A 72,089-nucleotide genomic window follows, 5' to 3' on the forward strand; every position below is an offset into this window, starting at 1 on the left:
AGAGGTGTAGCACTGTTCTTCTGTGAAATTTAACCCCTCCCTTTCTGTTTGTTAAACACTGAACACTGAATGAGGTTTGTTTGCTTTTTTCTATAAAGGGAATAGGTAGAAAGGGTTGGAAACTTCTGACTTAGAGTAAGTTAAAAAGCCAATATATTAGGGCTGGAGCGGTGGTGCAAGCCATAGGGCATTTGCTTTGCACTCTCTAACAAAGGACAGACTGCAGTTCTGGTGTCCCTTATGGTCCCCTAAGCCAGGACCGATTTCTGAGCGCATATCCAGAAGTAACCCCTGAATGTAACTGGGTGTGTCCCCCCAAATAAACAAGAAACAAAAAAACAAGCGAAAGCCAATATATTTTACTGACTTTCTTTTCTTCTACTGATTCAAGAGCTTTTTAAACTATATATAGTTTATTTATATCTCTATTTAAACATTTTAATTACAAATATGATTGTGATTAGGTTTCAGTCATGTAAAGAACACCCCCCCCTTCATCAGTGCAACATTCCCACCACCAATGTCCCAAATCTCCCTCCATCCAATCCCACCCCACCTGTACTCTAGACAGGCTTTCCAGTTCCCTTATTCATTTACATGGTTATGGTAGTTCTCAGTGTAGTTATTTCTATAACTGCACTCACCACTCTTTGTGGTGAGCTTCATGAAGTGAGCTGGAAGTTCCAACCCTCCTGTCTTTGTCTCTAAGGATGGTTGCAAAAATGACTTTTATTTTTCTTAAAACACATAGATAAGTGAGACTATTCTGTGTCTATCTCTCTCCCTCTGACTTATTTCACTCAGCATGATAGATTCCATGTACATCCATGCATAGGACAATTTCATGACTTCATTTCTCCTGATGGCTGAATAATATTCCATGTGTATATGTACCACAGTTTCTTTACTCATTCATCGGTTGAGGGGCATCTTGCTTGTTTCCAGAGTCTTGCTATAGTAAATAGTGCTGCAATGAATATAGATGTAAGGAAGGGATTTTTGAATTTATTTTTGTGTTCCTAGGGTATATTCCTAGGAGTGGTATAGCTGGATCGTATGGGAGCTCAATTTTCAGTTTTTGGAGGAATCTCCATATCGCTTTCCATAAAGATTGAACTAGACAGCATTTCCACCAGCAGTGAATAAGAGTTCCTTTATCCCCAACACTGCTTGTTCTCATTCTTCGTGATGTGATGGGGGAGTGTTCTTTACATGATAGAAACCCAACCACAATCATGTTTGTAATCAAGGTGTTTAATTAAAATATTCTTAAAAAAACACACACAAAAAAATAAAAAGTAGAATTCTTCAAGTATAAATTTTATATGAGTCATAAAAACAAGAGAATTTGTACAAAAATGTTACCAATAGAATGCCCAAACAACATGGTCAAATTAGGCTATAGGAGTTCATAGAAAAAAATTCTGCATATTTTCACAGAAGAGTGATCTGATTGGTTTTACTAATTTTGTAATTAAACTTTGATAATTTGGAGGCTTTTACGGGTTATCAAGTGGGTTTTATTTTATAACTAAAAACAGTATCAACAAAGAGACAAGAAAACAGAAGTTATTTTAAGTTTACTAATTGCAAAATTAATTTTACATGTAAGTCAATAGAACAGCTACAAACTAAAGGAGCAGACACATTTATTTTTTTCTTCTTTTTTTGGAGACACAGCCAGTAATGCTCAGGGATTACTACTGAATATGTGCTCAGAAATCGCTCCTGGCTTGGGAGACCATATGGGACACCAGGGGATTGAACTGAGGTCTGTCCTAGGTTAGCACATGCAAGGCAAGACACCCTACCGCTTGCGCCACAGCTCTGACCCCTAGACACATTTCTATTTTCCAGTTTTATAAGTTGTGTAATTGATGCTCTAGTTATATTAAACAATTAAACAATGTCATAGGTGTTTAATCAGATTGCATCTCACTCAGTATACGCCTTGTTACTTATTGATTGGAAACATCTTAGAATGTAGCGCTTGGATTGTGTTTAGATCACATAATCCCACCTCTGGGTAGGTCTGTTTCTTCCCAATAAATATGCTGGGTGGCATAAAAAAGGATCTCTTGCATTATGGGACTTCCCACTGAATTTCCTGATTCTTACGAACTGAGGTCTTACATGTTACAACATTTGAGTCCTTTTCACCTTTTAATGAATGCATGTGTGGATATTTCCCACATAGACGTTTGCTTCCAAATCTGCATCTCTCCAGTGTCCTGGCTTTGGAAACTGAGGCCTAATTCTAGCAAATAATTTTGAAAATTATGCTGATGTTAAAGTTTTTTTGAAAAATTAACATTTTCCTCCAATAATAATCTATATTCAAGAACTGTGATTAAAGAGAATGAATCAAAATAGCTATCCAGACAATTAGAACCAATGAGCTAATTCATCATTCAACCTCTTATTTGCACGGCATTTAACAAATTCCTCTTTGCCTCTCTTAAAAATAGTATCCCTAGTAGATAAAAGATTGTTTCTATACATAAAATTTCCCCCCTTTTTCAGTATGCCTATGCTATATTATATTGCTGGTGCATTTGGTGATGAGGGTGTCAGGTTCCATCATCTCTTTGCCTTGGTTTTGACCTGAAGTTTAATCTCAGGCACGACATTTTTTTAAATAATATTTTTTATTTAAACACCTTGGTTACAAACATGATTGTGGTTGGGTTTCAGTCATATAAGAGGACACCCCCATCACCAGTGCAATATTCCCACCACCAATGTCCCAAATATTTCTCCACCCTGCCCCCACCTGTACTCTAGACAGGCTTTCTATTTGCCTCATACATTCTCATTTTTAGGATAGTTCACAATGTAGTTATTTCTCTAACTAAGCAAAATCAAAACAGATGAAGTTAAGGAGGAGAAGAAAACAAAAACAAGACTATACATACATATATATATAGTCTTTTACATATAGTCTTTTTAATACATATATATGGAAAAAATAAAAATGAGTTTATACCAAGACCAAACAGTTGTATGATCACTAAGTAGTAATAAAAATGATCGGATTTAAACAACAAATCCAAAGTCAATGACAAAAGAATCAATACCCAATCTACAACAAGCTAGACACAGAGGGGACCACTTATGCTACCAGCCCAGGGGGGTAAGGGTGGGGGATATGGGATGCATATTGGGAGTGGGGGTGGAGGGAGGACAACTTTTTTGATGAGAATTTCCCTGATTCAATGTTAATATGCACCTAAAATATTACTGTGAAAGATATGTAATCTACTTTGGTCAAAATAAAAACTATTATTATAATAAAAAATGAGTTTAAAAAAGTAATTAAGGGAACAAAGTGATGCAAGAGACTACCTTACATTTGGGGATAAACAGGTTAAGAGGTAGTATTATAGAGGTCTTAAACTTATAAAGGAACTATAGGCTTCCCCATTGTTTTTTGAGATTTTCTTGTGGGGGATAGAATCCAGGGCACGTTTTCATCACACACCCTGGTCTTGTTTAGTTTCCGAAATGATATGCGGCAGAAAAGACTCTGGTAGGGTACTTGCACTGGGGGTCTTTATGGAGCTGAATCTGGTATCAAGCAACAGTCAACATTTGGGGGGGTGAGAAGGAGGGCCACAGAGCAGGACTGTTGGTTGTAGTTTCTTACAGGGAGACAAAATGTGGGGCTGAGTGGGTGTCCCTTCGCTTGGGAGCTTGTGATGGCTTATTGGGGAAGAAGGTTGGTCTTGATACCTAATGGGTTAAGAACTGAGAATAAAGAGCATTAATAAGACAGGATATCGGATTGGGATTGGGGGGGGGCAGTGAAGGGATAGTTGGATTTCTGAATGGGGGAAGTGGGATAGTATATAGGAGGGGCTTTATACACCATAGGCATGAATTATTTACAATTTAAGTTTGGCTCTCAGAGAGGTGTCCTCTCTCAGTGTACTCATGCCCACATAAAGACACACATTAGTGATCTATTCCTAAGGAGTTATTAGGTCTGACCTTAATAGGAGGGGTCTGAACTCTTAAGGACTGGTTGAATTAGAATAAATAATTAGCTTTGGTATAGCTTAATAAAGAGAGGAAGGGAGAGCAGAAGATAAGAGAGAAGAGAACAGGAAAAATAGGTAAATATAGTAAAATAATTTTAAAAAATTTAATGAATCAAATAAAAGAGATTGGATCAGTGTGTCAAAGTTTCTAGCCCAGTTTCTAGGCATTCTTCAGTGATGGGGTTGTACCTTACTAAATGCATTGTTTAATCTGTTACTAGAAGAATTTTCACATAAAATATAAACATATATATGGCTTACTTTATAATAAACTAGGAAAAATAAATATTTAGATGCAAGGGCAAACGACATTGTAAAATATAAATATATACTATAATCATGGTTATATAAGATCAGTTTGAGAGTTTATTATAAACGATCAAACTGAGGAGGCACTTCTATTTTGAAGCTTTGCTTTTTCATCAGTATTTTTATACACCTGTGTAATGAGATATTGCATTACATTTTTTTCTTTTATTGACATTCATATCATTGACTGATGTATTTTCTGCTAAAGGTTCACTGAATTTCTCAGCGCTGAGTGAAAAATGATCTAATGTAATCAACAGTTACTGCAGTCCTTTGTGCCTTTAGCATTGATTCTCTTCAACTTATGCTAAGCTACAGAAAAAGTGTAGATAATTAAACATTTGCAGTTATTGTTATTCAAATATCTGCTGAATTATGATACAGCTTGTGTTAATTGCTATTTTATAATGTGCTGCTACAGCTTTGCCTTGACCAAGCTTCTACTGATGTTTGTTTGATACATAATTAATTAAACTTAGATAATGTATTTCTAAGATAGGATCTTAGACATCAGTATCATGTTTTAACAATTGGTGTTTAAAGATTTCTTCTCTTAGACTCTATTGATAATAATCATCAGTATTGAGTGGCATAATAAAGGGATAGAAAATTTGAAAAAGCAAAGATTCAGAGTAATTTTTTGGTCTAAATTTGAAGCTTTGAGCGACAAGTTTACACATTTTGGTGGGAGAGGTAGAGAGTTCAGAATTGCATTAAAAATTTCACATCTTCTGGGTTTTATATAGCCAGAAGCTTCTTCTGAGCACTAGTTGAGATCAAAGAAAAGTTAAATCACTCCTAAACTTTAACCTAAAATTAATAGCTTTATCTGCCATTTACTAATCTTGATGCAAAACAATAGCAAAAATAACTTCCCACATGTTATAACTGAGCCTTGTCACATTATGACAGGAGAATATTAATAATAAATTTATTTGAAGGCCTATTTGCTTAAAAGGGTAGATTCTTTAAAATTGAATATTGATGAGCTGAATACATTTTATACCTAATATTTCATTTTGTATGTGCTTGCATGTGCACAAATTTGAGATTTTAGTAATATTCCTGCTTTTCAAATAATCTTAACCTTTTTCTGGTTGGAATACAGGGGGGTAATCTGCTTTGTTCTAAGATTATAATTTTAGATAGCTTGAGCTTTATTAAAAATATTAAAAATTAAAACTACTAATGATAAAATTCTGTCTTCATAAATGTTCTCACATTTGATATAAATGACAAGTGATAGAGTTGTTATTTGAACAGTAATGTCACTGAAATAAGGTCTCATTTTTCAAATGGAAGGACTACTGTTGCATACGAATTTACTAAATTTGTTACTACTGAGAAACTAAGAATATCTGATTTATTTGTTAAGTGTCAAGAAACACAAGAAAAATAAACTTGGCATTGCTTATTGAAGAAGAATTATATCTTCAAAAAGTCGGAAATTTTCAACTTTAACTAATTTAAGTAAATGTTTACAACCATCTAAAATATAAAGGTATATTAAAGCTTTAAAAAATTTTATTTATAATGATAGCTAAATGCTTAATTTTAGTTTATACTGCATTGCTTAAATTTAGACTAGTTGCCCTTTTTTCTTTTTCATTCTTTCTTTTATTTCTTCTTTCTTTCTTTCTTTCTTTCTTTCTTTCTTTCTTTCTTTCTTTCTTTCTTTCTTTCTCTTTCTTTCTTTCTTTCTTTCTTTTATTTCTTTATCTTTTCTTTCTTTCTGTCTTTCTTCTTTCTTTCTTCCCTTTCTCTTCCTTTTCTTTCTTCCTTTATTTTTTCTTTCTTGCTTGCTTCTTACATTTCTTTCTTCCCTTCCTCTTTCCTTTTCTTTCTTCCTTTCTGCTTCTTACATTTCTTTCTTTCCCTTTCTCTTTCCTTTTCTTTCTCTTCCTCTTTTCTTTCTCTCCTTTTCTTTCTTTTCCTCTTTTCTCTTTCTTTTTTCTTCTTTCCTTACTTCTTTCTTTCTCTTCTTTCTGTTTTTTCTTTCAGTCTTTCTTCCATTTCTCCTTTCTTTCTTTCTTCTTTCTTCCATTTCTCCTTTCTTTCTCTTCTTTCTTTTTCTCTTTCTTTCTTTCTTTTTCTTTCTTTCATTCTTTCTTTCTTTCTTTCTTTCTTTCTTTCTTTCTTTCTTTCTTTCTTTCTTTCTTTCTTTCCTTCTTTCTTTCTTTCTTTCTTTCTTTCTTATTTCTTTCTTTCTTTCGTCTTTCTTCTTTCTTTTTCCTCCCTTTATTTTAGTTTTTGGGTCACACCCAGCAGTGCTCAGGGGTTACTTCTGGCTCCATGCTCAGGAATCGCTCCGGCAGGCACGGGGGATGCCGAGATTTAAACCAATGACCTTCTGCATGAAAGGCAAACTCCCTACCTCCATGCGATCTCTCTGGGCCTTCCTTCCTTCCTTTCTTCCTTCCTTCCTTGCTTCCTTGCTTCCTTCCTTCTTCCCTCCCTCCCTTCCTTTCTTCTTTCTTTCTTCCTTTCTTCTTTCTTTCTTTCTTTTCTTCTTCTTCTTTCTTTCTTCTTCCTTTCTTCCTTTCTCTTCCTTCCTCCTTCCTTCCTTTCCTCTCCTCTCTCTCTCTTTCTTTCTTTCTTTCTTTCTTTCTTTCTTTCTTTCTCTATTTCTTTCTTCCTTCATTCTTTCTTTCTTTTCTTTCTTTTTTTCTTTCTTTTTCTTCTGTCTTTCTTTCTTTGCGTCCTTCCTTCCTCCCATTCTTTCTTCCTTCCTTCCTTTCTTTCTTTCTTTCTTTCTTTCTTTCTTTCTTTCTTTCTTTCTTTCTTTCTGTCTGTCTGTCTGTCTGTCTGTCTGTCTGTCTTTCTTTCTTTCTTTCTTTCTTTCTTTCTTTCTTTCTTTCTTTCTTTCTTTCTTTCTTTCTTTCTGTCTTTCTTCTTTCTTTTTCCTCTCTTTTTTTTAGTTTTTGGGTCACACCCAGCAGTGCTCAGGGGTTACTTCTGGCTCCATGCTCAGGAATCGCTCCGGCAGGCACGGGGGATGCCGAGATTTAAACCAATGACCTTCTGCATGAAAGGCAAACTCCTTACCTCCATGCTATCTCTCTGGCCCTTCCTTCCTTCCTTTCTTCCGTCCTTTCTTCCTTCCTTCCTTCCTTGCTTCCTTGCTTCCTTCCTTCTTCCCTCCCTCCCTTCCTTTCTTCTTTCTTTCATTCTTCTTTCTTCTTTCTTTCTTCTTTCTTTCTTTCTTTCTTTCTTTCTTTCTTTCTTTCTTTCTTTCTTTCTTTCTTTCTTTCTTTCTTTCTCTCTCTCTCTCTCTTTCTTCTTTCTTTCATTCATTTCTTTCTTCCTTTCTTTTTTATCTCATTCTCTTCCTTTCTTTTCTTTCTTTTCTCCTTTTTCTTTTGCTCTCTTTTTTTTTACTTTCTTCTTTCTTTTTTCTTTTTCTCTCTCTGTGCTATTGCTTTGTCCCATGTGATGCATGTCTCACAAGTTCTAATAATTTGTGTCTTCATTCTCATTTTTTTCCAGGAATCTTCTGATTTCCTTCTTATTTTGTTCTGATGCACTGTTCATTCAGTAGTGGAGCAAGATATTTACCTTTTAGGTGTTAAGGTTATTTTTCTGCTTCTTTTTATGATTTACTTCTATTTTCAGTTCACTGTAGTCTAAGAAATAATTAACACGATTTCTTGATTTTATGGAGGTATGTTTTAAGGCCCAGTAAATAGTATATCTTGGGTAATGTCTCATGCATGCTTATAGAAGATTGTATAGTGTATAGTCAGCTCTCTGGGGATGAAAAACCCTAGATATATCTACTAAGCCACTCTCTTCCATTTCTTCCTTCAAACTCAGTGTATATTTGGGGGAGGGTTGGGCCAGAACTGGTGATGCTCAGGGGTTATTCCTGGCTTTATGCTCAGAAATTGCTCCTAGTTTGGGGGACTACATGGGACGCTGGCATATCAAACTATGGTCAGTCCTAGGTTAGCACAAGTAAGGCAAACACCCTACCTCTTGCACCACTGCTCCAGCCCCAATCTTAACATATTCTTAAGCATCAACCTGGTTGATCTATCAAGAGGTAAGTTATGTCTTTTTTTTAATTTTCTTTTTTTAATTATATTTATTTAAACACCGTGATTACAAATATAATTGTAGTTGTATGATTACAGTCATATAAAGAACACCACCCTTCACCAGTGCAGGATTCCCACCACCAATTTCCCAGATCTACCTACTCCCCACCCTACCCACACCTGTACTCGAGACAGGCTTTCTTTTTTCCTCATTCATTCACATTGTTATGATAGTTTTCAGTGTAGTTATTTCTCTAACTGCACTTATCACTCTATGTGGTGAGCTTCATGTACCTACATGGGAAGATGGGGGGAAGTAAGGGTTGGGACTGAGGCAGTAAAATATTAGAAATGAGCTTTGTAGGGCAGTATCAAGGTCACAATACAAGATGGATATTATGAATATATAAAATATATGCATACAATACTATCAATATGAAAACAAGGAGAAAAAGTTTCCAGTGACTGTCCCAACATAAACCAGTGCTAGAACGGCCTGCCCTCCTCCCAGAGCGCATTCCCATTAGTGTAGGGAGAGATAGGGAGAAAGCCTGTTGACCCCTATAGAGTCCACCTAGACAGGCGCCCAGGGAAGGCCTGAAGTCCAGGGGAGAAAAACCCTATACCTGGCAAGAGCTGGTCTCCAGAATCAAAGAGGAGACCGGAAGCAAGATGTCTGCCCGCCCTCCTCCCCATGCACCTCCCCCCTAGAGTACAGAGGGAGTGGGGAAGCCTGAGAACCACTAAAAGTCCACCTGAACCCACTTCTGGCCATCTGAGCTGGCAGTTATGTCTTTTCTTAACACCACCAATGCACTTAGTTCCCTTGGCCTCTTTCACATCTCTTTTTCCTACTCCATTCCATTCTTTTTCTGTTCAATGCACTTTGGAGTTAGGAGTGGTCTAGACAACCCGATTTAAACCATTGTATTACTTCATGCAGTTATTCTAAATTCAACATATAAGAGACATATAATCCTGTCTCAATCCTTCCTCTGTCTTACTTCTTTCATTTATTTGATTTTTGTTTTTGTTTTTGTTTTTGGGCCACACCCAGTAATGCTCAGGGGTTACTCCTAGCTATGCACACAGAAATCGCTCCTGTCTTGGGGGCTTTTAGGAATGCCGGGGATCTAACCAGGTCCATCCTGGATCAGTTACATGCAAAGCAAATGCCCTACTACTGCACTATTTCTCTGGTCTCTGTCTTACTTCATTTAATATAATATCTTTCAGTTCCATCTATTTTGTATGATTGCATCAATCCTTATAGCTATGTAGTATGCCATTGTATATATGTAGTTCATTGTCATAGTCTATTTTGCCTGCATATATTTTACAATTTCTTGTCTTCTTAACACATATTAACCTTCTCATACTCAATCATAAAGGAGCACACTTATTTCAAAATATTATATTTCTTATTGTATTTAATCGGTTTGAATTTTCTGACTAAATATTATTCCATATTCATCATTCATATAGTATTAATCATATACAACATAACTATCAAGTAAACAGTATAAAATTGATATAATATAATTAGAAGACATATTTGTCCACTTTAAACCTCACCCATTATTATAACCTTACCCATTTATACAATAATATGTTCTTGTTTTTTTATCATGTGATTTTGTGAAAATTTGTGATTTTATTTTCTTTTGACAGAGTTCTGTTGTGTTAAAATTATTAAAATAAAACATCCCTTGGGGGCTGGAGAGACAGCATGGAGGTAAGGCATTTGCCTTACATGCATAAGGACTGCAGTTCGAATACTGGCATCCTATATGGTCCCCTGAGCCTGCCAGGAGCGATTTCTGAGCATAGATCCAGGAGTGACTCCTGAGTGCTGCCGGGTGTGACCCAAAAACCAAAAAAAAAAAAAAAAAAAAAAAAAACCCTATATGCAAATATTTTTGTTATTATATAAAGGAAATAAATCAGAACACAATTTCACACTTCCTTTTTGTATTCTTTTTAAATTATTTATAATAACTCTATTTTATTGTGTCATGCTTAAAATTTTCATATATTTTATTGGCAATAGAAACCTATATTTTCATCTGTTTAGATGGAAGATAAATTTTCTTAAGCATGTGGATACAATAACATGGAAAATGGGTTAAAGATAACATATTAGAAATAATCTCTAAGGGATCTAAATAACTTAATACATCACAAAACTTGTTATAAGTAAAGAATTTCTGATACTTCAATGTTTGCAAATACAGAAGAAACAATCTTTAAAACATGAAAGGATGTCACCAAGATACGTGGCATCCCCATTAAAAATTTAAACATAATTTGCAAATGACCTAATTTTTGAAGCACAGTGACATTTGTTTAAACTCTGTTCAAAATAATAGACCTTACCAATTAAACCATAAAGAAGCTCTACTGTGAGAAGACAAGCTAATGAAAACAATCTTCAACTACTTCACAGTAGATATTTGGGGAAGTCTTGCTAATGGCCTAATTTAATCATTATAAAGGTAATAAAAATAGATTTAAAGATAATGAAACGTTGGAGGAAGAAAAGCAACAATTAAATAAAATTAACCAATTTTAAATTTTTCTTAATTCTTTCTTCTGAACTGATAAAAATATAAATTCTTTTTGTTTTAATACTAAAGATATTTTAGCAATTTTTTTGTGGCTTGGAAGCAGTTTTCTTGATATGATTTTAAAAATTAATTGAATAAGTCCTGGCAACACTAAGAGAACAAGAAAGCCAGAAAAGATCAAGTTATATAATATAACATTTCTTTTAGAGTGGCTGATGAAAGAAAAATTAAAATATATGCTTTCCTTTCCAAAATTAAAATAAAAAACAAAATCTAGGTCAGAAAAAAGAGACCTTGGAAAATTATGTCGGGAAGATACAAAATTTTTTAAAATTCTAAATCTACAGCATCATCAGAAATACATATTTCCCATTTCTACTACCTGATGTGGTTAGTCTAATTAACAAATGACTTTTATTTGTATTTGATTTTTAATTCAATAGCCCTATGTAGAAAAGTACTTTCATAGTAGATATCACAGCAAACTAAATAGCACATTTTGAAATCTTACATTGTTCAAAACAGCTTATTCTATACTAGTTATGTAAAATAAAGAACAATGAAATGTATTATTTCTGAAAAATTAATCTAGAAATATATTTAGCTAATTTTATAGTACTTGAATATCTTAAAATGTAGGACATACTTAGAACAGGCAAGAAAGTGAAGAAGTGAAGGCAGTCATTAATTAATACATTATATCTTCACTCTCACTGCCTGTACTATATGTAATGCCCAGGTCCAATACAGAGATAACATTCCACATCTTTTCCTGAATACTTGAATATGGCTAAAAATGATTGCAAGGATAATGTACTCCCTGAGTTTAATAAATCTCTACAATAAAATTAAAAAGTGTAAAATATGTAAAATATTACATGTAAAAATGATGTTGTCCCTTGAATAATATTTTAAAAATTGCTATCTACCTATTATTAACTTTTATTTTGTTTTAAAATACATAAATTCCAGGTTGGAATGATAGCAATGTGTTTACTTTGTATGCAGCCAAGCCATGTTCAATCTCCAGCTTCCCTTATGATTCTCAGGAGTGCAAAGGCAGGTGTAATCCTTGAGCACCATATAGTGTGAGCAAAGAACCAAAATGGAAGAAAAACTAATTTTTTGGTTTTTAAGTTTTGCTACTAGAAAATGTTTGTTTTTGTTCTGACTTCTGGGACATCTGGATGTGATTCAAAGCTTAATCCAGACTCTACTCAGGGATCACTTTTAGTAGGCCTGGGAATAATAACTGTTGCTGGGGATTAACTCAAGTCAGCTGCATGCAAGGAAAGCATTTTACACTCTGTACTATCTCTTTAACACACATAGAAAATATGTGTGGCTCATATTGTTTTCTTACATATTTTTTCTATCAGCCTGCTATAGTTTAGAGGAGTCTGCATTCAGGACTAAGTATTTTTCACTCCACAGATCATTCTTTTTTTTGGGGGGGATTTTGGGCCACACCCAAGTATGATCTTAGGGAGTATTTCTGAGTTCTTACTTGGGATATCTTCTGGAAGTATCAGAAATCTGACACTAATCTCCTGTACGTAAAGTACGCATTCAACATATTTATGTATATATATGTATATATATGTATATATATGTATATATATATATTTTTTATTTTGGGACACATCCGGTGACGCTCAGGGGTTACTCCTGGCTACTCACTCAGAAATCGCTTCTGGCTTAGGGGACCATATGGGACACCGGAGATTGAACTGTGGCCCAACCTGAGTCAACCTCATGCAAGGCAAATGATCTGTAAGCAACTTCATTCTCCTTTTCAATCAGCTTTAGCAACATATAGGGCACCATATTGTGCTAAATAAATATTTGTTGCATTGAATTAGAAACATATAAATAGACATACTTCTAATATATAATTAGAAATATATATAAAATATAACTCCTCCCTAGAGCCATATTAACTGGCAAGGTGGACTTAGAAAAAGTTATTATAACACCGTGATTTAATTTTTTTCTAAATACAGTTGTTTCAGGCATTAAATGTTCAGACACCAATCCCACCACCACTGTGACCTTCCCTTCACCAGTGTTCTCAATACCCCACCCAGCACTTATCTTGCTACCTATCAAGCACAAGCAAATTTACTTCATATTTTTGTTACAACACAAAGGCAAATGAAATTATCAAAACTTAGATCAACAAGGGTGTAATTTTGAAAGAATTTTTGTATCTCCATGGGGTTTAACAAAAGTTTGTGTCTAAGAATTTATTGGTCTAACATTGGAGCTTAGTTTATCCTTCTGTGTTACTATTTTCACTAAATTTGGTAGTTTACTAAGTAATTTACCCATTAAATTTCCTGTGATACTGCTGGCTAAATGTGAAGTTTCAAATGAACTCACAGTCCAGAATTTATGAGTTTGAAATAAATGTGATGGCTCCAAAGTTTGATAATCTTAAATCTTGAAGCTGGGCAGTTTCTGTCAGGAGGTGAAGTGTTGAACCCAGTTTCTCTGGTTCGGCCCGTGAAAAGGAAAAATCTGTTCATTCTGAAAATTCCACAGAGGTATCAGCCAGGACAGAATTTATGGGAAGTATTGAAGACCATTATTTTCTTTTGACAAGACATAATTTCTTTTAAGTTTATTTCAGGTTCTGGTTATTGAAAATAGGAGTGCAGTGATCAGTAGATATTTGGTGAATATCTGATTTTTTTGCCCCAGTTTTCTCAGACAAATGAGAAAATGGAGAATAATGCCAAATGTGTAGATGTTGAATGAAATGAGGTCATGTGTTATTTATAAAGTTATTAGCATAATGGCAATAATAATAAAAGAGATTATGTGTCAGCTGCTTTATGAGGGATCCCCTCCTGAGAAAACACCTACATCATTCTATTTATAGATTTATGTAATGAATTATTCTCTCATAGGACTGTTATTGAGAAATAATTCATACATCTCGGTTGCTTTATGACACTTCCTTTATGTCCTAGTTCATTGCAATTTTATCTGTTAAAGGACACACATGCTAATATGTCCAACTCTAAGAGTTGTTTTAGCTAAAGGTTAGAATTGGAAACTATCTTCATCTTATCTTTTATAAACTTGCTGTATTGTGAAAACTCTGTAGTCTAGACAACCTGAATATTTATTCTAGGATAATAAATATCATTATCATACTGATACTGAAAGGAGTCAGAAAGAAGAAAAGATATTTTCATCAGTAATATTTTATTTAAATATGTGTGAAGTTACTTCTATATGCTACATGTAAATCTGAAGGGTTTTTTTTTTTTTGGTTTGTTTGTTTTTATTTTTTTAATGTTTTGGGGCCACACGTGGCTGCGTAAGGGATTACTTCTGCTATCTGCTCAAAAATAGCTCCTGGCAGGCACGGGGACAATATGGAACACCGGGATTTGAACCAACCACCTTAGGTCCTGAATCGGCTGCTTGCAAGGCAGACACCACTGTGCTATCTCTCTGGCCCCTAAATCCAAAGGTTTTAAAGAAATTTGCTACTTCATGATCCATGATACATATTAGCCCCCTATACTATCTTAACCCTAATAATTATTGTTTTTAGAATAAGTAATTAATGATATAAAAACTCACATGTTGTGGCAAGTAAAATTAAAATGGAATTTTAAACATGTTTACATTCAGAAATCATCTTTCTACATAAAACCTAGCAGTATATGAATTATTAATCATTAAACAAGTTTAATAATTCAGACCTGTGATTCTTACATCTATAAATGCTACATGTGAAGATTAAGTTAGTACAGAATATATGCTAAATAGCATTGTTTTTATCTCAGAAGTATAGTATATACTTTTTCTTAAAATATTACCTTTATTTTGTTTATAGGTCATACCAGTCATGTTCAAGGATTACACCTAATTTGCTGTCAGGAATTTCTTCTTGTATGTAGGGGGCCATATGGGATGCTGGGAATTGAACCTAGGTCATCTAGAGCAAGAAAGTACCCTACTCACAATAATTCGGGTCCAATAGTACTCTTTATATATCTGTCATTTTTAATTTTTTAATTTACTGCTGTGCATGCAGCAAAATATGCCTCAGAATTTTAAGTATTTGGAAACCTATTGGTCCCTAAGTAATAAACATCTTTTTTTTTTTTTTTGGTTTTTGGGCCACACCCGGCGGTGCCTAGGGGTTACTCCTGGCTGTCTGCTCAGAAATAGCTCCTGGCAGGCATGGGGGAGCATATGGGACACCGGGATTTGAACCAACCACCTTTAGTCCTGGATCGGCTGCTTGCAAGGCAAATGCTGCTGTGCTATCTCTCCGGGTCCAGCAATATCCAGCAATAAACATCTTAAAAGTTATCTATGTAAATAATGCAATCTACATCCATACACTTAAAAACTACTATTTATGCTTCCAAATTTGATTACCATTATTTGCCAAGATTCAGTTTTTCTTTAATATGAGGTCAAAAGTTTATTTTTCCATGTCCTAGAAAAATTAACATTAAAAGTATTTCTAGATGTTTATTACCAGATTGGGACTGCTTAATTGTGTTTTAGGGATTATACCAGGAATTTCTCCCTCCATTTTCTCCTTGAGGTCACACCTGTGATGACTTGAATCAGTGCTGAGAATTGAACTTAGGCCATCTACATGCAAAATATGTACTTCAACTTATTGTTTATCCTTTTAGCCCAAACACTCATCACTCTTTGTGGTGAGCTTCTTGTAGTGAGCTGGAACTTCTGGATCTCCTTTCATTTGTCTCTGAAGAATTATTGCAAGAATGTGTTTCATTTTTCTTAAAACCCATAGGTAAGTGAGAGTATTCTGTGTCTATATCTTTCTCTCTGATTTATTTCACTCAGCATAATAGATTCCATGTACATCCACGTATAGGACAATTTCATGACTTCATCTCTTCTGATGGCTGCATAATATTCCATTGTAAATATGTACCACAGTCTCTTTACCCATTCATCTGTTGAAGGGCATCTTGATTGTTTCTAGAGTCTGGCTATTGTAAATAGTGCTGCAATGAATATAGGTGTGAGGAAGGGATTTTTGTATTGTACTTTTGTATTCCTAGGGTATATCTCTAGGAGTGGTATAACTGGATCATATGGAAGCTCAATTTCCAGTTTTTGAGGGAATCTCCATATTGCTTTCCATAAAGGTTGGACTAGAATGTATACTCACCAGCAGTGGGTAAGAGTTAACTTTCTCTCCACATCCCTCCAGCACTGCTTGTTCTCATTCTTTGTGATGTGCGCCAATCTCTGTGGTGTGAGATGGTACCTCATAGTTGTTTTGATTTGCATCTCCCTGATGATTAGTGATGTGGAGCATTTATTCATGTGCCTTTTGGCCATTTTTATTTCTTCTTTATCAAAGTGTCTGTTCATTTATTCTCCCCATTTCTTGATGGGATTAGATGTTTTTTTCTTGTAAATTTCTGTCTGTGCCTTGTATACCTTGGAGATTAGCCCCATATCTGATGGGTATTGGGTGAGTAGTTTCTCCTACTCAGTGGGTGGCTCTTGTATCCTGGGCACTATTTCTTTTGAGGTGCAGAAGCTTCTCAGCTTAATATATTCTCATCTGTTAATCTCTGCTTCCACTTATTTGGAGTTTCCTCCTTGAAGCTGCCCTTGGTCTCAATGTCATGGAGTGGTTTACCTACGTGTTGTTCTATATACCTTATGGTTTCAGGTCTGATATCAAGGTCTTTAATCCATTTGAATTTTATCTTTGTACATGATGTTAGCTGAGGGTCAAGTTCACTTTTTTGCAGGTAGTTAGCCAGTTGTGCCAACACCACTTGTTGAAGAGGCTTTCTTTGTTCCATTTAAAATTTCTTGTTTCTAAAGGTGTGCTTCTTTCTCATAAATTCTTGGAGTTTTGGGAAAATGTCCTCTTACAATTCTGGACTTCTGACTGGCTTCCTGCTTGTTAGGGGCTAAATAAAGGCTTATGTGTTGGAATTCCTGAAACTGAGTTCTCATATGTGTGTGTTGTGTGTGTGTGTGTGTGTGTGTGTGTGTGTGTGTGTGTGTGTGGGTGTGGGTGTGTGTGTATTATTTTCTACATTGACATTTTATTCCAGACCCATGTCTCTCCAGTGTCCTGGCTTTAGAATCTGAGGCCTAATTCTAGACTCTTATTCATTTAAATTATACATCATTTATCATTCCTTTTTTTTTTGAGGTTCAGTTTTAAAGTTTTTGAAAATTGGTGATTTTTTTTACTTTATTTTAATTTTATTTTTTACTGTGACTGAAGTTCATTACAGAGAATTATTTACGATACATAGTGACAATGAATGAAGGGCATTTCCACCACCAATGTTGTCCTCCCTAAACTCCTGTTCCCAGCATGTCTCCCACATATCCCTCCTTAACCCCCAGAATCCTAGTGCAACTGGTCTCCACCTTACAGCTTGTTATAGGTTGGGTATTTATTCTGTTTGGTGTTCCAGTCTGGTCATTTTTTATTTATAGTACATGTTCTTATGACTGGTCCTGGTATCATTATTTTTCCCCCTCAATTTATGAGGCTGAATTATTCAAGTTATGCTATTCTGTTGGAGATAAAAAGGTTAAGGAAAAGAGGAGAAAAACTTGTTATCAACTACTAAAAAAGAAAAAAAAATCACCGAATAATATCCACAAAAGTGGAAAAGAAAGAAAAAAGTGCAAGAAAAAAGATAAGGAAAATAATATCAAAAAACAAACAAACAAACAAAAAAAACAAAACCAGAAAAAGTGCTGCAGTGGCAGGGTTTGGTGTTACCCCACCTTTTTTTTTTTTTTTTGTATAGGCACAGTAAGTATTGGGGAAGGAAGGAAATTTCCATGGCCTAAGAGATTCAGGATTTTTCCACTCTTGAAGCATGTTGTCATGGGAACAACAACTGGCTCCATACCTTCTCATTGCTATATCCCAGGTTGTATTTTTTTTTTTTTTTTTGTGGTGTCAGGAACCTTTCCTCTCGGCTGTCGATGAGAAAATAAGGCCACTGTAGCAAGCAATCTTGGTATTTGTGCAGGTCCTAGGACAAGACCTAGGACAGAGTCTTTAGAGGTACTATTCCATCATTGTTGGTGTGTTCTGCAGCTTGTGAATGGACAGGAGCGGAGTTTTCCTCCACTCCATCCCATTCCCCAAGGCCCAAGTTACCAGATCTGGCCATGAAGACCATTCTGGCATGGGGGAATCTGGCCCCCCGGACTGCCATTCAGTCCAGGGGTCCCTTGGCTAGCTGTTCAGCCCAGTGCCAACCACATACCAGTGCAAGGGACCAACTCCTGGCATGTGGGGTCTCCAGGCCCCGCTCTCGCCTCTGCAGCTTGTGAATGAATCTCCTTTATCATTCCTAAGTGATTTATGTAATATATATTTATTAACTATGACAAAAGGGACTATATATTATACTAAATTTGTTACCGGATGATCACTTTTGTGTGTAAAATAAAAAAGAAAGCCAAGAAAAAAAGACCCAAAAACAAACCAAAAATTTTAAATTCTTATCACAAGAGTAAAATTACATGAAATTAAGAGATAAAGAGTTACCAATGGATTATTGTAGAGGAATACTGATACTGTAGGATGGGTATTTTGTGTTGATATAATTTTTAAGAGAAGTGCATTTTACTCTAAAATCCAACATTTAGAAAGTGCTTTTAATATTAGTATCTGGTGTTTTTGTTATAGATAAAAATGCTTTTATAAGCCAAGGATATATTTAGGAATAAAATTCCAGGTTTGAATGTCATAAGTTAAAATATGAAAGAAAAACTGAGCGGGAGTCATCAAAATCTGTCAGGAGCATGGTAAATATCTACAGTATTTGTATCTGGAGTCCAAGATTTAATCAGGTACTACTGTATTGTGTTTTGTAGATGTTAGAAAGAACATCTAGTCCTACTGCAGAGTTTAAAGTGTAGGAATATATTATAGGTATATATTATAATAAATCATCTGCTTTGATAATAATAGATAAAAACAACACAGAAGCAGCAGGACTCAATATAAGCTCTTCACAGTATTTCAGTAGATAATTGATGGTAATTTTGCTAGCATGTTTGCAGTGGAGCAGATGAGAAATAATCATTTTCTATTTGTATTATGTAGTGGGACAAGTATGATTTATTGATGAATGACTGAAGGTTAGAACATAAAATTTAAAGATACCCTGTATCTATTCAATGATGATTTGGGGCATGTGGATAAATTGAGTTGCCAAAAAAAAAAGACAGAATAAAATATCTGTTCGATTTTAATGTGATTTATTGTGGTAAAGGAATTTTTATGTAGGAGAAATTATAACTGGAGTGATTTATATTTATTTCCTAACAAGGTTGCCACTTAAACAATAATCAATTGTAATTTCTTCTTGACATGGTTCTTCTTTAGCAGTTGTCCATTAGAGTATTTCTGACAATAAATGGCATAATTATATTACATAGTAGATCATTTTAGTAACCACTCATTCACTGAGTTCATTTTATAAATAATGTGTATTAAGCACTCATTTCAACCAAAGAACAAAAAAACTGGAATTTTTTGAGGTATTTTGTTATTTTGTGTTCTTGTCACTATTGAAAAATTTGTTTTATATCATAGAGGATCCAGACACTGGAGAGAGTTCAGTACATAGGGCTTTTTGCCTTGCACATAGCCAATCAGGTTTAATCCCTAGTACTTCAAATGATACTGAGTTCTACCAGAAGTGATCCCCGTGTAGCCTCCCCCCCCCCCAAAAAAAAAGAAGAATCAGTACAGACGTTCTGTTTGTGATACCACCCCAAATCAACATGAAAAGGTCGATATTTCCCATTAAATTCTGGCTTCCTCTTCTACCCTTCTAAATCTTTATTCTTCACTATGGAGACACCTTTGTACTCTGTCAAAGTACTTTACTGATTACAACTGTAAGAAGTCAAGGAGAGCTAAGTTAATGGCAGATACAGCAGTGTACGGGGGTGATAAAAGGTAATTAAAAACTACATTGTTTAAAGGAACATGAGTATTGGTATTCAGCAGAGAGATTAGTATTGTTGTGCAGTATTCCTGAAATGCAGGAAAGATTCAGGGACAGTGGTAGAGAGAAGGCCTCATTTAGGAGAAGGAAGAGATGCTGAACAGTGGTAAATGTGGTGTATGAAATCCTGTCAGCAACTTTTCCTCTTTTGTAGCTAGTAAAGCCTTGAAAAGTGAATACAGCTCAAATTGTGCAACGCTATATAGTAAGAAAAAAATTAATTCTAGTTAATTACTCAAAATTTCCAGATTGTAGTCAATTATGAAAGAATTATAGAATATTAGAAGGTCCCCACATCCCTGTAAAAGATTGCAGGGTAGAGTTCAAAGTTGCAAGAAATGGAAAGGGTTTCAAAGCAAATCTATAGATAATGTGAGCAAAAAATGAATAAATTATTATAAGATAATTCATTGAATTAAGTTGGTTTACTTTATCTCAGAAAAAACCATCATGAATTACTTAGGGAGAATAAGGCTATGAAATTATTAGAGGAGTCTGTGATATGAGAAATATGGCCAGGCCGAAGCAATAGCACAGCAATAGGGCGTTTGCCTTAAACGCGACCAACCCAAAATGGACCCTGGTTTAATTCTCAGCATCCCATATGGTCCCCTGAGCCTATCAGGAGAGATTTCTGAGCTCTGAGCAGGAGTAACCCCTAAGTGTTGCCGGATGTGACCCAAACCTTCCCCCTACCCACCCACCTCCATTAAAGAGAGAGAAATATGTCTGACGTTTGAGACAAGATACACTTGACAGATCATGAATGAAAGGGTTCTGATGATTGCAGAACTAGGAGATTCATCAATGCAAAGATCTAGAAATAAAAATGTATGCTTTTTTTAAAAAATGAAGATAATTATAGTATGTATTGTGTGTTGAGTTGAATAATATACCAATCTGTTGGAAAGATTAAAAATGGTAGAAATACTAGATAGATAAGTGCCTTTTAGCTTCCCATGGAAGGTTATAAATATTCAATGAATCTTTCATTAGGATCTTAACTAGAGGAAAGCATAAAAAATAATCTAGGTCACCTTGCTAGAAAGAATTGCTTCGAAATACAATCACAAATAAATACACTCACACGCCTCAATTTCTTTGAAAAATTATGGGTGAAGAGGTCATCTAGCATCACAGGTTAATCTGTTGAAAGCACTAGGTATAAAATGCATTATCTTGAAGTAATTATGTATTTCTCACCTGAAGAGCTCTGAGGAAATAGACTGTTGGTTCTTGGCTTGACGAAATTGATATTTAGCAAAATAATTTTAGAATAAATTAAAAAATTGCAGAAGACTGGTAAAAACTCCCTGGGTTGTAGATTCAAAGGACCTTTGCCCTTTGCAAAAAATATGTGTGACCTAAGACTGGAGGTAATTTCCAATTCTTCCCCCAGTACCCCCACCACTTATTTAAACAGAGTTTTCTTTAATAACCAGAGCAAAGATGAATTGATTGTCACATCAATGGAAACTCCCCAAAAGTAAATAATTTAAAAATAAAACTCTAAAGTGTAGTTTATATTGTCAACCCAACCTATTATTTTATGTTTTTAATTTTACTTAGGCATCATTATATACAATGCTTTGAATGCAGTTCAGACAATTAAAAATCTGCACACCAATGTATGCATACCTCTTTATATACAATACATTATATGTTTAACATAATAAAATATTACATTTTAATCATTTAGTTACTAAAAGTGGATATTAATAATATTAAAATTTGAACAAAGTTTTACCATGGAATATAAACTTCCCAGTAAATATAACACCAGTCTCTAAATGGAGTAAAAATCTAGAAAATAGTTGCAGAATCAATTTTTATTAAGAATATATATATGTATTAATAAAATAGGAGACCACACAACATATTTAGGCTTTTTCAATTGATTAAATGACTTCAATTTATTTAAAACAACTCAAAATGACCACTTTTTTCCAATATTTAAAAAAATAATCCTCACAAAATGTATTAAAATTTTTTGTTTTGTTTTGGGGATGTATCCAATTTTTCTTAGAATTTAATTTGAGGTATGTCTTTGAGGGTCACTATTGGTGCCCTTCAGGAAATTATATGGTGTGACAGAGTTCAAACCCAAATAAATGTGAAATAAAAGTGATTGCCCTGTATACGGTCTCTCCAACCCCAACCTAACTTTTGAAATATAACAGTAGTTTGGTCTCAATATTCTCAAAAATATATACTACAACTACATTGAAGAACCACTATAACTCACAAATGACCAGTTAAGGAATTTAATTTTTGTCTTTATAGCTCCCTTGTACATAAAGTATATTCATTACATTATTCCATCCTATCATAGCAGGATATTCATGTTAGAAAGTCAATTTCTTTAAAATGAATTCACAAACTAACCATAGTGCTAATTTGATAATTAGGAATATAATTATCAAAACAGATATTATAAGTGTTATAAGGGCCCAGGGATCAGGGATGTAGGTAGAACACTAGCTTTGCATGTGTGAGAACCTGTATTTGGTACTCAGAACTACACTCTCTCTCTCTCTCTCTCTCTCTCTCTCTCTCTCTCTCTCTCTCTCTCTCTCTCTCTCTCTCTCTCTTTCCCTCTGCATCTTAGATATTCTGTTATAAATTTTATCCTGTAAATACAAGTGCAAACCCATTTACTCATATGTATTTATAATTATAGTATAAATGTAAAATATGGTTAGATTTAATATTTTTAAATCAGTAGTCTTTTCAGCTAACTCTGCAGTTCAGAAAAAATAGCCAAGATTCTAAGCTGAGGAGGCTTTGTGTAAATTTTCTCTTAGTAAATTAACTTTAGTCACTTTGTGACTAGTTTTAGATATGGCAATTCACATCAATCTAATATTATTTACAAGCCATCTTATAAACATTTATAGATGCATTTAGATATTATCAAAATGATATGAAATCTTTCAGGTCATATATAATTAATATGGTGTGATCTATCTGATATATCAATGCAAATATTTTAATGTGCTTTAAAATAGTAGTCAAATAGAAAATGATCCTGCAAAATTGTATTCTTTGAATTAATTTAAGAAACTATTTTTTTTATTCTCTAGTACCAGGTTGTCAAAATCGACAGTCTTTGTGGTTGTCTACAAAAATGGCTACAGATAATTTCTTCTACTCTTGTCCTTTCTTTCATCTTCTTTACCTTCTTATCTCTCTCTCTCTTTTCTCTTCCTTCTTTTTCTCTCTCCATCCCTTCCGTTAGATGCACAGTACCAAAATGGGCTCTGAGCACTTCTGGGAGCAACTCTTGAGCATAGAATTATAAGTAATCCCTGAGCACAACCAGGTATGACCCCCAAACAAAAATACTCAAAGTAAAACACAGATGACAAAACATTGTATCTGAACAAAGTGATTTTATACCATGTGAAGATAGCTTACTTAAGTTGTCTACAATAATAAAAAAACAAGAATAAAAGGACAAGAATAAAGAAAAAGAACAAGTATAGAATTAAGTTACTTGTCTTGTATATATAGGCTATAAGGGTTTAATCCCTGACACTAGGTAAGGTCCCTGATTGCTTTCAGGAATGATTCCTGAGCAGAAAGTCAAGAATAAGATATGAGGGGCCAGAGAGATAGCATGGAGGTAAAGCATTTGCCTTGCATGCAGAAGAACAGTGGTTTGAATCCCGGCATCCCATATGGTTTCCTGAGCCTGCCAGAAGTGATTTCTGAGAGTAGAGCTAGGAGTAACTCCTGAGCGCTGTTGGGTGTGACCCCTTCCCCCAAAAGAATAAGATATGTACTCAAAACCAAACAAACATAAAGAGGCGAATATTTGAGGACACTTGTAAATTGTACCTTGTAAATGAAGTCACCTGTAATACAAAGGCTGTTCTTGTATTTCCCCTCTTCTCCCCCTGCTTTGTCGGAGTATAGAAACCAGTCGTCTGCTTCAATAAATTTGACCCTTGATCAGACTCTTTGTCTTGGGTCCCATTTCTCTTCTTATTTTTTAGGCTGGAACCCCCTCACGTACCCAGGAATTACTGAGTTCTGCAGGTCAGGAAACCCTTTGTTTATAGCTTGTTGTAGATTGAGTATCTTGATACTGTTGTTGTTGACTCTGAATTTTTATTTAGGTCTGATCATTTATTATTTCCACTTAATATTCATGCTACTGTTTGTTCCTGGTACCATCCACATTTTCCCCCTCAATTTACGAGGCAGAACAAAATGATTCAAGTTCTGTGGTTCTATTGGGAAAAAAAAGAAAAGCTGGTAAGAGCCTGTCTAGAAGTCATAAATATAAATTAAAAAAAAAGAAAAACAAACCAAAACAAGCAATGACAAAAACACAACAACAACAACAAAAGACAACAAAACAATTACAACGAGAAAGAAAAAAGGAATGGAAGAGGAGCTGCTGTGGCAAAGTTTTATGGGTTTTTGCTGTTATTGCTGTTGTTGTTATTGTTGTTTTGCATAGGCATAGTAATTGTTGGTGAAATTAGAAAGATCTTGGTATTTTCACAAGTCATAGGACAAAGTCTAGGATAGAGACTTCTTTTATGGCTCCAGAAGTTCTGCTTTATCATGGTTGTTGTAGTCAGTCTTCTGTAATTAGTGATCTTGGTTTTTACACAGATCCTAAATTGAAGCCTAGGCTAGAGTCTTTCCTTATGGCCCCAGAAGTTCTGCTCAGTCACGGCTGTCAAAGTCAGAACTCTGGGATTAGAGTGCCTTCTGATTTCATTTTACTTTTAGGTGATGAGATAGGGCAACCTGCTCTTAGATCAAATTGTTGCTGTTTTCTCATCATCGGGATGTCATATCAACCTAAAGCAGAGCTGTATTAGGAACTTCTGGGGGTGAGTTTGATTCCTGGTGCTAGAGCAACAACATCTTAAAAGATTTAAAGTTGGGGTGATTTAAACTAGGAAGAATTTAAAATAGGAAGAATGAGATTTGAAATATGTGTATTATTTTGGTTAGATCCCAAACCTGTACATGTTTTCTAATTCAAATCTGACTGTATGTATTTCAGTTCAATCCTGATACTAACTATGTAACACTGCACTAAAGCACTACAGAAAAGACTCCTCTGTTTGTAAGGACCCCTATACATCATACATAAGGGATCCCTTAGCTTGTCCTCATTTCTGATAATCAAGCTATCGCTCAAAAGACAGTGATTCCTAAGACTGTCTCAGGTTTGATAATTCTCTTGATGACCCACTATAATTATAGGATTGCTACATTTACAATGATTACTTAAAATCATTTAATTGTAATTAATTTTAAAGAATATTAATCAGGATAATTAGTCAAATGAAGAGATGCATAAAATTAGTTCTCTGAGGGGCTTTCTCTTTAGAATCAGTGATTTCTAGTTCACTAGACAAAAAGCTTTACTTAGTCATGAAGAACTGAAATGCTAAAGTTCCATTATGTAAAAATGTAAATTTTAATATTAACCATATTGAGCAGCTCAATATACAATGTCCCTCTAATAATAGAGTTCAGAAGGGATCAAAAATCCCAACTATATCTGGGTAAGGTTGATATTTGAAAAAAAAAGTTTCCATCAGGAAATAGTCTATGATCCTATCATAGTGAATTTATGTCCCACCATAGCACCCACCCAACAACATTGAGAATGGAACCCACAACAAATAAATAATTGTTTTTACTAAAGAAAATCTAAGAATTTTAAAAGTTCTCTGACAGGAAGCCTAGAAAAACTTAAGGACATAAATCTTCTGTTTCTATTTTGCTTCTAAAACTTGGAAAATAGTCCTGATAACTGTTTTGATTACTAAAATTAGATTATAATAGGAGCCAGAGCAATAGTAGAGGTGGTAGGGTATTTTAATTGTACATGCTTTTAACTTTGTTAACTTTATTTATAGGACTTCTTTTATGTACAATTGCAAATATTATTTTTTATCTTTTAATACAATGCTTGTATACAATGAATGCAATGCAATGAATGTTTTGTAAGACGACAACAAGAATGACCAGCTTACAGGACAGGGCTCTCTGCATTGCCCTTTAATTGTGAGGTGAAACAAGAGGATGCTCTGCACCATCCTGACTACAATGTAGGATATGCAGATTCCAGGATCTTTAATACAGAAACATGATACCAACAATAGAGACTGTGTGAAAAATAAAAGTGTAATGGCACTACAGACAATGACTTGGATTGGACAACCTAGTTTGCCTGGAGCCTAGAGTTGATCTTATTCCAGGGAACTTCAGGGGTAGGGTCTCCTTGTATTTCGGCCAAGGCTTTTCTTTTCCATGTCCCTCATATTTTGGTGGACCTATGCAAATAATAATTGCCACTCTAACACCGTTTTTACTGTGCTCCTTTGACTCAATCTTTAAGAAAAACAACCCACTTAAACTTTTGAGGTTAATTTAAACTAATATGCATATGCATGGAAATGTAAAAAAGTACTTTGCCTTCCATGTTTAAGGAGTTACATAAGTTTTATGGCTTTAGATTTCTTTGTGTGCTGCTAAGAAATATGTATTACAATCTGGAGACTTGTGGGACAAAGTAATTGTACATGGGTTCTGTTTTATTTTTCTTAATGTTCTTTGGCTGAAAGTTCAAAGTTCAGATAACAGCAAGGGGATTTCTGAGAATTCTGTTTATGGGTGATTGTCCTTCCATTGTAACTTTACCTTGTCCTTTTTCTTTGCATCTTTGTTCTCATAATTAAAAATAAAAAATTAAAAAAAGACTATTTTTTGGCTTTTGGGTCACACTTGGTGGCACTAGGGTTACGCCTAACTCTGTGCTCAGAAATCATTCCTGGCAGGCTCTGGGGATCATATGGGATGCTGGGATTTGAACCACCATCTGTCCTGGATTGGCTGCAAGCAAGGCAAATGCCCTACTGCTGTGCTATCTCTTTGGCCCCAGTAAGACCTTTTATATTAATTTTACAGCCTGCTACTTCATTATGTGGGTTACTAATTATAATAATGTTAGGTAGCATGTTAAGGATATACTTCAAACAACACCTTCATATCCATTTTTTACGCCATTTTTGGAAACTGCTTTTTTTTTGTTTTATTTTTGTTTCGCTTTGGAGCTACATTTGGCAGTGCCCATGGTTTACTCTTTAGGGGTAACTTCTTGTAGTGATAGGTAACCATATAAGTTGCCAAGTATCAAACTAGTAGTTGATGCTTGCAAGGAAGTATATTATTTTATAAAGTTGAAAATCAGTTGTTTAAATGTTATACATATTTTAGACTCAAAAGATTAAATAACTGACAATTATGGTCAATCAGTCAATATGATCAATGACTAGACAGACTAGACAAGACAGAATGAAAAGGACTTTTATCCTTTTGCTTGTATTACTTTTATTTATTTTATAATTTTTATTGTGAACATAGTGAATTATGAGTCTTTCACAGTAATATTTAAGGTATTAGTGACAATGAATCAGGGCCAGGGTTGTCCTCCCTCTACCCCTGTTCCCAGCATGCACCCAATATCTCCCTCCTTTGTTAGTCTAAATGGTACCTTCTGTGTATAGCTTGTTGAAGATTGGGTATTTATTCTTTCATTGACTTTGGGTTTGGTGTTTAAGTCTGATAATTTTTTATTTCTACTCAATGTTTATATGACTGTTTAATTCTGGTATCATCCATACCCTCCTCAATTTATGAGGCAGAACAAGATGATTCAAGTTATGTAGTTCTATTTGAAAATAAAGAAAAGAAAAATACCTGGGAGAAGTTTGTCTAGAGGTTATAAAAATCAATTAAAAATGAAAGGGAAAAAAACAAAACAATAAAACAAAACAAAACTAAACTAAAACAAAAAGCAAAACCAGCAACTACATAAATGCACCAAAAAAAGAGGAAGGAGGGCTGGTGTGGCAAGGTTTTGTGCTTCTTCTTTTTTTGCATAGGCACAGTAAATATTGGGGAAATTAGAAAGGGAATTTCCTTGGCCTAAGAGACACAGGGTTTCTCCACCTTGAAGCACACTGTCATGGGACCCACTACAGTTTCAGTACATGCTCATTTTCACACCCAAGGTCTTTTTATGGTGTCAGGAAACTTTCCACTCAGTTGTGGATTATAAAATCAGGCCTCTATAATTAGAGATCTTGATATTTGCACAGCTCATAGGGCAAAGCCTAGGATGAATTTGTTCTTTACAGTTCTAGAAGTTCTATTCCATTATTATTGTAGTAATCAGTCTTCTGTAATTAGTGGTCTTGGTTTTTGTATGGATTTTATAGCAACATGAAAGGATCTAGAAAATATTATGTTAAATGAAGTAAGCCAGAATAAGAAGAATAAATATAGAGTGATAGCACTTATCTGAGGTATTTAAAATATATGCCATATATACATATAATACTTCATAAACTAATACAATAGTCTAAAGGGTAGAAATTCCAAGCATCATAGATGTCAGCATATAGCAAGTAGATGTGTTCAAATAAAGTGGAAGAGGGGAAACACAAAGCTGCAACTATCTTTTATACGATAAAGAAACCAGCAACAGAAACAGTGGTTTAGAGTGAATAGGTATGCAGTTAACTTCTACCTATAAAGGACTATAATAATGTATTTACCCAGAGAGCTAAGTGCAAAATATGATTGGGAGCTAGGGACTCCCACTACAGTGATTACTAACAATATGTTTTAATGCCTTAATTTTTACCAGGTATAAAATAACCCTTTAGCTTCTTTGTCCACAGTGGTTCTTGGAAACAAAGGGTGGACATCCTTATTTTATGCCTCGGTGCTCAATCATACTAGATACCATATACAGGTGCTCACTATGACAATATCTCAATAATATAATCCTATTTACCCACTTCTTTTGTTTATGTATTCTATTAGGAACTAAAGCATATCATCGTTCAGACCACTGAAACAGTCAACATTGTACCACAGACTTAAGTTACAGGTTCCACTCATTGAATATGTTTTTGCAAATTACCATTTACATTTTTTAATTCTCTCTCTTTTTTCTCTTCCCTACTTCCTCTTTCCTTCTCTCCTTTCTTCCTCTTCTTCATCAATTCAATCTATGTTAAATAAAGCCCACATTGTCAGTTTCTCTTTAGAAAATTAACCCCGATACACAAGATGCGTGGGACAATACTACATAGGGTTGCCACCTCTTATAGTCCTCACTAAGACATTGCTTAGGACTCTAGACGCTTGTACTATTTAAAATAATATGTCTATACACTGAGAAGCAAGCTATCTTTGGTCTACTATTTTCAAATCTCCTTTAAAAAAAACACACCAAAATGCCAGTCAATTTGTCAGATTCGAATTAAGAGCAACTTGGCAATGAAAGATATGCAGTCACATTCAACCATGGTCAGGATTTACTCAATTCTATTCTCAGGGATCACACCTAGCATTGCTTTTGCGACCATGTGAGTGCCAGGGATTAAAATAGAGTCGTCAATGAATAAAGCAAATTTCTTAATCCTTGTATTAGCTCTCTGACTTAAATAGATAAGAAAATTTTAAACTTATTTTCTTAGAAGATCAGGTTAAGTTAGAAGTACATTGATTCATTTATTTCAATCAATGGTAGTCACAAAAGCATTGCTAAAATAAGATGCAGTTGTATTTCAGCCCGCACTTACCCTCATTTAGTGCTATCTTGTCATCCTTTCTCTATTTTAATATCCTATTTTATATATTCCGAAAATAAGTTCTGCATCACAGGTCTTTTATTAAGGAATTTATTTCCATGCTATCATATAGCAATTCTCTCTTTTGAAATATGAAGTAATCTAATTTTAAAGCTAGAATTAAATATTATCTCCAAGATAGATCATTTAATAAGAGACACCTCGGTTTATAACATTCAAAAGTCCAGAAACCATTTTATTTTACCAAATTTATGTTTAATGGATAATTTTGTGATAAATAGATTATAGGTATTTTTGCAAGAGTGAGAACATACATTTTATTCTGAATATATATATATAAATAAATTCTGTAATAAATTATGATTCTAGAGTTACTGGCAAATATGAATTAAAACAGCTCTCTAGGGCTGTTATTACATAAATTTTCTCCACTATTTCAGCAGTGAAACACTTTAATTAAAGAAAGTGACCTCATGACTTGCACTTGATTTCTGTTTTCTTCTTAAGATTACTGGAGGATATGGACCATGTGGTATCTGTTGTATGTCAGTCAGTATCAGCATCTATCACACATCAGGAACACTATGAATATTATAAATAAAAACTTTATTTAAAGTTAAAATGAAGACCTTAGTCCTGTATGCATACATATACATGTGTACACACATATATATACAAAGCCATATATTAACATTAAACACATTCATATATACATAGTGAACATATAATCTATACAGAACTCTATCACACACATTCGCACAACTCTTTTTCATTCTGTTTCCAGGGATTTAAGAGACTGTGACATGAGTGTATTCTCTACTTCCTTAGAACAAACAGTGGCCTGACTTTCCCTCTGTCACTTTTTTATCATGATAGATAAATGCTTCCCTTTGATTTGTAAATAGGAAGAACAATTAGAAGCATTATTAATCACAATTTTTCCAGCAGGGATCAATTAGCTATTATTTTATTTAAATAAATATGCACATATTCTTTTTTAAACTTAAACATTGAGGTTTTTTTTTTAACTTGTTCATAATACAGTTGTTTAAGGCATTCAGAGATTCAACACCATTCCCATCACCAGTGTGACTTCTCTTCAATGATAGTCCCACTTTTCCTCCCACCTCCAAAAATCTGGTCCCTTAAAAGGCACAAAGTAATTTATTTTATATTGCTTGTACAAGAAAATGGTCAAATGCATTTATTTAAAAATGCTTCAGTGAAAAAAAAAGTTGTGAAAATTGTTATATCTCATAATGTGGCCAATAAAGTCATTGTTTGAGGGTTATTAAAGCGTGTTGTTGCTAGTTGAGGCTTCTATGTTATTTGTGTTTATTTAGTAGGCTTAGTTTATTTCTTTTTGTTTGCTTGGAGAATAAATTTTACTTGCAAATAGGGATAGTAAAAATAATCATATTTTTTGATGTTGCTTTCCTTTCTTATCTGGTGCACTCTATAGGGCTGTCAGTATTGTGGAATTTAGAGGTGTCATGTGGCTGCATATGTGTGGTTGAACGCTCCAGCAAATGCAATAGTATGTAGAACAGGGCACATAAATTTCAGCTGCTTAGCTTGACTCACATCTCTTCCTAGATTAATGAACGACACTGTCATGTACATGGCAGCAGTTGTGGGATGCGGGGGTCATTCTAGGGGGTTATGGCAGTATGGAAGGGTAGAGGTAGATTGCTGCCTATACACACACAGTGTTTTGAGTCCCTGAACTAGTTTGCCTGAAATTTTTATAGACTTGGAGTCTCTATAGAAATTAGAGGTGGGCTCTTGGTATGGCAGTGGCTGTGGAGTTTGAATGAAGCTGCCAGAGGTGAGGTTTGGTAGAACAGAGTCTTGGCCCACAATGCTCCAGCAGGCATCCCAGAATTTTCAATCTGAAGAACAGTGTACGCTATGAGTCTTAGAGGTTTGGATAGCTTATCTTCCAAGGTTAGTTGTAAATGAGGATCATTATTTACATATGGATGTGGCTTTTTGAGGATTCCAGGAATACTGCCCTAAAATCAGTTTGTATATTCTTAGGACTAGCAATGTTTTCTTCTGCAGCACAGTCTTATCAAAGGAATTAATTTGTGATGATAGCAGAGAATTTTTCTAAAAGGAAAAGTCTTTCTATGAGTGATTGCTGCTAATAAATTCCACTTCTATTTCCTGCTATCAAAAAGCTGATTAATTTAAATCAGAAAACTGATACTCCCCTGGTATGAAGAACTGTTCAACCTGTGCTTTAACAGATTATATATTAATTATTTACATATATAATTTAACTATAATATATAACATTTCTTGCTGCTTTTAATTAACTTATTTCTTATTATATTAATATAAATTTATCTAATTTAAATGATATTGACCAAAAGTTAGGTACATTACTGCTTGAGTTATATACTGTAGTTTGCTTGTTTGTTTTTATGCGTGGGTGGATGAAGAAAGCTCCTATTCCAAACTTCCTTCTTCAAAAATCCATTTAATAAAATGTCCTCAGATAGAAAACATATAAGACACTAAACTGATAGGACAGTTACTATACTTGACCTTAGCCCAAAGGCTAAGGAGAGATAATTACAATTTTTAAAGTCATTTTGTTAAAATGTGCTACACACACCATGTTTATTGTAATGCATGTTTTTTGTTTTATGCTATATTCACAGAATTATAGTGTATCAAGGGATTTAAATTGAGAAAATTTTCATTATTTTATAAAGAAATTCTGCAACTATCAACCAATGTTATTTTTCATGAGCTTCTCTAGCCTTAGTCATCCACTAATCTAATTTATTCTATATATTTTGTTGTGTTGAGCATTTTATAGATATGGAATGACTAGTCATCTTTTGTGCCTGACTTTAATTAGCCTAGTATTTTTAAAGTTTGTTTATATTGACAGTATATCACTTATTTTAATTGTAGAATAAATGTCATTGTGTATATATACAATATTTTATTTGTATATAAATTTGGGTGGTTTTCACCTTTGAACTGATCATTTATGATAGAGTTATTTATATAAAGCTCAATTATTTTCTAAAGTGAAAATAAAATAAGTCAACTTGGATTTTGTAAATCTGATTATCTTATAATCAAATACTTCTTTATATGAGTGTTTATATTTTCCTTAAATCTTAATTTGAGTGATCATATTAAAATTCTTTTTAAATTTTACTAATAAAAAACTAGTTTTGGGGGGGTGCATTGTAGTATTTGAAGTTCAGAGGGTTTTTTATATTTTTTATTTGTACTATTATTAAGCTGTATTTATTAAAATTTAGGTAATATGGTTACAAATGTGTGAAAGTTTATGGTCTTGATAAAAGTCACTGTGCTTCAGCATCAACAAAGTTCATAAGGCCTGTAGTACTCTAAGCTAGCTCTGGTAAGATATTCATTCTTCTCCCCCATTTACCTCCTTTGTTAACCAGCTTTGCAAGCCAATTCCAAGGGTTTATTAGTGTTTAGTACTATCTATTCTTTTGTCTATTTCTTTATATTTCATATATGATTGATATTTTCTTATAACTGTTCCCTCTCTGACTTATTTCATTTAACATGATTCCCTCTAGGTTCATCTAGGCTGAAACAAACTACATGCTTTCACTTTTTCTTATAGTGCATAATATTCTATTGCCTATGTACCTTAATTTTTCATACCTTTGTCTTTTGTTGCACAATTGGGTTGCTTTCAGTTCCTGGGTATTATATCTAGCACTGCAACTGAGTAAGTAGTTAAGATTTCATTTTTTTACATATGTACTTGTTAAGACCTCTCATTCCTTTCACAGCCCTTACCCTGCTCTTGTCCTGCATTGTCAAGTTAATGGTAAACCATATCCAGTTTCAGAGGTAGAGGTAAGAGCAAACATTAAACCCTCCAAAAAGATTCCCCAAACTGTCATACAACTTCTGATGGTACACTAAACCACTGAGACCAGTGGAAAATTTGAGACTGAACTCCTAACTTACTTTTAAAACCAGTCAAGTGTAAACTTCTATCCTCTACATGTCTGTTAGAATGTTTGGGGGAGCAAGAAGTTCACTATCTTCTCAAATTTCTTAGTAACTTGGAGTGGTAACAAATTCTAATTAAAAATTCCCCCAAATTCTAAAGTTTACAGCATATTCAATTCATATATTCACATTTTAAAGGGCACTCTGATGGCACTCAAGGCTTATACCTGGCTCTGGGCTTAGAAATAAATTCTGGCAATAATCAGAAAACCATTAGAGGTGCCAGGGTTCCAAACAAAATAAGGCAAGTATCTTACCTACTGCTCTATTGATCCAGCCCCATTTAAATTTAAATGGAAAACACAATTTTTATAAAATATTAAAATTAGGACATATCCCAGCATACCTGAAGTCATAAGAACATGCTATGTTTATGATATCTGAAGGTTAAATCAACAGGGTTCCAGTAGATGACCTCATCACAAATTGTTAAGTGCAAGAGAGAAGAAATATGTGTGCTTTGGCCTTTGTGTGTGTGTGTGTGTTTTCATGTGTGTGTGTGTGTGTGTGTGTGTGTGTGTGTGTGTGTGTGTGTGTGAGTGTGGAGAGAGAGAGGAGAGAGAGAGAGAAAGAGAGAGAGAGAGAGAGAGAGAGAGAGAGAGAGAGAGGGAGAGGAGAGAATCTGTAAATTTCTATTAACCTTGGCTGTTCCAACTCTTTATTTCAGGCTCTTGTTTACTTAGATATAGTCTATCTGATTGATCTGTCCATTAGTGAGAGTGAGATGTTAAAATTTCTCCACTACAGTGTGTTTCAGTGCTATAGATATATCACTCTGTTCCTTTTATTTGCTTTATAAATTGGGATGCTTCATCATTTGATATATATTTGCAAATAGCGAGACCTCTTGATATATTGATCTAGTAATCATTATATAATTCCAGATTCTATCTCATATTTTATAGTGGTTGGCTTTCTCTTTTTTTTGTTTTCTTTTTGACTACTCTGCCTATATAACTTGTTTCCAGTCTTTTTTTTTATCTGGTTGTTTATCACTGGAATGTTGGTGGTTCCTTTTGGATGATATAATTGTGGGTAGAGTAAGGGGTAGATGCACACCCATCTGTGCTCACTGCTTGCTCCTGGCTATGTATGCAGAAAATGTTGATTGGAGTAAAATATAGTATTCCAGCAATAGAACTAGGACTTGCTGTGTGCAAGCCAAACATCCTTATATGCTGTACTAGATCTCCAGCCTCAGAGATCAGAACTTGTTCATGATCCTAACAGTGTCTTCTGTTTGGAAAGATCAGGGTCATTGACATTTAATGAACATTTTAAAACAATTACTCATTGCTATTTTTTCTAAATTTAATTGCATTTGTTATATTCATTTGAATTCTTATGCTTCAATATGATTTTTGTGTAATAATTGGTTTTAATTTGCCTTCTCCTTTTTATGTCTTCTTAAATCTTCATTGCTAAAAAAAATATGAGATTTATGTATGCCTTATGAACTTTCTCACTTTTTCCTTTTTTAAATATACTCTACAAAGTTTTGAAAAAATGTATAAATTTTGTTTTCTACATTGTTTCTATTGAGGAACAATGATCTAGAGCAGTGGTTCTGACTTGGTACATAAGCTCCCTTTTCATTAGAAAACAAACTAATTCTCATGACCCACCTTTGAAAATATAACTTATTTTAGTGAATAGTTATAAAATATATTTTAATTGTAACCAAGACAACTTCTGTCCCTGGATTGTTCCAGAATCACCTAGGAGTTAGCAATGGCCACTTCCGAAAAATTATCTGAACAATTCTTAAAATAAACTGCTATTATTAAACTATAATTTCAGTGATATATATACGATTATTACATTTCATTTTGATTCTATTGGTTTGGGTAAATAAAGATAACATTTTTATGACTACTTAAATTAACAACTTAATGCATAGCACCATTTGTTTCATTTATAATTTGCAACTTATTTTTTGTTTCTTCATCCATATGCTAGAACCTGTATTTGGACAATAGTTGCTGAGTTTGTTTTTTTTTCTAAATTTAAAAATGTCTTTATTTGTAACACCTAAATATTTCCTTTAGGAAGTCTCATGCTCTTACATTTCAATAATACATCAAATATTTTATTTATTTAGGACTTAATCTCAGGACCTCACACTTTCAGAGTAAACCTTCTCTGAGCTGCATAAAGAGACATCTGTAAAAGAAAGATATGTAAATTATATTAAATAAATATTATATTAATTTTCAATATAAATGTAAATATAACACCTTAATTTTAATTCATATTTTAAAAGCTAATTTCCTCTATCAGTAAAAATTAATAAGAATGTTTTACAATATAATTCTGTATTTATTTACTTATAGCATACCTTATCATTACAATTCACCTTTACTCTTGCCCTTAAACTTATTAAGCATATTTTTGTTTGTGTTTAATTCTAGTGATATTCATCATTATAATATATACAAAATTTATGTGAATATTAACAGATTCTCCAAATTCCTTGTTAATTATTTAATCAAAAATTATATAGAATATTGACATAATAAAAATATATCAAATATACTAGTTTTGAATTTAACAAGTTTGGTCTCAATAATCAAATAAGTACATCATTAATTCATATAAGCTAGATTAAATTCATTCATTTGAGTATTGTTGAAATTCAGTTTGGAGGAAAAGTTTAAACTAACAAACATCATTATAAAGTAATTTATCTATTATTATAAAATATTATATTTGGGAAAGTCACACCTTATTTTGATCAGGGCTTACTTCTGGCTCTGCTCTCAGGATTTATTCCTGGCAGGGCTCAAGGGATATTAGAGAATATTATGGAATACCAGATATCAAATCCTGAGTTTGCTATATACAAGGCAAGCATCACACACACTAATTACATTCTTATAAAACTTATAAGAATGAACCTTACTTAAATTCTTGTGGGATTTGTAACTAATTGTCAGGTACTACTCTAGATATGTAAATTTATTTTATACCATGTCAAAGTTTTTAAATTATTCCTACTTCTATTTAACAGATTAGGTTATATTACATTGATAATTTCACTTGAAACTAAAAGAATATTTTAATTTGATACTTTGATAAAGAATCCTAGGTTGATAACAATTTTTGCTTAAACTGAGATAAATTTATGGCAGAAGTAGTTATATAAATGTGTACTCAAAGATGTTCTAACTATACATATATACAGTTATATCACAGATATCCAGATCGATGGCATATGAAACAAGTTTTGTCAAAGTTTGCAAGATGACACTTAGCTCTTAACCCAAAACAAAGTTGCTCTCTATCTTCCTCTTTCCCATAAATTTTTCTTCTGATATGTAAAAGCCTATTTGCATCACTCTGCCCTGTCCTGCCCTGGTGAATTTTGTTCTGAGATCATAAAAAAAAAATCAGTTTTGGCTTGGTGCTAAGAGAGAGTATGAGGTACACACTGGCTCCTGGCTGGTTTGATTTATTAATCTTTTGACACTATTCTTCTTCAGACCCATCTGTCTAGGCTTAGAAAAAATGGTGTGTGTGGTGATCTCAAAATTTGTGAGTTTGGGGGCCAGCGTGGTGTCTAGAGGTAAGGTGTCTGCCTTGCCAGTGTAGCTTAAGATGGACCGCGGTTCTATCCCCCGGGGTCCCATATGGTCTCCTAAGTCAGAAGCGACTTCTGAGCCCATAACCAGGAGTAACCCCTGAGTGTTACCGGGTGTGGTCCAAAAAAACAAAACAAACAAAAAAAATTGTGGGTTTTATATTACAACTGGTCCCCAAACAGGGACTCAGGAATCTGGGACCCCAGAAAATCCCAATGATGTTGAGTTCCTTGACCCTCTGGTGAATTGGCACCATGACTGCATCATGGAGGTGGACTGAGTATGAACGCCCTTCACCAAAACACCAGTGTACATAGATAGTCCCTGTTTGAAGATGGGAGAGACCCCTTCAGGTGAGATGGAAACAGGCAGCGAAGAGAGATAACTGAAGACTCTGAGCAGCATCCCAGAGGCTGATACCTACTACCTTTCTTCTATCAAAGGTGCTTTGTACAAGGACTTTGTCCCCACCTCCCAACCTGCAGCAGCTTATCAAGGTCAATAATGGGGTAGAATGGAAAAAGAAAACTCCATTTGCAGGGGACCAACAGCAGGGAGATGAGTGGGTCCCCTCACCCAGATTCCAGCCCACGAACCAAAGACCTTTCCATCCCAGAAGGCCTTTGGCAGAATGTGGAGATGGAGGAGAAAATGGAGGATCCAAACTCAGCCAAATACCAACTGAGAAAAAGCTGTGTTCAGAATCTCCTCCAACTTTTCTTCTCTCAACCCTATTTGCATCAGACATTATATTGCTGGTTCAACTGTGTGTTCTGGTTAAACTATATAGATATTAATGCTACTCTTTTGTTCTATGTCCCATTGTCAATACATAATTTTATATCCAAATTTAGTGATTAGTTTGCACAGTTTTGAGAAAATGTATAATGCTGTTTGATTTTTAATAGTTTTTAACTACCCTAGTGAATATTTCCCAGTTGCTGAGAAGTTTTATTGTATATAATTTTAGCAACTAATTCTCAAAATTATGTCTGCAAAAATGTTTTAATGTCTTTGTCCATAGAATTTGATGAAAACATAAACTTGGGTATTATAGACTCTTATTACAGTATTCATTATAAGAATGTTTTAGGGATTTTGTGTGAGGAAGTTCATGGAAAAGGAACTCGAATGTTCTAGACTCATTACAGTGCTTGGTTTAAGAATGTTTAAAAAGGGGCCGAGTGGTGGTGGAGGCCGTAAAGTGTCTGCCATATGTATGCTAGCCTAGGATGTTCTGTCATCCCATATGGTCCCCCAAGCCAGGAGCGATTTTTGAGTGGATAGCCAGGAGTAACCCCTGAGCATCAACGGGTGTTAAAAAAAAAAGAATTTTAAAAAAAATTGGAGTTGGAGAGATAGCACAGCGGTAGGATATTGGCCTTACACGCAGCCATTCCAGGATGGATGGTGGTTTGAATCCTGGCATCCCATATGGTCCCCCGAGTCTGCCAGGAATGATTTCTGAGCACAGAGCCAGGAGTAACCCCTGAGCACTGCCGTGTGTGATCCCCCCCAAAAAATAAATAAAAAGAATGTTTAGAATTTTAAATTAAGTATATAACTGCAGAAATGTTTTTACAAAGAAGTCTATGAAGAAATTTTGTAATATATATAAGATAAAGATTTGGACAAAGCTGATTGTTTTGAGAATATGTATGCACAATCTGACCTTTGACAGCCAATTTTTACTCTTAGTTTTACTGTGCTTATTGCAAAATAACAACAGCTTTTTTCGTTTTTTTGTTTTTTCTGTTTTTTGCTTTCTTTTGGGCCACACCTGGTGATGCTCAAGGGTTATTGAACCACAGTTTGTCTTAGACTAGCATTGGCCTTACTGCTCTGTGCCACCACTCTGGCCCCAACAACAGGTTTTATAAGTTCTGATATGGGATTCCGACTGCTAGTGAAGAACAGTAAAACAAAACTTTCATAGCTTTACTCATTCTTTTTGTTGTTGTTTTAAACAGAAAGGGTGGAATTTTAATATGACATCCAGCTATTAATACAAAATAAAGACATTCCCCCATCTTCCTCTTTTCCATAAATCTCTCTTTTGATATGTAAAAGCCTACCTGGATGACTCTTGACCTTCCCCCTCCTGGTGTATAGGTATTGGTTTAATAATTAAAAAAAAAAAAAGGAGTTCTGTCTTTAGGCTCAGACAGAGAGACCATATGGTACAGACTGGCTCCTGAATGGCTTGGCTTATTAATCTTTCACTGCTACTCAGTTTCATCAGAAACTAACTGGGGTGATCTTACAACTCATAGATTTTATTTTACAAAAGTTTAGGTTTTCTGTGTTCAGAGTTGTTTGGTTAATGATGCCAAATCAATTTGCTATGAATGTTTCTGTTTCTCATTGTGATAGTTAATTTTATGTGTCAAATTAATAGGGCTAGCAGATGGCCAGATGGCTGGTTAAACATTATTTCTGGGAATTTGTGAAGGTATCTATGTAAGATATCAACATTTGATTCAGTATAATGAGTAAAGAAGATCTACTCTCATCAATGAGTAAAGTCATTAAATAATCCTGTGAAGACTGGCTTGAAAAGAAAAGGAAAACATAGAAAGATGATCTCTTCTTCAGTGAGAAAGTCTTTCATTTCCCCTTAGACTTCAAAGCTCCTGTTTCTGAGACTCACACTTATACTAGATGTTCTCAGTTCTGAAGTGTTAGGCCTCGTTACTGAAAAATATGCTATAAGATCACATTATATAGTTATGTGCTATAAAAGCTATGCTATGAATTATATCTGCTTTCATTCAGACCCAGACTGGACTGTATATATCTTTGCTAGTTCTTTAACTTGTACACAGTAACTATTTTTGATTTCTCAAACCTAATAAGTATAAAACAATTTTTGTTCAATATCTTTTACACAAGTGTGAGTAGTGTGTAATTCCTGATAATTTTGAGGAATATCTGCTTCTTAATAAAGAAAAAGTACAAGAATGTGTACTTAATTGTGTTTTATATAACATTTTGTTTTATTTTGAAACCTAATTCCTTTATTTTTACTTGGTCCCCTTTGTTAAGGCATTTATGTTATCTGTTACTACCTAAGCCTGTTGACGCATGTATTTTTAATGCAAGTCTAAACATAAGCTCAAAAATTAAAATCATTTTTAGTAGTCCCTGTAATCATTGTTTTTTGATAATCATTAATTTCACAAAATTGGAGACTTGGAGACTTCTACAAAACTATTCTATAAAACATAGTTCCTACTCTTTTTTATTATTTTTTATTTTTAATTATGAGAACAAAGATGCAAAGAAAGAGAACAAGGTAAAGTTACAATGCAAGGACAATCACCCATAAACAGAATTCTCAGTAGTCCCATTGCTGATATCTTAACTTTGAACTTTCAGCCAAAGAACACTAAGAAAAATAAAACAGAACCCATGTACAATTACTTTGTCCCTCAAGTCCCCAGATTGTAGTACATAATATTTCTTAGCAGCACACAATAGTTCCTACTCTTGATGAACTTGAGATTCAGCTTAAAATTCAAAGGAGGGGCCGGAGAGATAGCATGGAGGTAAGGCATTTGCCTTGCATGCAAAAGGATAGTGGTTCAAATCCTGGCATCCCATATAGTTCCCTGTGTCTGCCAGTAGTGATTTCTGAGTGTAGAGCCAGGAGTAACCCCTGAGCACTGACGGATGTGATCCAAAAACCAAAAAAAAAAAAAAAAAAAAAAAAGATTCAAAGGAAAAGCTGGGAGACATTGGTGTTGGGAAGGGTGCACTGGTGATGATGTACATTGTATGACTGAAATCTAAAGAAATATTTTGTAACTATGGTGTTTAAACAAAACAATTAAAAATGATTTTTAAAAAAAGGGCTTGAGTAGTTGCACAAGCACAGGTGTTTGCCTTGCACTCACTAAATTAGTATGGACTGCCTTTAGATACCCCTGGTGTCCAATATGGTCCTTCAAGCCAGGGGCGATTTTGGAGCACAGAGACAAGAGTAACCACTGAGTGTCACCGGATGTATCCCCCCCAAAAAAAGATAAAACAAAGGAAAAAGCTGGAGAGATACCTTTCACAGGAGGTATCCCCTATATTAACATAAATGTGACTGAACAAATTACAGTAGAACAAAATAAAATAAACCCATATCTTCAAACATTTTTGTTTCTACTTTTATTGATATTATTTACACTAAATCATATTAGTTAAACTTAAAATAACAAATAATAATCACTGCATTTTAAACAAATGAGAACTGGATGCAAAATTCCAATGTTCAAGTAACAGTACAGGCATTTCATGATAACTTTTATGTGGAGAAAATTCTACATTGCAGAAGAATTGTTAGTTGAAAAAATATAGGTTCCACTAGTCTTATAAATTCTCACTGAACATCTTAAAATCAAGAGTACAGTGATATTTTTAGAAGAAAATGGACATAGCAAAAATGACTGTTGTTGTTTGTTTTGGGGTTAGTCCCAGTGATGCTCATAGGTTACTCCTGGTTTGCTCTCAGAAATCTGACATTTTAATAAATAGAAAATAACCTCATAAATTTATGTCTGATAATGTCATAAACATCTCTGAGGAATATAATGTATCATTTATAGAGAAAAAGTTATTTTCTTGATAACAGTGAAATCTCCCTATAGTGAGTCACTTGGCTAGCGAGTTTATTCCTTCATTGAGGTTGAGTGGGATTGATGTCTTTTAAGAACCTCTTCCTATGCAAAAAAAAAAAAAAAAAAAAAGCCAAAAAAAAAAACCTAAGCCTTGTCACACTAGACCTTTTTTTTCCTTCCCTTTTGTTTCTTGTGGTTGTGATTTTGGTGATTTTTGTTGCTGCTGCTGTTTTTTGTCACTGCTTGTTTTTTGTTTTGTTTTGATTTTTTGTTTTTGTTTTTTTTCCCCTTTCTTTTTCTGAAATGATTATTTATAGCATCTAGATGGATCCTCCCAGCATTTTTTATTTTTTCTTTTATTCTATTCTATTCTTTCTTTCTTTCTTTCTTTCTTTCTTTCTTTCCTTTATTTCTTTCTTTTCTTTCTTCTTTCTTTCTTTCTTTCTTTCTTTCTTTCTCTCTCTCTTTCTTTCTTTCTTTCTCTCTCTCTTTCTCTCTTTCTTTCTTTCTTTCTTTCTTTCCTTTATTTCTTTCTTTTCTTTCTTCTTTCTTTCTTTCTTTCTTTCTTTCTTTCTTTCTTTCTTTCTTTATTTCTTTCTTTCTCTCTCTCTTTCTTTCTTTCTTTCTTTCTTATTTCTTTCTTTATTTCTTTTTATGTTTCTTTTTTGCATCAGACTGGTAATGTGCCAGTGTCTTAGATATCATACTAAGATTTTGTTTTGTTTTGTTTTGTTTTGGGGTCACATCTGGAGGCACTCAGGGGATTACTCCTAGCTCTGCACTCAGAAATCACTCCTGGCAGGCTCAGGGACCATATGGGATGCCGGAATTCAAACCACGATCCATCCTGGTTGGCTGAATGTAAGAGTCAAAGTGCATTTAACAGATTGAATATGTCTGTTCCTCAATTTTTCTCTATGTCAAGAAAATATTTATATTCCTTTAAATACATCCTATGCACAATAAAACAGAAATTATATTTAGAAATGTTTAAACATAAAATAGCATACTATTATGGCCTATTCTTTAATCTATTTCGTAGAAAGCTGAAAAATAAATAAAGGGTCATGCCATTTACCGTGGAGTAAATATAAATAATTTTTTAAAATTTATTTTATTGTTGGGGCCAGAAAGTGGCACGGGCTGTAGGGCATTTGCCTTTCACGTGCTAACCTAGGACAGGCCACGTTTTGATCCCTCGGAATCGCTTATGGTCCCCCAAGCCAGGAGCTATTTCTGAGCACATAGCCAGGAGAAACCTCTCAGCATCACCGAGTGTGTCCCCAAAACCAAAAAAAAATTATTTGATTGTAAACATTGTGAGTTACAAAGTCCTTCATAATTGGATTTCAAACATACAATGAATCAGAGGACAATACTACCACCATTGTTAACCTCCTCCACCAATACCTCCAGAGTGCATCCTGTAAAATCATCCTTTGCCTTTTGGCATGCCAGTATAAGAGGACTATTATACTTTAAGATAACTATAGTTTGGATCTCTTGATATATATCTTTATTGCCTTAGACTTGGATATATAGTTCTGTCCTTTTTCATTTTCCCCAATGCACTTTGCCCCTAGCCCTAATCCTTTCATTTTATTCCTCCTTCTTAATTTCATAGAAAAATGCAGAAATATGAGGTAAAAAAATGCAATTTGTATCCCAAGGTACTATGAAAAAGACAGGAACTTCTATCTAAAAAGTAAAAAAGTGTGGCAGTTTGTTGCATAGGTGCAGCAAAAGTTGAAGAAAATAGAAAGTAAAAAAGTTTGGCTTAAACACAAACATAGGGTGTCCCTGCCTAAGACCATAAGACCAAGTAAAGATTCTGGGCATTCTAAGTTTTCTAACTCCAAAGTCTTTCTTTAATTAGAGATCTTGGTTTTGCACAGATTCTATGTTGAAGTCAGGGCATCACAAAGTGTCTCCCTATTACATCTCACTGTTAAGTGGTAAGGCAGGAAAACCTGCCCTGAAAGCAAGTCATTGCTGTTTCAAAGTCGTCAGAATGTCATCTTACCTGTCATCCCATCCTGGAGCAAGTCAGTCAATAGGAGCATTAAGGCCTTCCCCAGTAGAATTTCAATTCCTATTGCTGGTGCAGAAAACCTTGTTGGTGCAGAAAACCTTGCCAGTTCAAAAGATGGAATCCAGGTGTAGAGGTGAACAGCCAATATCCAATCAAATGAAACCCCCATGCAATATAAAATTTAGTAGTTCCTCTCCCTATTAGATAAGAACTTCTTTCTATATATAAGATTCTATACATAAGATTTTCTATACACAATATTTCCCCTTTTAATTGTGCCTATGCAAAAAGAAATAATGCCACAAGATACTACTGGTACATGTGGTGGAAAGATGTATTATATATTATATATTATAATTAATTATATATTCATATAATAATATAATGTATACTTATATAATAATTATATATTATATAATATATTTTATAGGAATATATTATATTTTACATATATAATATCTACTCAGAGGAGAAAGAGATAAAAGAATTTATACCATTTAAAATAGGGTTCAAAACTATCAATTACCTGGAATCATCTTACACTTGACCTTAGCCAAAAATCCAAGAAGCATACCTAAGAATCATGTTAACATGAGAAGTGAGGGACTTATACCACAAAAACTTCAAAACACTTCAGAAATAAATTGAAGAATTGAAGAAACAAAATGGTTCACCATTTCATGCTCATGGGTTGAAAGAATAAATATCATTAAAATGATCGTACAACCTTAACTACTATATAGATTAGGGGTCCTCAAACTTTTTAAACAGGGGGACAGTTCACTGTCCTTCAAACTGTTGGAGGGCCAGATTATAGTAAAAACAAAAGTTATGAACAAATTTCTATGCACACTGCATATATCTTATTTAGAAGTGAAGAAACAAAATGGGAATAAATACAATATGTGGCCCGCGGGCCATAGTTTGAAGACCCCTGATATAGATTCAATGCAATTTCTATTCAAATTCAGACAATGTTCTTCAGGGTCTTAGAACAATCAATTATAAAGTTTGTGTGGATCCATAAAATATCTAAGAGAGCCAAATCAATATTGAAAAACAGAAAACAGGAGGCAACTTATTTCCTAATTTGAAGCTCTACTTCAAAGCCATAGTGATCAGATCAGAGCAATGGTATTGAAACAAAGACATTTTTAGACCAATGTATCAGAACAGTATATCCAGTGACAAACTCCCAATTATATGGTCAATTAATATTTAACAAAGGAGGCAAGAATTTGAAATGGAGCAAAGACAGTCTCTTCAACAAATGGTGTTAGACCAATTTGATAATCACATGTAAGAAATTAAAGATTGAGCATATCTCACACCTTACACAAAAGTCAATTCAAAGTGGATTAAAGACTTTGAGATCAGAACCAAATCCACAAAGTTTATTAAGCAAAATATAGGTAGCAAACTCTAAGACTCAGATCTCAAAGAAAGTTAGTTATAGTATGAAACCTGAATGAATGGGACTACATCAAACTAAAATTTTCTTTATTGCAAAAGAAACATGAGCTAAAATTAGAAGACAGCTAACTGTATAGGAGAAAATCCTTTGCACTAAGCACTGCCAGGTGTGGCCCCAATACAAAACAAAACAAAATTGTGTTTGAAATTTTAAAATAAATGCAAGGCATTACTTAAATTTCTTTATCACTATTTAAAGAATAACAAAAGAGAGGCATTCATATGAGTTCTGCAACTTGAAAAGATGTTTCTGAAAGAGAGAGGTATACAGAGGGAATTATTGATACATTGTCAAAGAGTTTTCAATCACTAAATGGTCTCTGTGCTTGATGCCTTCTTTTGAGTGAGAAAGCAAATGCTTCTAAAGTAGGGTGAAAATTAGTAGAAGGTAGAAATACAGAAGCTAAGAAAGACACTATTTTAAGCTTCTATTTTTAACATTGTTAATTTAGAGTATTCTTATTAAGTAGCTCAATTATAATAAATAATTTTCAAAGTGCTCCCCAGACTCCTAGACATGAAGACAGTTGAGCATTAACAGACAGCTAAGGAAAAGTTCTGTAGATTTGCTTTCTTATTGTCATATCCATATTTTATTCTGACTAATTTTTGGAGCAGGGACAGTAACATTCTTAGCACTACTGATTTGTCCTTACTTATTTCAGAACTTCCCACATATCTCAACCACCCTCCCAAAGAACAATTTGCAATCACTTCTAATTTAGCTAATCACCTGATATTCAGAAGACACTCAACATCACATACCACACTTGCATGTTTACTTAGCAAGTTCTGGATACTTACTGTTGTCATTTAAAGGAAGATCAAATACAATTTGTAACAAATCATTTTAGGTTTCTCAACATAGTACAATAAGCACTCATGTACAATTACATTAAATCAATTAGACTAACTAGGTAGTTAGATTTACAATCTAGGTAATACAAGAAGTATTAAGAAAAACTTCTTTAAAATTTAGATTATTAATATAAACCAGTGATGAAACAATAGGAGGTAATTTCACCTACTTTTGATCCTTTCTAAAATTTCCCAATTTGACACAACACATTAAGGTTAGCTCTAATCCATCTTATTGAAAAAAATCTTTTTTATATCCATTTATAAAGTTGTACATGATATTTTAAAAAAGGTTCCATAAATTGTCTTTTATTATAAAACCCACAAATACTATAAAATACAGTGATGATCAGTATCCACACTGGATACACCCCAAATTTTAGGAATTAAATTATGTTTTAATTTTGAAGGTAGGCTGATGTTTGTAAAAGTTAAGTTAAAAAATAAAAGAAGCATACAAATCATAAGTATATGAAATTAAAATAAGTGGGTATAAGGTAAAAGTAAATTACTTAATTCTGAACAAATATTTAATGTTTAGCCTTTTAACTAGAAAGACCAAGAATTTTAAGTAGATTAGCTATAGTGCTAATGTATAAATCCAGTAGTATTTTATCTATGTTTCAAATAGTCCTGGTATATACTCAATGACATATGATTCAGCAAGAAGTAAAGACAAGTCATACCTTTTGCTGCTATGGGATGGATTTGAAGAACAACATGTTGAGTTATGTACATCAGTAGGAGGACAGATATAAAATTTTCCCTTTAATAGAGGTATGTAAAGAGACACATTAAGGGAATAAAAACCACAAAAGCAGTAGTATATGGAATTGAATTAACCATGGTGGGAGGAGATGTTGAATAAAGATAAACTGATGTATAAAGAAGGTAAGACTCTGGTAAAAAAAAAAGAGGTTAAAATAGGGGTCTCAAACTCGTGGCCCGAGGGCCATTTGCGGCCCTTCATTCAACATTTTGTGGCCCGCAGCTGGCCTTCAAATATCACAGTATTTGCAATTATTCACTTACCAAATAATCGCAATAAAAATTGCACTAGTAAGAAAAAATCGCATTAAACATTCGCATACCCCGAGCAGTTTCGTTCGGGGTATGCAAATGTTTAATGTGATATTTGCGATTTTTTATTGCGTATGTTCAGTAAGCGAGTAATCGCGAATACTTTGCGCCTAGTGCAGACGTCATTTCCGCTGCTCCTGCCCGCTGTCCCTTGCATTATCGGAGGCCTAAGGGAGAGAAGGGAGAGAAGTTTATTACAGAATTAGATTTTGTCATACCTTCATCATGACTTCATCAAAGCCTGCAGTGAAGGGAAAGATTGATGACGAGCACAGACAATTTCAGGAAAAGTGGGAGCAGTATTTCTTTATTGAACACAGGGGCATCCCCACATGTCTTATTTGCTCAGAGAAAGTTGCAGTGCACAAGGAATACAACTTGAAACGCCATTATTCAACTAAACATGCTGAGGAATGTGCAAAATATCAAGGAAATGAGAAAGCCAAGCAGGTTGCCAGTCTTAAAGCATGTCTAATGAGGCAACAAGATTTCTTCAGGAAAGCAACCAAACAGAATGTTGCATCAGTCGAAGCTAGTTACTTGGTTAGTGAGATAATTGCTAAGGCAGGGAAACCATTCACAGAAGGAGGGTTCGTTAAAAAATGCATGTTACAGGCTGCAAGTATTATCTGTCCGGAAAAGAAAGGTCAGTTTAGCAAAATCAGCCTTTCTGCCAACACTGTGGCAGAGTGCATTTCTGACGTGTCAAGTGACATTTATCATCAACTGTGTGAGAAAGCCAAATGTTTTGATGCATACTCAGTTGCTCTTGAGGAGGGCACAGATATAACAGACACTGCACAGCTCACAATTTATGCCCTGGTGTTGATTACAATTTTGAATTTACAGAAGAGCTGCTCACAATAATTCCAATGCATGGCCAGACCACCGCTAATGAGATATTTCGGCATCTGTGTGATGCCATTGAGAATGCAGGTTTGCCATGGAAGAGGTTTGTTGGAATAATAACTGATGGAGCGCCATCTATGACAAGAAGGAAAAATGGACTGGTGGCACTTGTTCAAAAAACTTTGAAGAGGAGGGTATAGAGAAAGCCATTGTGTGGGGAGCCAAGCCTGCTCCCCCCAACAGATGAACATGACCGACATCTTTCTCTGCAGCTGCTCTATAGAAGAAAAAGACCTAGCATCTGCTTGAGCCTTTGCCAAACAGGAAATCTTACAAGACAAATTTAGCTTACTGCAAGGCCTGGCTCACCCAGGACCTAACCACCCGTTCCGGCCCTCGCTCTCATCAATTTTAGTTCATGGCCATGACGTAGTTTTAGGTTAAACATTATTTTATATATATTTGCTGTAGGATAGGATAACAGTTGTTTAAGAATTTTAGAGGTCTAAAAGCACGCAGTTCTCATGGGAAAACATCCTATATCTAACATTCCATCTTGGTGTGTACATGCAAAATATAGCAGCCCGCAGTTAATCGCAAAACTGCTGTCTGATTGGTCTGTTTGAAAGCACCCTGGCATGATATGAATGGTTGTTGCCAAGGCTCCTGTTCTGCCTTGCGCACCCTGGATTGGTTGTTACCAGGGCCTTTGTTCTGCCTTACACGCCCCCAACAGATTGCTTAAATACCCATGTCTGTGAAAAATAAACGCTTCTGACCATCTTTGGTCACTAGTCATTTATTAACTCTTCTTGCTTCCACAGGACCCTTCCTTTCTTCAGAAGAGTGCTCTCCACCCACACCGTTGTGCGACTACCTGTTGAGCAGAGCCTTAGCCGCTGGCCGGCTGTAGGCTCGGCCCTAGGGCCGGCTCCGGGAAGCCGCATCTGGCGCCCCAACGTGTGTGTCCCCCCACTCTTCTCATCAGTCGACGGACGTTCCCGGGATCCCACGCCCCATTCTTCTTCGGGTAAGCCCCCCCCTCGGCGTGAAGCCCCCCTCGGCGTGTGGATTTTCCTCCGTGCATGCACCCCTTCGTGGCTGTCACATTCCTGTGACTCCCACCCCTTAGTCGACCCACCGTCCGATATTCCTTGATATTCGGACCACCTCCCTATCATGGGTTCCTCCCTCTGTACCGAAGGGCGGACCCTAAAATGTTTTTCTAGATAAATACCACAGTTGGTAAAGTTAAAATGATTCAGAAACTGTTCATGTGAAATATATATAGTAAAAATGGTCAAAATTTTGTTGTGTTTCATAAGAGGCCTCAAATAATTGTGAAGTTTGTGAATTAAATTATGCGGCATAATTGTGCCTTTTCTAAAAGCATTTGTGTAATTAAGTTTTGTGCATTGGGTGTTGTAATTATTAAAACATTGGAAATTAGAAAACCTTCTAAATTCAGGTCTGTAAGGGTTAAAAAAAATTCTCTAGGGAGAAAAAGCAACAAGGAGATAACAGCAATACACTCCCTTTTTTCATGCCTCTCAGAAATTTTAGAGCAAGGTCATAATTCTGTCACTTGTAATAACAAATTATCAGTAAAAGAAAAACCTTTTGGTGTTTTGAAATTTAAACGAACACACAAGTATTATTAATTTTATTCTTTTATATTTCTATTAGAAAATTTATTTTAATTTTTAAGGTATTTAAAAAAATTATGTGGAAAATAATGTGATTAGCCTTTTTAAATAATATACTTAATATTATTGCACAATTAACACCCAGGTGTGCTTCATAATACCCTTAGTTTTAATTTTGTGCTACAGCAATGGTTCTTTACCTTTGCATTAAAACAACTATCCTTTTAAGTGTATTCAGAAAGTCAGTTCTTCATACCTTTAATAATCATAGTTCATGCTATTGTGTTTAATCATAAAAAATTTAACACTTTATTGCAGCTGTCTTACTATTCTACTGTTAAAACAATTTAAAGAAAACCTTTTTATTTACAGCAAATGATATCATACTTCAAAGTGCAAACTCTTTTTACAGTGCTCATTAACCATTTTATTTAATGTTTTATACTTCAAATTAGTATTATTTTAAAAATGTTTTATGCTAAATATAAACCTTAAAATTTATTTTCAGCAAAGCTCCACTCCAGCTACATTAAGTACTTCTAACAACTAAAAGTTTTTCTACAAAAAAAAAAAAAAAGTTTTGGATCGATCCTTTTGTCTGTTTATGTGTGTGTTGTGATGAATGAAAGTGGCCACAATGTTGTGTTTACTGTTGTTTTGTTTTGTCTATTTATTTGTTATTTCTACATTTCATGATAAATACAATTTTTAAAGCCTTATCCATTTTTGAACTTTCAATTAATTTTTTTTTCAACTTGGTTCAGTCTGGTCATCTGAAAAACTGTAACATCCTGCTAAAAATCATGTGTTAAGCTAGCTTTGTCCTTCTGACAACATAGCGGAAAGTGTAGGGGATGGTAAACCCCATATTTCTCAATGGCCATCGGGGATAACTTTTCCCTGGAGAATTTCTGGACTTTGCAGTCACCCAGCTTTCCTGCTATGTGTAAGTTAAGGCCATAAGAATATGGATATATGGCTAGAAAAAGAAGCACCTCCTCGCCAAAGCTGCCTCCCACCTGGTCTCGGCCCTTCAGGCCCACGGATTCACCTCCTCGCCAAAGCTGCCTCCCACCTGGTCTCGGCCCTTCAGGCCCACGGATTCTCTATTTCCCCTAACAAGGTGCAATTGCACCCCCCACACCTCTTCCTTGGCTTCGAGCTGCTCCCTTCCTCAGTGCGCTCGCAAAAACTTCAACTGCGCACCTCTCATCTTAAAACATACCATGATTTTCAACAGCTCCTTGGTGACATCACCTGGCTCCGTCCGTACCTTAAACTCTCTACCGGTGAACTCAAACCCCTTTTTGATATCCTCCAAGGTGATTTTTCTCCCACATCTCCACGCTCTCTTAACACAGCTGCTCAACAAACTCTTTCCCTTGTTGAACAAGCCATTCATAACCAATCTCTCTCTTACTTTAATCCCACCTCACCCCTCACTCTCATTGTTCTGGCCACCTCCTTCGCCCCTACTGCCGTCTTCTACCAAATGGCCCCCCTCTATTGGGTCCATCTCCCCGCCACTCCCCCCAAAGTTCTCGCCACTTACCCCCAACTGGTTATCTCCCTTCTCTATCAACCCCTCACCCTGTCAACCAAGATTTTTGGCCTTCACCCCCATTCCATTATTCTCCCTTACTCCCCTGGCAACCTGTCCTACCTTCAACAGGAGTCAGTGGACTGGGCTCTCTTCCTCACCACTTACACTGGATCCATCGGTTCCCACTACCCTTCCGACAAACTCATTCAGTTCCTCAATAAGAACCCTGTCATTTTTCCCTCCCTCACTAAATCCGCCCCCATTCCTCAGGGTTCATTGATATTCACTGACGGCAGCTCCTCTGGCACCGCTGCCCTCTCCATTGATGGTGCCGCCTCCTCCTTCTCCACTGACTACACTTCTGCTCAACATGTTGAGCTCTATGCAGTCCTCCAAGCCTTTTCGCTGGTTTCCGCCCCCCTTTAATCTCTATACCGATAGTGCCTATATTGCCCATTCCATTCCTTTATTGGAAACCGTGCCCTTCATCAAACCCACCACCACTGCCTTTGCCCTATTCTCCAATATTCAGCAGAGCATCCTCGCTCGCTCCAATCCTTTTTTTGTAGCGCACATCCGTGCCCACACTGGCCTCCCCGGACCCCTGGCCCAGGGTAACGCCCACGTCGACGCCGCTACGGGGCCCCCTGATTTCCTCGCCATCTTGGCCCTCACTTCCTCACCTCCTTCTGCCTTTGAAACGGCACAACGGGCCCATGCCCTCCACCATCTTAATGCCAACACTCTTCGTCAAAAATTTTCCATCTCCCGAGACCAGGCTCAGGACATTGTCAAATCCTGTCAATCCTGTGTCTCCCTCTTGCCAGAACCCTCCACTGGCACCAATCCTAGAGGCCTTGTTCCTGGGGCCCTCTGGCAAACTGATGTTACTCATTTCGCCTCCTTTGGCTCCCTTAAATATGTTCATGTATCTATAGATACATTCAGTGGTTTCCTTTGTGCCTCCCTCCATACCGGTGAGGCTACTCGCGATGTTATCGCCCATTTTTTGCACTGCTTTTCTGTTTTGGGCACTCCCAAAACCATCAAATCGGACAATGGCCCTGCCTACCCTCTGCAAAATTACAAGATTTTTTGGCGAAATTCGAAATTCTCCACAAATTCGGCATTCCACACAACCCCCAGGGTCAGGGCATTGTCAAACGCGCTCACTCCACCCTCAAAAACATGTTGCACAAATTGTCCTCCAAGGACCTGCTCTTTCATGGCCATAAAGTCACCCCCCGAAATCTGCTCGACCATGCACTTTTTGTGCTCAATTTTCTCTCCCTTGACGCCAACGGAAAGTCTGCGGCTGATCGCCTCTGGCACCCCGCCACATCTTCCTCCTTCTCCACCGTGTTGTGGAAAGATGTGCGCACTGGAGCGTGGCTCGGCCCGCATCCTGTTCTTGTTTGGGGCAAAGGCCATGCCTGCGTCCACAACCCAAACACTGATAAAACCAGATGGCTCCCTGAGCGTCTGGTCAAGCCGTTCATCCCACCCAGGGACCCGGCCCCTGAGGTTCTCTCCTCTGCTTCTCTTTCAGGTGATCCAAGCTCTCTTCACCATAATGGCCCGGGCCCAGCATCTTCTGCTCCTGCATCTTCTCACCTGGACCCCACTGCTCCTGCCTTCATTCCTTCCACTGACGCTCTGCGCCCGCAGCCCCCGTAGAGCCTCACCCTATGCCCTCTATAACTACACCTGGCTTATCATCAACGAGGCGGGTGATGTTGCCAATGCCACCAGCTCCATTTCAACCGAACCCCCCTGGTCACTGCTCCAGTGCCCCCTCTGATGCATCGCGCCTCCTGGACCTTATGAATGCCTCTGCCATGGCCATCACCGTTCCTGCCTATAAAGCGTGCTGGATCTGCTTTCCTCCTGCCCCTCCGTTTTATGAAGGAGTCGCGGTCCTGGACACCCCCCTACCCACTTCTGACCCCAACTCCCTCCTCTGGGGCATAAACAACTACCACGCCATCACGGTCAGTCAAGTTGTGGGCTTTGGCCTCTGCCTCCGCCCCATTCATACTCGTTTGCCCCCACAACTTGACTCCACTTGCAACTCCACACTGGTTCTTCTGGAATGATTCCGTAACCCATTCCTCCTTGCCCCCAACGGCACTTATTTCGCCTGTGCCTCAGGTCTCTCTCCTCATATTATTATTAATGCCTTTGTCGCCACTCATGATTATTGTGTTCTTATCCTCCTTCTTCCCCGCCTCTCCGTCCACCACACCAAGAACCTGTTAATGTCTCGCCTGTCCGGCCCTGGCTACCGCCGCTCTAAACGCGAGCCCATCACCGCCATCACTGTAGGTGTCCTCCTGGCCCTGGGCGCCTCGGGCGCCGGCACGGGCATCGCTTCCCTCGTTGAAACCCACGACCAATACCGCCACCTAGCGGTTCTTCAACGCAAGGTCGACTCTGATATTGCTAAACTCAAACAAGGACTTAAACACCTTACTAATACTGTTAATTCTCTTGCAGAAATGGTCCTCCAAAACCGCCGCGGCCTTAATCTTGCCTTTTTGAAGGAGGGGGGTGTTTGTGCCACTTTGAAAGAAGAATGCTGTGTGTTTAAGGACGAAACAGGACTTGTTAGGGACAGCATCAAACGCGTTGGAATAGTCTAGAGGAAAGACGTAGAGAGATTGATCAGAGCGAGAGCTGGTATGGAAATTGGTTCTCGACAACATCATGGTTGTCTACCCTACTCCCAGCTTTTCTGGGACCCTTTATTGGCTTTCTCTTGCTGATCTCCTTTGGCCCTTGGGCATTAAGAAGACTTACGTCCTTCGTCAAAAGCCAAATCGACGACGCCACCAAAAATAATCCTCACGTTCTCTACCAAAGACTCAGCACCTCTGAAGACACCCCCGCTCCAAAGGCACCAACTACGGCAGCCCAACCTCCACTGCAGTTCGAAATCCTCGAACAGCTGGCAAACAGACCTCCATCTGTTTGTTCGCAGCTCACAAGACTATGGAGGCGCTGCAAACCTTGCTAAGATCTTCCACATTGTGCCTTCAGCTTGCGCATACAGTAAAAACGGGGGAGATGTGGGGAGCCAAGCCTGCTCCCCCCAACAGATGAACATGACCGACATCTTTCTCTGCAGCTGCTCTATAGAAGAAAAAGACCTAGCATCTGCTTGAGCCTTTGCCAAACAGGAAATCTTACAAGACAAATTTAGCTTACTGCAAGGCCTGGCTCACCCAGGACCTAACCACCCGTTCCGGCCCTCGCTCTCATCAATTTTAGTTCATGGCCATGACGTAGTTTTAGGTTAAACATTATTTTATATATATTTGCTGTAGGATAGGATAACAGTTGTTTAAGAATTTTAGAGGTCTAAAAGCACGCAGTTCTCATGGGAAAACATCCTATATCTAACATTCCATCTTGGTGTGTACGTGCAAAATATAGCAGCCCGCAGTTAATCGCAAAACTGCTGTCTGATTGGTCTGTTTGAAAGCACCCTGGCATGATATGAATGGTTGTTGCCAAGGCTCCTGTTCTGCCTTGCGCACCCTGGATTGGTTGTTACCAGGGCCTTTGTTCTGCCTTACACGCCCCCAACAGATTGCTTAAATACCCATGTCTGTGAAAAATAAACGCTTCTGACCATCTTTGGTCACTAGTCATTTATTAACTCTTCTTGCTTCCACAGGACCCTTCCTTTCTTCAGAAGAGTGCTCTCCACCCACACCGTTGTGCGACTACCTGTTGAGCAGAGCCTTAGCCGCTGGCCGGCTGTAGGCTCGGCCCTAGGGCCGGCTCCGGGAAGCCGCACCATTGCTCTTCACTGCATTATCCATCAGCAGCCCTTTGCAGTAAATGTCTGCCGTGTGACAATGTGATGTCTGTTGTTGTGAAACGCATCAACCAAATCAGATCCAGGGGCTTAAAGCACAGGAGGTTCCGTGCTTTTTTTAGAGGAAATGGAGTCAGAATATGGAGATGTTCTCTATTTCACCAAGGTACATTGGCTCATCAGGGGAAATGTCCTGAAAAGATTTTTTGAGTTGAGAGAAGAAGTGAAAGCCTTCATGGAGAAAGATGAGAATGCTGTTTCTGAGTTGAGTGATCACAAATGGCTCATGGACTTAGCTTTTCTTGTTGACATCACACATGAGCTAAATGTACTAAATAAGATGTTACAAGGCCTGGGGCAGATTATCAGTGCTGCCTATGACAACATGAGAGCGTTTTCCACAAAACTTGTGTTATGGAAATTTCAGCTCTCTCAGACAAATCTTTGCCACTTCCCAGCATGCAAGGAACTTGTAGATGCAGGCATACCATTCTGTGGTGAGAAATATGTTGATGCTATTTTTAAGCTAGAGAAGGATTTTGATGGCAGATTTGCAGACTTCAAAAAGCACAGAGCCACTTTACAAATTTTTGTGGACCCCTTTTCCTTTGATGTGCAAGATGCTCATTCTGTGCTTCAAATGGAGCTCATTGACCTGCAATGCAACTCTGATCTCAAAGCCAAATTCAGGGAGATTAGTGAAAAAGCAGACATGCATGGGCAATTTTTGAGAGAATTGCCCCCCAGCTTTCCTGAGCTTTCCCGAATATTCAAGCACACTATGTGCCTTTTTGGGAGCACATATTTGTGTGAAAAGTTATCCTCCACATTGAACTTCAATAAGTCAAAGAACAGGTCTAGACTTAATGATGATCATTTTCAAGCCATAGAGGGTCTCAACTGCTTCCTCTCTAAAGCCTAATGTGGTTCAGATTTGTGAAAAGAAGCGCTGTCAAGTCTCTGACAGCAAGGAATAGGCAAAAGATGCCATGTTCAGAAGAACTGTTCATGATCTTCACTCAATGTTCTATTCATGTTCAGAAGAAGTAATTAAAACTGTTAATGATGTTTGAAGACTTTCTTTTTGTGAAATCCTTTATGCAGCTCTGCCTCACCCCAAATTTGCCTCCTGCGGCCCCCATAAATTGAGCTTGAGACCCCTGATTTCTACTTAACTGGGTGTATTACTACTTACTTGCTGCTTATATTTCTTCAGAAAATTACTTTTTAAAAATATACAGACTTTTTTGGTAGAGATAAGAAATAGAAAATCTAGAGATTGTGTCAGCAGGCATATCTTCACAGTGAGCATACAAAATAGGAGATGAGAATTTAAGGCCAACATATGTGCAGTGCTAAACAAACTCTCAACAATATCTCTGAAGTTTCTGGAAAGTGGAGATTGGTAAAGCAAGAGAAAGACTAAGAACAAAGGTCCTAGGAAGTGATGACTATATAATTTAGGAACAGAGAACTGAGGTGGGATGATATTTAAAAATATATTTATGTATTATATATTATAAATTAATATTAATATATCGATTATATTGATCTAATTAATCAATTGATAATTAAATATATTATTAATATATAATATATTAATAAATAATATCTATTATGTATAATAGTGTAATGTAAAGTTAGAATTAGAAAATAAATCATAAGCGTGTTATTAAAAGAGCCATACTGGCTTGTGACTTAGCAGTATATCACTTGCCTTGCATAAGTACTCAAGCACCTCCTTCCCCCACAAACTCACACACTTGGGTCCAAACCATCAAAACAGAATAAACATCAAGGGCAAAGTCTGTCTCAAAAGGGTCAGAAACTATAAACAATTTGAATAAATTGTTCTTTTTAGTGGTTATTGTTGGTAGTTACAAGTTGATAAAAAAAAAAAAAAAACTAAGTGACTTTTCATTGTAGGAAACCAAATCATTTAGCTTGAAAAGATCAGGGCCATGCAGAAAAATGTAGTAGTTTTTCTTTGAGCTTTGATCACATAATGGAAAGAAATATAATAAATGCCTATAAAGAAAGGCAAAATGCCAACTTTGTAGACTTCTGACAGAGATTTCCAGGTGAAAACTTCAAAGGTCTACTAGACTGTGTCTAAAGCAAGGTGAAATATTAATGCAGATTATCTGGAATTAGGAATAATGGAATATTAAATATTAACAAGCTACCACTTTAAGAAACTAAATAATAACATTTTGAAATAGTTCAGAAGGAATGTATAACTCTAATAAAAATAATTAAATTTCCATTTTACCCTACTTATGCGGCAATGATTTATTATTTTTTCATTAGAAGATAAAAAAGTTTATAAGCAAACTCTTTTATTAAAATCTATAAATAAAAATAGAAAATTTATAAACCTTTGAATTAGGACAGAAGAAAAGCAAAAATGGCACATACCCTTCATCTTTTCCATTAATTTGCCTCTGATTAACTTTAAGACTCTCATGAGCAAATTTTAACATTTCTGTAGGGACAGAAGATATACAGATGTCATTGGCTAAGTATCACATAATTCTTTCCAGAGGAGGACATATTAGTTGCTCATTACCTACATACTGAACACAGAATTTTCTATGTCTTCTATCGATGATGGGAGTTGATAAACTATCTGTGAAATCAAATGTTGTAGTTTGTTGGTCCATGAAAAATTTATACTGCCACAAACTCATTTAAGTTTTACATTCAATACTTTTATTTTTACAAGCTTTTCAAAGCTCCTCTGCTCTATAAAACAACACCACAATAACTTATTTTACAGGCTGTGTATGCATCATTAATATTTCCTCTGGGAAGATGTCAGTGTTCCCAAATTTGTACAAATAACATAAACATAAAAACTTGAATAACTCAAGGGAAGTTTTATCAAGACTCAAAAATGTCTTTTCATTTTAAATGTACCTTTGTGATTCATGAAAAAATATTTGGGGGAAATAGTAAGTACTATTTATTTCATTTATTTAAATCTTTGTCCTTCATTTTTATAACAATGTTACTCCTGTTTCTACAAAGAAACTTATAATTTATAAATATTTTATGGTTTATTCTCAGTCTCTGAGACTGAGATACTCTCCTCAAGACCCCGTTTATATTCACATAATTCATCTTTGTATTCTATTTAACTAAAATGTTTTACATGACAGTAAAACATTCAAATATATGGTTCGCAAAATGTTGAACAAATTATTGCCAAAAACTTGTTCAAAGTTTTGAAAGTTGTCTTCAGATTTTACTTTTTATTAAGGTAATACATTATTTTGTTGTTGATGTTTGTTTGGGGTTCCCATCCAGTAGAATACGGGGCAAATTCCTGCCTTTACACTCAGTGGATCACTCTTAGCATTTCTCAGATGAACATATGGGAGAAGGGCACAGGTAACCTCATGTAAGACAAGCACTTTACATGCTATACTGTCATTTTCACACACACACACACACACACACACACACAATACTAAATTTATAAAAGTAAATCTCAGGATTCTTCGCTGTACCATTAATGCAAGTATCACTTCTGGTACACCATGTGTGTGCGTGATTTAAGATAAAGATTTCAGAGGTAGAACAAGATAATGTGTACTTAGTAATGACCACTGACAAAACACTATCTTAAGAATCATTTATCAGATGTGTATCAATATTTTTATTTGAATATGAAAGTGCTTGAAAATATTAGCTCTTATAACCATACAATTAAGAGAACATTACTTTGCATTTTGTGCTTCCAAGGCTTACAGAGATTTAGAGTTTGAATTTTTTTTGTTTGTTTTGTTTTTGGGTCACACCCAGCAGTGCTCAGGGGTTACTCCTGGCTCTACACTCAGAAATCACTCCTGGCAGGCTCAGGGGACCTTATGGGATGGCAGGATTTGAAGCACAGTCCTGCATGCAAAGCAAATGCCTTACCTCCATGCTATCTCTTCAGCCCCATAAAGTTTGAATTTAAATTCTTGTTGAAAACTTTAGTGTATGAATGCCATTTCATGACATAAAAGTAAGCTATTCCTCTTTTCTGCTGAGCCAGCCTACAGACACCAAGGACTATAATCTCTCCAGGACCCACACCCAGCAAGATGTCCTCTTCCAACGAAGGTGGGGCCAATTCCTGCCGTGTGATTGGGAACCCAGAGACTTATAAAGAACAGTGACCATGCTCTCTGCCTCTTTTCTGCTGAGCCAGCCTACAGACACCAAGGACTGTAATTTCTCCAGGACCCACACCCGAAAAGCACAGCCGTGGAGCTACACTTATCTTGTAACCTCTGAATTCCATTTCTGCACATTGTAAGAAGCAATCTACAGCCTTACCAATGGAGTAATTTTGCAGTACACCCCCATATTTACAGAAATCAAGATGGCTTCTCTAATGATCTAAAAATTAGGAAACCACTAGCTCTTGCCAGGTATAGGATTTGGGGAGGCCCCATACCAGAGCTTTTCTCCCTAGCCTGGGGAGTGCTGGGAGGCTTGGCAGGCCCCCAGCCATCCTTGTCTTTTTCCCCTGACTCCAGGCCTTCCCTGGGTGCCAGCTCAGATAGCCAGAAGTGGGTTCAGGTGGACTCTTAGTGGTCCTCTGTCTTCCCCCCTCCCTCTGTACTCCAGGGGGGAGGTGCATGGGGAGGAGGGTGGGCAGACATCTGGCTTCCAGTTTCCTCTTTGATTCTGGAGACCAGCTCTTGCCAGGTATAGGGTTTTTCTCCCCTGGACCTCAGGCCTTCCCTGGGCGCCAGTCTAGGTGGACTCTATAGGGGTCAACAGGCTTCCATCCTACCTCTCCCTACACTAATGGGAATGTGCTCTGGGAGGAGGGTAGGCCGTTCTAGCACTGGTTTATATTGGGACAGTCACTAGAAATTTTTCTCCTTGTTTTCATATTGATAGTATTGTATGCATATATTTTACATATCCATAATATCCATCTTGTATTGTGACCTTGATACTGCCCTACAAAGCTCATTTCTAATATTTTACTGCCTCAGTTCCAACCCTTACTTCCCCCCATCTTCCCATGTAGGTGCAGCTAATGACATGAAGCTCACCACATAGAATGATAAGTGCAGTTAGAGAAATAACTACACTGAAAACTATCATAACAATGTGAATGAATGAGGGAAAAAGAAAGCCTGTCTTGAGTACAGGTGTGGGTGGGGTAGGGAATAGGTAGATCTGGGAAATTGGTGATGGGAATCCTGCAGTGGTGAAGAGGGGTGTTCTTTATATGACTGTAATCATACAACTACAATTATATTTGTAATCACGGTGTTCAAATAAAGATAATTAAAAAAAAGAAAAAAATGTAAGCATTCACTTTTTCCTTCTATATTACTAGAACACATATTGATTAAAATGTAACTTTATTTGACTGTAAATAGAACCCATTTATACATTGTAGCTTTAAAATGCTATAAATATAATTACTACATATTATTTTATGCCAGAAATTTTTATCTATCAAAAATTGCATTAAAATATTAGAATGAACTTTTCCAACACTTAAGTATTAAGAATGAAGAGCTGCAGCTGAATAAAAGGTAATTTGAAATATAGCTGTTATAACTTTTCACAGAGATAAGGAATAATATATATATACATGTTTATCTATTGGTACATGCATACATATGTTGTGTATTCCATACTGAAGTTCATGACAGACTGAGAAAAACAGCAGAAATACTGCCAAGTGTATTTTCTTAATGGGGAGATGAGATTTGGATACACCAGCTGGGCTTAGGAATTATTCTTTTATTTTTTTTGTTTAACACCCTGAAGCACTCAGGGTTTACTCCTGGCTCTACACTCAGAAATCAAACCTGGCAGGCTCAGGGGACCATATGGGATGCCACTGTCCTTCTGCATATGAACCACTGTCCATCTGCATGCAAGGCAAATGCCCTACCTCCATGATATCTCTCCACTCCAGTAATTAATTATTCTTGACTCTGTGCTCAGGGGTCATCTTTGCGGCTTGTGGGGCCATGCAGGATGCCAGAGACAGACCATAGCTAATCGGCATGTAAGGCAAGTGCTTTACTTGTACTATCAATCTGACTCCATATTTATTGTTTTCTATTAAACATTAATGTATGCAAACATACATTTGCACATAATAGATGCACTAATCCTAAATTTATATTTTCAAGAGTTTGACTTTGATAGAATATTTTCTTGGTAAGTTTTTTTGATTTGGGCCACCTAGTGCTTTGTCAGCACTGTAGGTGCCTGAGGGGCCATGTAGCACTGGGGATAGAAGTGGGTCAAATATGTGTGAGATTAGGGGGAGTGCTGGGTAAATTGATGGATAAAAATGAGCATTGATGAAGGGATGAGTATCAAAACATTATATCTCTGAAATTCCATCACAAAAATAAGTATTAAATTAAAAAAAAAGAATTTGGCGCAGGAACTATAGGATAGAAGGTAAGGCATTTGCCTGGCATGCAGCTAAATTGGGATTGGCTTCCAACCATCCCATATGGTTCCCTGAGCCCACCATGAGTTGATTCCTGAGTGCAGAAGCAGGAGTTAGGCTTGAGCACTGCAGGATGTAAACCCAAACAAATACAAACACAAAAACAAAACAAAACAACAACAACATTCTATCTATTAAGCTATTTCACTTACTGTAAATCATTTTCTTGACAATAAAATTTCTTTTGAGAGGTGGGTACTGGGTTAGTTTACAAACAACACCTTGACTGACTCATGCAGTGTGACCCTCCTATAAAAAAAAAAAAAAGGAAGCGTGCATGAGGTGTCTGGAGACTACTTTCAGTCTGTGATTGTTTGGAGACTACTAGCTATTGGATAATAAAATTACTTGGCTTCACACAAGACAAACATAACTGCTCTACTACTTCTCCAGCCTCTCAAAGGTAAGCTAGTGTCACTTCAGTTGCTCAAAAAGAAAAAGTTTATGCTTTTTGTCTATATAGGCATGTGTTATATTGCTGTAATTTATTGTGTTCTGAAAATTGTTTTGTTAATCATTTTTAAATTAGAGGATATGACATACTGAATCAAACAAGTATATTGACACCATATTTCCCCCATTCACTATGTTTTCTCTATTATGTTTTTGGTAATTCTTAATATATATGTGATTTTTGTACATTATTATATTTATAGTGAAGCGAGATCAATGATTTCTGATGCTACTACACTCATGTGTTGCTATTAACACCAATGACAAATTCTCATGTTGATATGAAAATTTGTGGATATATGAATAAAAATGCACCAATCTAGAATATATAGATTAATATAAACACTTATGTATATGCAGTTCAATGGTTATTGTACATGACTGCATATGGGCAGAGTAGCACTGTGGAGAAAACAGTAGGAGAAAGACTTATACTCACTAGTATAAGACCATGAATATAGTCAGAAAATTCTTCTCTTGTTCAGACTGCTTCTCTGACTGGTTATTCTCCATATCCTCCCTATCCTTAGGCTTCACAGATATCAAAGACAAAACAGTATTGAGATTATGCCAATTAACTTTACAATGATAAAGTGAAAGTAAGAGTTATACTTTTCTCCCTTTCAAATCTAAAGCAAGAAGTGATTAAATATAATGAGGAAAGCATGCTGGCTAAAAATTATGGAAGTTATAAATGCAAAGGGTAAGTCTTTTCAATATCATGTATAATAATTGTTTAATAAAATAATTCTGTCAGGCATGATAATTTCTCTATTGTATCTATGACATTAAATCGATAATCTTTTGAAAATGTTTAACTCTCACTAAAATCATCTCCACTTTATAGCAGGAAATAAAAATGTCAAAATGAATAGTATCTATGAGGATTCCATTACTCCTTCTATAGGTGACTTTAAGGTTTTAAAGTATTCAGCAGTGGAAGTAGCTGCACATATGATAGAAATAGTAAAATAGTAAGAGTACTATTCTTGGAATTAAAGCCAAAAGGCAAGGCTGAATTGCTGCAATCTTATTACAAAACTTTCAAAAATGATAAAATGTTACTTATGGGTGAAAAAATAAAGTAATGTATTGTGATGGAATTCTTTTCTATTGAAAATTTTGTGCATATTGTTGAAATGGTAGAAGTTGAGTACTAAGTACTCTTCATTGCTAAAGTAATGTAATTCATTTATTTTTAAGTCTGCTTTTTATAAGACACTACTAAATAGCATTGCATACTATGAAGACATAATTTGTGAGTCTATTGTTATAAATGCATTTTTAAAAGAAATTGCTAATCATACCTGCTGTCAGCAATCACCTTCCTATTAGTAGTTATGAATTCTGAGTGAACACTTTCATAAGCAAAAATATTACAGTTCACTGAGGCCTAGAAAGTAGTTTGCTTTTTTAGCAATAAAGAAAATACTAGAATCATAATTTTAAAATAAAGAAAAGTGATAAGCAAGCTATTAAGGAGATAGAGAATGTATGGATGTTTACATTCTTAGAAACTAATTTTGAATAAATTATTTCTTTTTTAAATTAATTATTTCTTGTATATTGAAGCTCATAAATTATTTTAAATCAGGTATATTGAAAAAGCAGTTAATTGGGGCCTGAGTGGTGGTGCGAAGTGGTAAGACATCTGCCTTGCACGTGATAGCCTAGGGCAAATAGCAGTTTGATCCCCTGGCGGACGTCCCATATGGTTTTCCAAGCCAGGAGCAATTTCTGAGCACATAGCCAGGAGTAACCTCTTAGTGTCACCAGGTGTGCCCCCCCAAAAAAATAAAAGCAGTAAATTGAGGTTGGCCCTGATTTCAGTGTTGTATGTCTGACTATAGTTAAAACATCTTTATAACTATTGAGTACTTATGTATTTGAACAAAACTTAGAAAATGTGCAAATATATACTGTGAAGAGAAAAATAATGGACAGAAGGTTATATTTGTCCTGCATGACTTCCATACTAAAGTCAACTATATACAGTAAGTTTGTGGAGATAAAAATATCTCATGAGCAGAAGATCAATATATTGAGGGTCAAAGATAGGAAGCTCTTAGTTTACCATATGCATCATCATTAGTGGTAAGTTATATATCTTTCTTCTATATTTATTAGATATATTTCAGATTAATTATGATTCCTGAGATTTGATAAATAATAGATTTGGCTGTAGAAAAAATTTAGTTGAGTATGAAGGTGATATATTCAAAGTGAAATGTACCTGTGATTAAAAAATGGCTATTACAATTATTAATTATAATGCAAGAGTAATTCTGCATGTTTTTCATAATCAAGCAAAGATCATTTATAAGATGCATGGTTGTTATTCATTTATTTTTCTGTCAATCTAAAAACTCCCATTTTTATTTATTTTTTAATATAATTTTTATTTTGATCATAGTGGCTTACATATTGCTGACAATAATATTTTAGGTACATATTAACATAAAATCAGAGAAATTCCCATCACCGAATTGTCCTCCCTCCACCTCCGTTCCTGTCCTGCCTTCCATATCCTCATCCCTCACCCCTGGGGCTGCTAGAATAAGTGGTCCCCTCTGTGCCTAGCTTACTACTTAGTGGAACTGTTTGGACTTGGTACCTCCCTTATTTTCCCCTCTAACTGGGAGGCGGGACTAGATAGTTCAAGTTATGTGGTCTTGTTTGAAGAAGAGAAAAGTAATAAACTGGGGTAAAAATCAAATATGCCGAAAATGGGCAGAGTCCTTCTAGAGGCTCTCATCCTCGGTTTGAGAGACAAAGGGGAAAAAGAAGGTGAAACACCCCAACAGTACAAAAAGAAGTGTCAAATAAAATATCCAGTAAGCACTCCAACAATAAAGATAAGCACCACATAAAAGCCATGGTCTTGAGATAAAAAACATGGCAGAGCACATAAAGAATGAAAAGAAGAAAAATAAATATAAATGGAGACAACAACTTCAATAACCACACCGAAACAAAGAAATCGACAAAAACTAGATAAATAAATTAAAAAATTGTTTTGAGATATTTGCCTTTTTTTCTCCCTGCTGCACAGACACACTAAATTTTGGGGTCATTCGAAAAGGAATTCCCTTGGCCTAAGAGATACAGGGTTTCTCCACCCTTGGAGTATATTGTCATGGGATTAACTATAGACTCCTTTCAGGTTCATTTGCTCTCCCCTAGGTGTTTTCGTGGTGTTTGGAAGACTTCTGCTCAGTCCTTGGTGATAACATCAGACCTCTGTATCTAGAAATCTCGGTATCTGCACAAGTCAAGGAAACTCCCATTTTTATTTTGTGAATTAAACTGTGTTGAAAGACAAAAGTTCTTCCTAAAATCATAGGAAATGACAGAGTAGTCTTTGTGTTTGCTTCTGAAGCCACACCTAGCAATGCTTTCTTTGTGGTTAAGAATCAGTCCTAGAGGTGTTAAGGATTATCTGGGATACTAGAAATTGAACCCAAGTAGACTCCTACATAGGAAATAACTTTACTGTATTGTCTTTCAAGAAGAACAGAAGTGTCACAAATTCCAAACAGCATTGCATATTTAGATTGCACAAAAACAATAATAAATAATTTTCACTATTAAGTTATTTGGGATTTTACATGATAATAAATTATAACATATTTAATAACATAAAAAAGTACTTACAATTAACAATTTGCAGATGTTTCATATTAAAAATTCATATAATCCCAATGGTTGTTTTCGGATAAAATTATTATTATTATTACATGTAACAATATGTTTTTATGCTCAGGTAGATTAATTATCTTACTGAATAGCATTAAATTAGATTGTAATAATTTAAAAATATGTTTCTTAACTCCAATTTCATGGTTATTTTTCTATGTACAGTTATAACAAACTTTTATTAAATTCTGTGAAGATCTTGAAGGAAATAATGAGCTAGAAATTCTTCATGCATTTTAAGTAGGACTAACCTCCCACAACCTTATGTCATAGAGATATTTGCAGTTTAAAGAAAATTATTTTGTTTCCTATAAATTGATTGCCCAATGATCTATAAACTTCCAAAGAAGACATGAAATTAAAACCGCAAAATGTCTGCCTGGAATTTACATCATTTTCCTCACAGAATTAGAATGAAAGCACTGGGCAATTTTTCTTGGTCTAAGAGCTTTATGAAAATCGACTTTTAGTATTGAGGACATAATTTTTAAATGACAAACATTGAAAGAAAGATCATCTACTCTGTTTATAATATTGAAAAAGTAATTTTCATCTTCATATTTAGAAATCTCTGGAAGTGTTAGATTTATAAAATGATTGTGACTTTGCAAAATGACATGAACCTTTGGCGACTTTGAATGTTAACATCTTAGATTATTATTCCTTTGCTTAACATGTCACAATGGAAGAGAATTTCCACTGTACAGTGGATTGAATTAGGGAAATCTCATTAAAATTATGAATTCCTCTGAAATATGATAAAAATTCTAGAGTAGTTCTCATTTCCAGCTAAATGTACCATATGTCCTCTAAAATCCTGGCTGAACCAAGTACATTAAAAGGGCAATTAAAATGCTGTCCTGTGGTGCTGAAATATTAGTTCACATATGGCATTCCTTACCTGTAACACTATTTTAAAATTTTACTTGGTTTCTTTCATAAAAAAAAAAAATTTTAAATTGTTTCAGAGGTTTATAAAGGTAAAAATTGAATCATTTTTACTAACTAAACATTGAATATTTTACAAAAGTTATGTTGATTATGTTCAACTTTAAAGTTTATCTACTATTAAAACAATTTCTCAAGGAAACTATTCTTACTTATTGGTACAACTAAAATAACTGACAGAAGAATATGAATTATAATTATATGGCTAATGAAATGACTAATATATAATATCGAACATATGAAATATAAAAATAATTCATGTGCTGATAATTAAATGATACTCGTGAAATTACCACATATCAACTTCCATTCTTTCCTATACTATGAATTCACTAAATTTTGAAGATGCTATTAAAATTTGATATGTAATTTATCATGTGCCTAATACTTTGAGATTAAAATACTGTCTTCACGGGGCCGGTGAGGTGGCGCTAGAGGTAGGGTGTCTGCCTTGCAAGCGCTAGCCAAGGAAGGACTGCAGTTCGATCCCCTGGCATCCCATATGGTCCCCCCAAGCCAGGGGCGATTTCTGAGCACTTAGCCAGGAGTAACCCCTGAGCATCAAACGGGAGTGGCCCAAAATATCAAAAACAAACAAACAAAAAATAGTCTTCACAAACTAACTTCTCATAGCATAGATAGAAACACAAGCAAAACATTCAAATGTTTAGATTTAACATAGTTTTTTTATTATTGCAATTTTATATGTATTTAAGTATTGCAAATCATGTAAAAAGTGTTTGGCATATAGTAAATATTCAAAAGCTTTAGCTTATTTTATCATTACAATACTAATATACTCATAATAATCATCAAATCATTGCTGATAATTTTCCAAAGAAACTAATATACTTATAAGATTTCTTAGTTCTGGGGGCCGGAACAGTGGTGCAAGCAGTTAGGTGTCTGCCTTACCTGTGCTAGCCTAGGATAGACTGTGGTTCAATCCCCCAGCATCTCATATGATCCCCCAAGCCAGGAGCGATTTCTGAATGCACAGCCAAGAGTAACCCCTGAGCGTCACCAGGTGTGACATCCCCCCCAAAAAAAGATTTCTTAGTTGAGTGATAATTATAAGAAATATATTCAGTATATTTACATGAAATAAATTTACTAAAATGGAATAACATTGTTATGTTTCTTAATAATACAATGGACGGGGCCAGAGAGATAGCACAGCGTTAGGGCTTTTGCCTTGCATGCAGCAACCCAGGACAGATGGTGGTTCAAATTCAGGCATCCCATATGGTCCCCTGATCCTGCCAGGAGCGATTTCTGAACACAGAACCAGGAGTAACTCCTGAATGGTGCTGGGTGTGACCCAAAAGCCAAAAAAAAGGGGGGGTCATCTAAATCTTCTTTATTAATTATTATTGTTGTTGTTATTATTATTATTAATTATTATATTTTTATCACTAGGCATTTGTTGCCTTCATTCTCAGGGATAACTTCTGGCAGGCTTTGGAAACCATTCGGAGTGCCAAGGATTGAATCCAGGTCAGGTGCATGCACTTCAAGCTCCTTAGCTGCTATACAATCTCTCTGACTCCTCTACTTTTCTTTAGAAATTTATATTACTTTATATTTTTTTTATATTCAACAGTTTGAGTGAAATCCTCAAGTGTTGACCAAGTGAAACTCTTTTGTAAATAGTCACACTTCACTTATTAACCAGAGTAAACATTATGTATCACAAATTTTACCTTAGCTTCCTCTTTCTTCACACATTCCCTTAGGAAATGTAAATCCCCCTAAGGCTTAATTAGCATAAGATAGGAATTTGTCTGTTATTTGCCCTTGTTCCTATTTTAATTGTTCCATTTATGAACAATAAATGCCCTACTTGGAGTACAATCAGGGCACTCAGTACATGAGAGTCCCCGTCCTTATCCTTTTCTCTATTATGTCTTTCCTGTTGACTTAATCCTTGGGACATCACTGCTTTAGGCCCATTCACCCTGGACTGGACACTAAAACCTAGTACTACATATCATCCTCCAGGACAGTCAAGAGTGGTCCCTGAGCACAGAAACAGAAATATGCCATGAGCTCAATAAGGAGTGATCCAAAAACAAACAAAAAAAGTATATATCAGGTGGACCTAAGATCAGGTTAATTCACTTAACAAATCATAGATAAAGTTAATTACTTAATAAATTGTATATACTCAATAAATCACAAATCAATAAATCACAGATAGAGGAATAAAGTAATATTTAAAACACCTCTGACAGAGCAGAAAATAATTTCGACATCTATGAATTTTTTTAAGTCACTGAAATAGAGATTGTTCAAGGAAAATCTTTTTGTTGTCTGGGAGAAGAGAAAGAGAAGGTGATAGAAAAAAGCATTAATATTTACTCATTTGACAGTGAAAAAAGCCTTTTCTAAGACATATCAACTTTAAAATATTCATTAAGAAAATAAATTGATGAATCAAACTAGAAGTAGATTAACTGTTGATAACGTTTGCATCTCTAGTGGACTTTGGATCTGGGATGTCAAGGAGCTCAGACAAAACAGAAACAAAAACAAAAAGAGGACTGTCATGTCCAGCATGCAGCATTTTAATTAAGAGGTCTTGCTTATATATTACAGAACAAAGAAAGACCTTCAGGTCTGAAGGTCTCGGTGAATACAGGTTTTATTTACTTCCTGAGAGTAGACCCCCAAGCTGCAGTCTCCTAAAGTTCGTACCTTTTCAAGGGGTCATGTGACTGGGCATTCAGCGAAGGGCATTTCCAAAAACATAAAGTTCAGAACGTTTACCCTCAGATTAGATTGTTTTCACAATTCTTTCTGATTTCCAGGTCAGGTCCGCAGATGTTCAGATGCCATTTTCAGCATGCCCTTCAATAATAATCATCAACACTTATAGAACATTATTGAATAGTATAGTTTTATTTTCTCAGGATATTTATATAAAATGTTTAATTTGTGCTAAGAAAAATGCATACTGATAATTAAAATTTTTATATTTAAAACATATTTGTGTCAATCAACCTAAATTACACTAAATTCTAAGTTAAGTGTAACATCATTTATATTATGAGAATTTACAATATGTAAATAATTTTAAACTTAATTCAGGTACAATTTGCACTTGAGTTTTACAGAGCTTAAGAGTATAATTCGGTGTTTGAATTCATTATCCCAATGAAAGTGCTGTAGAAATAAAAATAATAGAAACAGTTATCTCGCAAATTTTCATATTTCTTGGTAATTGCGTATTTCTTTTAGATTTTGGGTCACACACAATGGCATTCAGTGCTTACTTCTGGACCTGTGCTCAGGGGACCAGAAGCACTGATAGGGATCAAACTGGGATCAGCCACATACCAAAAAATGCATCTTATCTTATTCACTATCCAATTATACCCACCTTATCGGTTTCTTACTATCCTTTCTTCCTAATTTGTTTCCAAATATCTACTAAGGCAAAATAATTGAAATTATAAAGTATACATTCTTTAGATTCCACCTAGGTTCAACCATTAATTTCAGTTTAATATTGGGGTGGAGAGTGTCATTCTCTGATTGAAACTGGGTCACCTGTGTGCAATAAATGTACTCAGCCTATTGGACTGTTTTATTTGTCCCTTGTATTTCTTTATTGAAGCATATTGTCTCAATAGATGATTATGATATTTTGTATACTCATTCATTCACTGATATCTGAGTTTTAATATCTGATATTTGAGTCAGGTAAAATCAAATGGGTAAGTAACTATTCACTATAAAATATTGTTACATTAGGAGTTCGGCTGCATTTAATGTTTGCTCTGATTTTAGTTGCCAGGTGCTTCAGACTCAACTAATGTACATTTTTTTTCTTGTATATATTTTTCCTGAACATTGTTTCTAAAATAAATTCCATGCTTGAGCTGTATCTAATGAAGTAATTCATATTAGTTGCATTTCTAGAGCTCTTTTGGTACAAGAATACAAATGGAAATTTTCTATAAGCTTATTATTAAGATATAAATCTTTTAAATGGACTATGGTCTAGATAGGGAAACTTTACAAATATTCAGATTTCTTTGTTGAGAAAAGGTCAAAACAGGTTGGAGTTAGATGACTTTCCTTTCCTCTGATCCAATAGCTCTGACTTTAATAGTTATTTTATGCCTTTTTATAGAACATATTTTCACTATATTCCAAAAGAGTTATATTTTCTTTCCCTTCCTCTATGCCAAAAAAAAAAGAAAGTTATTTTACTAGACTCTCTTTAATATGAATTTCTGGATATTTTTCAGATGAGATTCGTAAAATACGTTTTTTCCTCAGGATTGTGGCCCAAATATTTCTTATTTCATTTCTTATATGGGTAAAGATTTAAAATAGACATTATTAGGAACAGAGAAATATTACATTTTCAGCATATTTGAAAATATAATTCAAATTATTTCTTGTTTTTAAATTAGTTTTATTAAATTATGAAAAAGTTATAAAGGGAATAATGGATAAAGTTAAAAATTTCTATGTATATATATTGAAAATGAGATCATTTACTGATCCCATATGTATGTACACTAAAAAGTTGAACACTATGACACGAGAGATCAGAATAGACATAATTATTATTTTGCAGATGGTGACAGCTATAAGACAGGGACTATAACAAATATCTATCTTAGTTACTGGGGTGATATTTTATTAGGCACAGAGAAGAATAAGAAGGGGCTATGGGAAAAGTCAGTGGTATCATAGGCTTTGATAAAATCTTAACACATAGACTTTGAGACACCAATAGATACCCTTATTCAACATCTTGATATCATGATCACTTATTTTACTGCTAAAGCAAATTTATATATCATCTTGTACCTGTCATCTCATTCTTATGTACCAAGAAATGAAAGTTAAGCTGTGAAAACTGGAAAGAGAATCAGAGTTCATATACAGTTTGAATCAATTGAGCTGGTGTGGGGAGAACAATGTTAAATGGCTATTTTTCTATATGTATTTTTGTCTCCACTAATCAGATACTGGGTTTTGCCTGAAATTTTATTTGTCAAGTATCTGGGTATTTGGTTACCAGGTTTTAAAACAAATTTTAAGTATAGATTATACTAGTCTCATCATAATTGCTGCTTTATTTTATGAGGATATTCTTATTTAACATAATGTAATACAAAATGTTTCATTTTATATTCTGACATTTGCGAAACATCCTATAACATGCAACTCAGAAATCACACTTTTTAATTTTTATCTAGTACTTATTAAGTTACAGGAACTATGTTAAGAAAATAATTATAAACATTACTTTATTTAATTTCTTAACCAAGTGAGTAAGGTACTATTAATCCTTATATTCTAAAGATACCTTGAATTGAAGAGGAAATAATTTGTTATGATTTGACATTTGTTAAATTG

The 72,089-nt window shown here is 35.3% G+C and overlaps 2 non-coding genes across 2 annotated transcripts; one reads left to right on the plus strand and one right to left on the minus strand.

The window, feature by feature from the left end:
• Positions 1-32,005: 32,005 nt before the first annotated feature.
• On the minus strand, positions 32,006-32,189 carry LOC125996610 (U2 spliceosomal RNA). Its single transcript, XR_007491302.1, has one exon. It is a non-coding gene; the product is annotated as a U2 spliceosomal RNA (small nuclear RNA).
• Positions 32,190-49,886: 17,697 nt separating this feature from the next.
• Positions 49,887-50,013, plus strand: LOC125996876 (small nucleolar RNA SNORA22). The gene has a single exon (XR_007491537.1). It is a non-coding gene; the product is annotated as a small nucleolar RNA SNORA22 (small nucleolar RNA).
• The last annotated feature ends 22,076 nt before the right edge of the window (positions 50,014-72,089 follow it).

Source organism: Suncus etruscus, chromosome 18 (assembly GCF_024139225.1).
Source record: "Suncus etruscus isolate mSunEtr1 chromosome 18, mSunEtr1.pri.cur, whole genome shotgun sequence".
In the NCBI taxonomy this organism is placed as follows: Eukaryota; Metazoa; Chordata; class Mammalia; order Eulipotyphla; family Soricidae; genus Suncus; species Suncus etruscus.